We start from the raw sequence: 72,089 nt of genomic DNA on the forward strand, positions 1-72,089 counted from the left end.
GAGAGGGAGTGTGGGAAGGGAGTGAGAGAGTTAGAGGGAGAGAGAGTGGGTGGGGAGATTGTGTGAGAGAGAGAGAGAGGGAGATAGACTGAGGGGGAGAGAGACAGAGAGAGAGTGAGAGAGACACAGAGGGAGAGAAGGAGAGGCAGGCGGAGAGAGAGAGAGTGTGGGGAGAGAGTGAGAGACAGAGAGGGAGATAGACCGAGAGTGAGAGAGAGATAGAAAGAGAGAGGCAGAGAGTATCAGAGTGAGAGAGAAAGAGAGAGGGAGGGAGGGAGAGGGGGGAGAGAGAGAGGGAGAGTAAGAGAGAGAGGGAGAGAGATAGTGGAACAGAGAGAGAGAGAGAAACAGACAGAGAGAGAGGGTGGGAGAGAGTGAGGGAGAAAGACAGCGGGAGAGAGAGAAAGAGAGGGAAAGATGGAGAGGGAGAGAGAGGGAGGGTGGGAAGTGAGAGAGTGAGAGGGAGAGAGAGGGTGGGGAGAGTGTGAGAGAGACAGAGAGAGGGAGCTAGACAGAAGGGGGAGAGAGGCAGAGAAAAACAGAGAGTGAGAGAGAGAGGCAGAGAGGGAGGGAGGCAGAGGGAGAGAGAGAGGGTGGGAGAGGGAGTGGAAGAGAGAGAGGAATTGAGAGTGAGAGAGGAACAGTGAGAGAGACAGAGAGGGAGAGCAAGAGAGAGAGTGCGGGAGAGAGGCAGACAGAGAGGAACAGAGAGTGAGAGAGAGACAGAAGAGAGGAGAGTGAGAGAGAGGGAGAGAGAGAGAAACAGAGAGTGAGAGAGAAACAGAGTGAGAGAGACTGAGGGACAGCAAGAGCGGGGGAGAGAGAGAACAGAGTGAGAGAGAGGGAGAGCAAGAGAGGGGGAGATGGAAAGAGAAAGAGAGGGAGAGCGAGAGACAGACAGACAGAGGGAGAGGAAAAGAGAGAGAGAGGGAGAGCGACAGACAGAGAGAGAGGGTGGGCAGAGACTGAGAGAAATGGAGGGAGAGAGAGTGACAGAAAGAGAGAGGGAGAGAGAGGAACAGAGTGAGAGAGACAGTGACTGAGAAAAAAAGTGGGAAACAGAGAGAGAGGGTGTGGTGAGAGAGTGAGACCGAGAGAGGGGGGCGGAGAGACAGAGGGTGAGGAGTGAGAGAGAGAGAGGGAGTGAGAGAGAGAGCAGGAGAGAGACAGAGAGAGAGTAAGAGAGTGAGAAAGAGAGAGGTGCAGAGAGTGAGAGGGTGAGACAGAGAGAGAGGGACAGAGGGAGAGAGACAGAAAGAGAGAGAGGGAGAGAGGAACAGAGAGTGAGACATAGGGGGAGAGATGGAGAGAGAGGGAGAGTGAGAGACAGAGAGAGAGAGGAGAGTCAGAGAGACAGGCAGAGAGAGAGGGTGGGGAGAGAGTGAGAGAGACAGAGAGAGAGGAAGACAGAGAGATGGTGGGGAGAGAGGGAGAGACAGAGAGAGAGAGAGAGACAGAAAGAGAGAGGGAGAGAACAGAAAGTGAGAGGGGGAGAGATGGAGAGACAGAGTGGGAGAGAGACAGAAAGGTAGAGAGAATGAGATGGGGAGAGTGAGTGAGTGAGAGACAGAGACAGAGAGGGGAGAGAGAGGGTGTGGAGAGAGTGAGAGAGAACGACAGCGAGTAGAGAGAGTGTGAGAGAGAGGGAGGGCGACAGAAAGAGAGAGAGAGAAAGAGTGAGAGAGAGAGAGATGGAGACGTATAGGGAGATGGAAAGGGTGAGAGTGAAATTCCTCTCCTGTCTGGTTCCATTCAGTCCTGTTTCTCCAACTTCCCAGTAACTGCTGCCTCTCAACTTCTCCCGAGCTCTTTACCTGTTCTATCTTTGACAGTAAATCAGCTGAGGGTTTGACAGTGAATCAGAGTCACCGGAAGTTGAGTAAATCCGTGTCCTGCGGAAGCGACAGCAGATAAAGACTTTCGGCTGGATGAGGAGGGCGCGGGAGGAATATGTTTCATATGAGTGATGTAGGATTCAGGAAGGGAGGGAGTAAGCAGACGGTGAGGGGTCAGTGTGAGAGTGGTGTAAGGCGGAGGGAGTGGGGAGTAATGGAGGAGAATAAGGGATAAGAGATAGTAGAGTTTGGGATGAGAGAGGAGAGAGAGAGGAAGGTGAGAGTGAGAAAAGTAAGAGAGAAGGACGAGATTCGGGGAAAGCGCGGAAATAGACCCTTCAGTCCGTCTGGACAGTTCCACCCGTGTTCACAGAGCCAGTGCTGTTTGCACACGGTTGGAATTTACTCCAGTAAACCTTCTTCACCCGCGTGTCGGGTCGGAGCTGGAGAGCTTTGTGACCTGGTATCAACACTCCCCACCCCCTCCATTTCACCCACACAATAGAGCTGGTTACTGACAACAAGAAGTCAGCCGGGGCGATGCAGACATTCCTGTTTACATCAACGGCAGAGGATAAGGGGGTTGAGAGCTCCAATCTCCTGAGAGTGAACACCACTGACAGCCTGTCCTTGTCCAGCCACAAGGACACTATCGCCAAGAAAGCTCAGCGGCCTCTCTGCTTCTTCCAGAGGCTGAAGAAAATCGGCGCCTCCTGGACGACCATCATCTGTTTTTACAGAACACATCCTGTGCGGAAACTAGTCGTGTTGTCATGGCAACAGCACTGGCCACCACCGGAAACACTGCAGAGAGCTGTGAACAAGTTCAGTACCTCATGGATGTATGATTCGTTAAGTTAATTAATTGGCCCTCACATTTCGCGACCCCGCACTCCCAGTCACGAGGTGAAGAATTAATCTTTATGGGCGGCTTGCGAATCAAAGGTTATCACTGTACTTTGATTCATTGAAAGCAACTGTCCTCTCCTCACCTCTCCTCTTCTCTCTCCCCCCTCTCTCATTCTTTGTGCCTATCCTCTCTCTCTTTCTCTCGCTCTCTCTCCCTCTCTCTCTTCCCTTTCTCTCTACCCCTCTCCTTTCCCCTCTTTTTCCCCCTCTCTTACGTCCTCACTTACCCTCTCTCTCCCCCCTTCTCCACACTCCTCCACCGCCTGTTCTGTAGCACACTAAACGGAGACATACAGGCCTCTCCTGGAAACCACAAGCCTTTATCTTCTGAGAGAACATTGAATCTTTCCAACCGATGAGAAATTATACAACATCTGTAATCCACTGAGTGTGTAAAACCGTCATCACAGTGCGGGGTGAGGGAGGGGTGCTGGTCTGGACGGGTGGGTGGCGGAGACAGCAAGCTGCAGCAAAGGGGGAATTGGGGAGAAAGATCGGCAAGCGAAAGGTTAGGCAAAAACGGAGTAAGAGACTACAAGGGAAAGATGCAGGTTAGTGACTGTGTAGGGAAGAATGTTTGGAGGAAAGAGTGGGAGGGTGTAAAAGAGTACGGATGAGGATAAGAGGAGACAGAGAAATTGAGGAATGAGAGAGAGAGAGAGAGAGAGAGAGAGAGAGAGGAGAGAGAGAGAGAGAGAGAGAGAGAGAGAGAGAGAGAGAGAGAGAGAGAGAGAGAGAGAGAGAGAGAGAGAGAGAGAGAGAGAAAGGGAGAGAAAGGGAGAGAAAGGGAGAGAAAGAGGACAGGACTGTGGAGCAGAGTAGAGTACCGGGACACAGGTAAACATCATCTTTGAACTGTCCCACGCTCACCTTGAAATCACATCCTCTGGTAATTGAGATATTCACCTGGTGAACAAACGATGTTGGTTCTCTTCTCTCAGATCTCTACTCAGCGTCAATCTGCCTCTGGTCTCCCCTCAGCCCCCATCGCTACAGAGCAAACAACTGAAGCCTCTCCAACCTTTCATTCCCTCTGATCCATGAGACAACCCCTCCATTTCCAGAACATTAACTCTCACCCGATCCTCCCTCCGCTGGAACATGGCTAGAGTTCCTCCTGTTGTCAACCAACGGCCAGCGGTTCTGTGCTGGCGATAGAGTCACCCGGATGGTGAGATGTGCCCAGGTGCCAGGGACAGGGATGACTCCGATCAGGTCCCTGGCATTCTAAAGGGGGAGGGCGAGCAACCAGACTTGTTGGTAAATATTGGCACCAATGACAGTTAAAAATGTCAGCAGGCCCTAAAAAAGATATTTTGTGAGTTAGGTAGGGGGTTTGGGAACCGATGTGCTACCGCCGAGGATGAGGTAGTTGGTTTGTAGACAGAGACAGTATGTTGTGAGACTGCTGGCAATGAAAGGCTGCTGATAGGGCAACCTGGCAGTCGACAGGATGAGTTGCGATGGAAAAGACACACAGAATCTAAAAGGCTGAACACAGGACTGAAGGTATTACATTTGAATGCGCGCATTGTGCAAACTGACGTGGAGGAAGAGCTGCGGACTGGCATACATGAGGTTGTGGGCATCACTGACAGCGTGGCCCTGTTGGTAAACATAACAAAATCAAACCATCAGAAAGAGCCGGCAAAGGGTCGGAAGGTGCTGAGTCGCTGTGGGGAGAGCTGAGGAACTGCAAGTGCAAAGAAATCCTGGTGGAAGGTATGTGCAGACCCCCAAACAGTAGTAAGGACGTAGTCTACAAACTACAACGGGAGATAGAAAATGCAAGTCAGCGGGTCAACATTACAATAGTCATGTGGGATTTCAGTACACAAATAGATTGGGAAAGCCCGGTTGCTGCTGGATGCCCCGGGGGAGAATTTCTAGAATGCCTGCGAGGTGGCTTCAGAGAGCAGCTCGTGGTTAAACCCACTATCGCCAAATCATTTCGGTTCCTCGCGGCCCAGTAGAACATGCATTGCGGCCTGGTGGCTGGGGACCACTGCACTAAGGGATCTGCTATTCTGGTTAGGGTGTGATGCAATGAACCGGGATTGAATTTGCAATTTGAGAAGGGGAAGCACAACGGAGATGCAGTGTTGCAGTGGAATGAAGGAAACTGCAGAGGCCTGAGAGAGGAGCTGGCCAAAAGTGATTGGAAAAGACCTTTGGCACCGATAACGTCAAAGCAAGAATGGGTGGAATTTCGGGAAGCAATTCAGAAAGCGCAGGATATACACATCCCAAAGAGACAGAAGTGTTCAAAAGGCAGAAAGTCCATAAGACCATGAGGTGCTGGAGCAGGTTAGGACATTCGGCCCATCCACTCTGTTTCAATATATCAGCATATCATCCTGGTTGATCCAATTTCGCAACAGACCCAATCTCCTGTCTTCTCCCCGTATCCTTTAACACCCTGAACAATCAGTAATATATGACCATCTGTAGTAAATGTACAGAGAGACTCGGCCTCCACCACTGCCTGTGGCAAAGAATCCCATAGATTCTCCACTCTGGCTAAAGAAACTCCTCCTCATTTCCGTTCTAACAGGATGCCCTCATGTCTCATCCGGTCTTAGACCCACCAATCACAGGAAAAACCCTGCCCACATCCACTCTATCAAGGCTCCTCCTTCAACGAGTTCACCCCTTATTTTTCTGAATTCTGGCCCAGAGACATCAATGGTGATATGACAACCTGTTCAATACTGGAACCATTTTCGTGCCCCACCTCTGAACCCCCTCGAGATTCAGCACATGCTTTCTAAGACAAGCAGCTCAAACCTGCTCAAAATACTACAAGTGAGGCCTCACCAGAGCTTTTTAATGTTTCAACATTTCGTCCCTACTTTTACCTTTTAGTCCTCATGAAATGAATGCTCTGTATACCATCTGCCGTTTCCAATCCTAATCTGTCTAGCTCCTTCTGTGGCCTCTCTACGTCCTCAGAACTACCTTTCCCTCCATCTCTGTTCATGTCCTCTGCAGATTTTGCAGCAAAACCATCAAATACATCATCCAAGTCATTGCCATATAGCAGAGAAGAATGGGTCCCATCACAGACCCCTGTGGAATGCCATTGGACATCTGCAGCCAGACAGAAAACGCTCCATTTATTCACACATTCTGCCTCCTGTCAATCAGCCACTGCTTTATCTGTGCTGGGCTCTTTCTGTAATACCATGGGCTCGTAGCGTGTTAAACAGCCTCATGTCTGCCACCTTTTTAAAGGCCTGAAATTCAAAACACACAACATCAACCGATTGTCTTTTGTCGATCCCGCTTGTTATTTCTTCAATGAATTTCAACAGATTTGTCAGGAAACTATGCTGACTACGGCCCTTTTTATCATTTGCCCAAAGAGCACTGAGACATCATCCTTAACAATCGAATCCAACATTTCCCAAACACTGAGGTCAGACCAACTGGCCTTCAGTTTCCTTCCCTCTGCCTCTCTCGCTTCCTGAAGAGTGGAGTGACACTGTTGTACTCCCCTTTCTCCGGAATCCCTCTTCCACAACACACTTGCCCTTACTCGTCACTTATTCCCTATTCTTCCTCATCTCTCTTCATCTCCCCACTCGGACTTCTACCTCTTTCAATCCACACTCTCCCTTCTCTCTCTCTCTCTCTCTTTCCCCCTACAATCCCTTTTCTCTTTTACTACCCCGTCTCTTCATATCCACTCCCCGTCTCTCTCCCGGTCCCCACACTCCCTTCTATTGCCCTCTCTCCCTCTCTCTCACAGGCCCCACTCCCCCTTCTTTCCTCTCCCCACTCCCCCGTCTTTCTCCCCAATCTCACTTCGTTCTCTGCATTACAGGGGCAAATCTAGCTGCAACAAGACCACCCAGACCGCCCCACCCAGCCAGATTATGCCCACACCAACCCACCCTCTGCACCTTCCTTACCTGAAACTGCCTGAGGGCAGAACTCAGAGATTTCCTGAGACAGGAAATGCCCCACCTCAGCCACCAAGGCGCCTCACCACAGGGGTGACAGACCTTCTCCCCCCCCCCCATAGGATGAAGGCCAGGGCCCCCGGAGCATTTGCTCTCTTGCCCCCTCCCGCCCGGGGGACCTGAGGCTACATATACCTGTCATAGTACACTGGGGAATGGGAAACACGCAGAGGTGGATGGCATTTAGAGAACCATGGTCTGATCAGTGACAGTCAGCATGGCTTTCTGAAGGGCAGATCGTGTCTAACAAGCCTGATGGAGATTTTTTAAGAGGTGACCAGGCATATAGATGAGGGTAGTGCAGTGGATGTGATCTACATGGATTTTAGTAATGCATTTGACAAGGTTCCACACGGTAGGCTTATTCATAAAATCAGAAGGTCTGGGACCCAGGAATGTTTGACCAGGTGGATTCAGTATTGGCTTGCCGGCAGAAAGAGAGTTGTGGTGGAGGGTGTACATTCGGATTGGAGGGTTGTGACTAGTGGTGTCCCACAAGTTTCAATTCTGGGATCCCTAATTTTTGTGATTTTTATTAACGACCGGGATGTGGGAGTAGAAGGATGGGTTGGCAAGATTGCAGAAGACACAAAGGTTGGTGATGTTGCAGATAGAGAAGAGGATTGTCAAAGATTGCAGAAAAACATTGATAGGATGCAGAAGTGGGCTGAGAAGAGGCAGATAGAGTTCAACCTGGAGAAGTGTGAGGTGGTACACTTTGGAAGTACAAACTCCAAGGCAGAGTACAAAGTAAATGGCAGGATACTTGGAAGTGTGGAGGAGCAGAGGGATCTGGGGCTACATGTAGACAAAGTAGTTGAGAAAGCTTATGGGGTGTTAACGTTTATAAGTCGAGGGATAGAGTTTAAGAGTCGCGATGTAATGATGCAGCTCTGTAAAACTCTGGTTGGGCCACACTTGGAGTACTCTGTCCAGTTCTGGTCACCTCACTATAAGAATGTTGTGGAAGGGTACAGAGGAGATTTACCAGAATGCTGTGTGGTTTAGAGAGTATGGATTATGATCAGAGATTAAGGGAGCTAAGGCTTTACTCTCTGGAGAGAAGGCTGATGAGAGGAGAAATGATAGAGGTATAGTTCATATTAAGGGGAATAGATAGAGTGGAGAGCCAGCGCCTCTTCCCCAGGGCGCCACTCTCAATACAAGAGGACATGGCTTTAAGGTAAGGGGAGGGAAGTTCAAGGGGGAAGATTTTATACTCAGAGAGTGGTTGGTGCGTGGAATGCACTGCCCGAGACAGTGGTGGAGGCAGATACACTGGTGAAGTTTAAGTGCCAACTAGACAGGTATATGGAGGAAGTTAAGATTGGGAGGCAGAGTTTAAGGGTCGGCACAACATTGTGGGCCGAAGGGTTCTATGTTCTATCTATTTCTCGCTGGAATCTCTCTTTTAGTTTAATTGTTTATTGAAGGCACGACACAGTCCAGAAAACGTAATGCATTACATTTTCCTCCATTTTGGTTTTATACCTTACCCCTAAACAACACCACAACGTCATCAGTGGGGCCTTCTGGGAGTTGTAGTCATTGTTCCTCGCTCTCTGACAAAGCATGTTTCGTCAGCCACCACAGACGCCACCGAAACAGACCCACCGAGGCGCGAAGGGGAATCACACCCGTCCTTGTGGGCGCCGAGGCCGGCGACACCGACAGAAGCGACTCGCTGATCTCCGCCATGGCGACGGAGCGGAAGAGGAAGGGCTGGTCATGGGCCGATTTCCTCCAGCCTATCGCAGCTCAGACCTAACACTGACGCCTGCTGTCATTGGCTGCAGTGCCTGTCGCTCAAATGGGAACTCGGAGGGTGATTAGTTTATGTGAACGTCAGTCAGCCTTCCTGTCTTTATGAGTTTGGATTTGGATTTATAACGGGACAGGAAGCAAATTGGGAGAAATGTGAATTTTTATGTGATGTTGCATCAGTCTCCGAGTGACATTATTAACAATAAAAGGGCCAAGGCCGTGGTGAGGAAGGAGGTGATTTACTGGAGGTTATATGGAGATAATATTGGAAGGGATATCAAACTTGGAATTGTTTGGGATATGATTTAGAAAATGGGGGGATTTGTGGGGATCATAATATTCCTGTGTTGATTATTGAGGGCAAAATGATTGTTACTGAAACAGGGAAGGTTGTGTTACTGGCTGGGTCATTTGATGAGATTCATAATCAGGATAATTTAAGTGAAGAAGTTAAACAATGTAGGGATATGTTTTTTCAGTGAATACCCTGATGTGTTGGAAGTCTGCTGCAGCAATGATAGTATCACAGATGGAGAGATTTCTTTGTATGAATTTAAGAAGTCTATTAATAATGCAGGTCAGGTGTCTCCAGGAAAGAGTGATATTTGAAATTGTAATTGTATATAATTTGCATTTGTAAAATATTAAATATTTGAATTGTGCATCCACTTTCCTCATGGAAAATGGAAATAGTAGTGCCTGAAAACCTGGTAGATCCCCATTTGATCCTTCTAGTTAAGGGCCTATATCGTGAAAGTCTCATTTATGTAAACTTATGGAATGTATGGTAATCAAGCGCTTGAGTTATATTTTGGAAAGAGTGGTGATAAAGTGTTTTATTAGAGTGGATTTTGGAAGTGTGAAATGACATTAGATTCAGTTTTAGGTTTGGAAGATGATATTCGGAAAGCACAATTAAATAAAGATGTTGTAATAGCAGTATTGAGACTGAAAAGGGAAATGATATGGAAGAAAGGACTTTTGATTAAATTAGGAGTAAGGGGGTCATTGTATTTTTTTCTGAGTTTTTTTTTGTATGGACTGTCCAAGTAACGGTCGGCATGTTTGTGTCTATGAGATAGAGAATGGAATCCCACAAGGCAGTATTTGTAGCCCTTCATTATTTAATATTATGATTAATGATATTTTCTGTGAGATGGGAAAATGGGATTCCCTGGGTAAATCACAATATACAGATGACTTAGCTTTATGGATTTGAGGTATTAACTGCAATTTACAATTAATAGATCAAACAGTGGGCAGATTGATGAGGATTGTAAGCTTTCAGTCGTTAAAACACATTACGTGGTTTACAAACAGCATTAATAGACTTGCACTTGATTTTAACTTATGGGATTAATGTCTCGAGGAAGTGTCAGTGGTAAGATTTCTCAGTATGTGGATGAATAATAAGCTGATGGGGAAGCACCTGTCAGTAAAATAATTGATAAATATAAAGGAGCTTTAAATCTCCTCAGACATCTATGTGGGTATTCTTGGGTGCAACATGAAAATCTTTGTTGACCAATTATATTTGTTTAATTTGATCTGTTCATGATTATGTCTGTGTGGCTTGTGGATCACCTTCATCTTCAAATTAAAAGTGTTTGTATGTGATACAATTACAGACTTTTAATTGTGTTCTGGTGCGGTAATGTTGTCTCCTGCTTTGGCTTTACTGATTGCAATGGGACAATTGCCCTCAAAGTAACAGAGGTTCAAGTTGATGTCAACATACTGGATTAATTTGCGGGTCAAGGAAATGATCATCCTGTTAAAGTTGTGCTAGAGGACGGTTGGGAACATCACTAGAAGAGTGTTTTTTGTTTTGGGTGGCTGGGTTCTTACCATGCTGCGAATATGGGTGTATTTGATGACACAGTATGTCCCACTGTAGCGTTCTCTGTAACCCCACATTGTTTTTTCCATTGACTTCAGGTGATTTTACTTTTTACACGATCGGATTCGGTTCTGCCTGAGAGTCTGTTGGTCATCAGTATATTAATGAAAGTTATTATCATACAGTAACCATTTTTACAGATGAATCAAAAGATAATTTAATTGGGGATGTTGGTGTGGCTGTTTTTGTGTGCCTGAATAGCAGGTAATGATAAAGAAATGACTTATAGCCATTTATCAGCATAGAAAGCAGAATTCTTTGCCAACAGTTTAGGCTTACAGTGGATGGAGGAAATTGGTCCTTATAATTTGCTCAGAATACATTTCAGTTTTGATGAGTCTTAAACAGGTCATTCTGGCAGTAGGTCAGATTGACTGTTGGAAACTTGACAAACGGTATTTCATATATAAAGTTTGATTTATATGTCTGCACATTATGGGGCCTGCATATCACACTGTTGAGGGAAATGATGATGTTGACTGTTTAGCACCAAAAGCTGTTAAATGTTAAGCTGTGGATATAGACCTTCCACTTAGCAAATTAGAAGCTAAAGGGTTGGTAGTGTTAAGAATTAGGGGCTTATGGCAAGACGTAGGATAATGGACGTAAAGACAGACACCTTTCCAGAATACATAAACCTGTTGGGTTTATAGAAGAAGGGCTTAAAACAAGGGAAGGAATGATATTCACATGACAGAAATATCCACACTATGCTTAATTATGCCTTGTAACTAATTGGAAAACTTCATTCTGTGTCGTGTACATTTTGTCATTATGAAACCGTCGAAACACATACTATTTCAATGTGAAGCGTACAAGGCTGAAGAAAAATCAAATGCAGTCTTCAGTACAATCTTTGCGAGGGTAGATAGTTTTCAAATAAAAGCTATTAAATTATGGGACTGACTTTAAATCAATTCACAGTTTGAGCTGGAAAAGGCACGTAATAATTGTGTTAAACGTAAGGAAATAACATAAAGGGTAGCAAAGGTGAGTGGGCTGTTGGATTACTGAGATGCTCTTTTTATTTATTTATTAAATTTTTAGAAAATTACAAAGAATAAATGTAATGAAAAATTAGTAAGAAAAAGAAAAATAATATTAGTCCTCCTCCCCATCCCCACCTTAACCCTTATCTAAAGAAAGAAATAAAGAAGAAAAAGATTGCCTCGATATTGGAGGATACCCACATGCTCCATGGAGTTCAAAATAATTTTAATATTTATTCTTACTTTCCCCAATTACATTATAATTTTATCTTCAAAGGACCTATATATTTAATCCTATCTTTTGTAGGTATGGGAGCCAAATTTTGAAAAATATATCATATTCATTTCTTAGATTATATGTAATTTTTTCAAGTGGAATACAACTATATATTTCATTATTCCAATAATCCATAGTTAAATATAACTCAGATTTCCAAGTAATTGCGATAACTTTTTTAGCTACTGCCAATCAATATTTATAATTTTTTTCTGATACATATTCAATTTAATTTTCGGTATTGTCCCTTCAATATCTCCTAATAAAAATAATATTGGACTATTTGGGAGTTGAACTCCAGTACTTTGTTCCAATAAAAGTCAGATATATCGAAAATGGTTGAATTTTAAAACAAGACCAAGTAGAATGTAAAAAAGTACCAATTTCTTGATTACATCGAAAGCATTGGTCAGACATATTTGAATTTAATCTATTTATTTTCTGTGGTGTTATATATAATTGATGTAAAAATTATATTGTATTAATCTAATTTGAACATTTATTGTATTTATCATACTATCAGAACATAATCTTGACCAACTTTTTCCAACAATTTTAACATTCAAATCAGTTTCCCATTTTTGTCTTGATTTATGAATTCCAGATTCAGTCTGTTTTTGAATCAAATTGTACATACAAGATGTAATTTTTTAAATTTTTCCTTTTTGAATTAATATTTCTATTTCACTAAGTTTTGGCATCAACATTGTTTGACCCAGCTTTTCTCGTAATTGTCCTTTAATTGAAAATAAGAGAAAAGAGTGTTGTTTGATATTTTATATTTATTTTTTCATTGCTCAAACGACATCAATACAATTACATATATATTTAATCCCCTTTTGGAACCAATTATGTAAAAGTTTATTATCCATTGTAAAAGGAATAAGCCTATTTTGAATTAAAGTTTATTTTTGCTAATAAAGATTTCTTTATCTTATCGTCCATATTTACCTTATTCCATAAATCATTCAAGTGTCTTAATATAGGAGATTCTTTTTTTTTCCCGTATCAATTTGGATTCCCATTTATATGTAAAATCTTCTGGTATGTTTTCTCCTATCTTATCTAATTTTATTCTAATCCATGCCGGGTTTTTTTTTCATCAAAAAAAGATGCAATAAATCTAAGTTGAATTGCTTTATCATAATTGTTAAAATTTGGAAGTTGTAACCCTCCTAAATCAAATTTACATCTCAATTTTTCCAATGATATTCTTGACATCTTTCCTTTCCAAAGAAATTTCCTTACATATTTATTTAGTTCTTGAAAAAACTTCTGCGGTAATTGTATTGGTAAAGTTTGGAATATATATTGCAATCTATGGAATATATTCATTTTTACAGCATTAACTCTACCTATTAATGTTATTGGTAACATCATCCATTTATCAAGATCCTCTTTTATTTTTTTTTAATCATGGCAAATAATTTTGTTTATATAAATTTTTTACATCATTGTCAACTCTGATACCTAAATATTTTATCCCATTTATTGACCATCGAAATTGAGTTACTAATCGACATTGATTATAATTTCCTTTTGTAAGGGGTAAAATTTCACTTTTATTCCAATTTAATTTATACCCTGATACTTTCCCGTATTCTTCCAATTTAAAAGATAATCTTTGCAAAGATTGTAATAGGTTTGTAAAATAAATCAAAACATCATCAGCAAATAAATTAATTTTATATTCTTCTTGATTAACTCTAAAACCGCCAATATCTGAATCTGTTCTAATTAATTCAGCTAATGGTTCTTTTGCCAATACAAATAAAGCAGGTGATAACGGGCAGCCTTGTCCAGTTGACCTCGTTAAGCAAAATGGTGTTGAAATCTGAGCATTTGTAACTACTTCAGCTTGAGGATTAGTATTTAAGGTTTTAATCCATTGTATAAAAGATTTTCCTCGCTCATATTTTTCCAATACCTTAAACAAAAAAATCCCATTCCAATCTATCAAATGCTTTTTCTGCATCCAAAGCAAATGCCACACTCATTTCCTCTCTTTTTTGTGCCAGATGAATTATACTAAGTAACCAGGTTAGATTATCCATTGATTGTAATAAAATCTGTTTGATCCATATGCATTAATTTTGGTAAATATTTAGATATTCTATTAGATAAAATTTTTGCTATTATCTTATAATCTGTATTCAACAAAGAAATAGGCCTATATGATGTTGGTTTTAGAGGATCTCTTTTTTTGGCAATACAGTTATGATCGTTGTTAAAAAAGATTGTGGGAGTTTATGCATTCTTTCCACTTGGTATATTAATTCCATAGAGGGAGGAATTAATATATCTTTAATTTTTTTTATAAAATTCAGGAGGAAAACCATCTTCTTCTGGGGATTTGTTACTCTCAAGTGATCCTACAGCTTCTTCAACCTCTTTTAATGTAAAGGGCATATCTAATCCTTTCTGTTCTTCCAAATTAAATTTCGGAAGGGTTATTTGTGATAAAAATTTATCCATCTCAGTAATCTTATTTTGTGATTCTGATTGATATAGTTCAGTATATAAAAAAAAAATAAAGTTTCATGAATTTCCAAAGGTTTATCAGCAACTTTATTTACACTTGTTCTAATTGCATTTATTGTTTTAAAAGCCTGTTCTGTTTTCAACTGCCAAGCAAGAATTTTATGTGATCTTTCACCTAATTCGTAATATTTCTGTTTAGTTCTCATAATTACTTTTTCTGTCCGATATGTACGATATTATATTGTAGTTTTTTATTAACAAGTTGTCTTTGTTTTTGTTCTGTCATATATCTTTGAGATTCTTTTTCTAACTTTATATCTTTTCCCAATTTTCCTTCTTAATTTTAGATGTATTACTTATAATCTGACCCCTTAAATATGCTTTCATCGCTTCCTATAATACAATTTTACCCTCAACTGAATGTAAATTTGTATCCAAAAAAAATTGAATCTGTTTTTTCATAAAATCACAAAAATCTTGACGTTTTAATAAAATTGTATTAAATCTCCATCTAAGCTTTATGTCTATTTGAATAAAATGAATAATCTCTTTCTCTTGGATTAATTTTCCTCCATATATCAATCAGGTTTAAATCTTTCATTAATGATAAAGTTAGTTTTATTTCTTTTAATTTTGTAACAACTGTAGTTGACCTTTCCAAAACTGGATCTAAACAAAAATTAAAATCTCTGCCTATTAATATTTTATCATTTGCGTCAGCCAAGTTCAAAAAATCTTCTTGTATGAATTTTGCATCATTTTCATTTGGTGCATAAATGTTCATAAAATTCCATAATTCTGAAAAAATTTGACAATGTATAATCTCGTATCTCCCCACAGAATCAATTATTACATTTTGTATTTTAATTGGTAAAGATTTATTAACCGAAATTGCAACTCCTCTCGATTTTGAATTAAATGAAGTTGCTATAACATTTCCAACCCAATCTCTATTTAATTTCTTATGCCTGTGAACTTACTGAACACATCCTTGCCAGAAAAAAAACTTATCCCAATCCACTCTTCCTAGATCCTTTTTCATTTCCACAAAATTGGCCGTTCTCCAATTTTACCAGAACATTAAGCTGCCAGTTCTGCCCCTCACTGATAGCAGTAATGTCGTTATCCCACGTGTCAACCCAAGCCCTAAACTCATCTGTTTTACCGACAATACTCCGTGCATTGAAATAGATGTACCTGAGAATATGTATATCATCTGCTTTTTTTTCATTTCCGTTTATACATGCAGTCCTCTCATGTTCCTTATCCTCCTGCACCTCACTATCTGCTCTGACACTCTGGTTCCCCTCCCTCTGCAAATCTGGATTAAATTCCCCGGAGCAGCACTGGCAAATCTACCCGCAAGAATGTTATTGCCCCCCCCCTCCAGTTTAGGGGCAAACCGTCCCGTCGGAACAGGCCCCACCTTCCCGGGAACAAAGCCCAATTGTCCAGAAACATGAAGCCCTCCCTCCTGCACCATCCCCTTAGCCACGTATTTAGCTGCACTCTCCGCACATTTATATTTACAGGGACTTTACTCCTGACGCCGGTCCCGGGACCCGACCCGTTTACAGACCCGGAGCGGAACCGGAGCAGATTCTCAGCCACTGGTTCACACCCCAGGTCCGGAAGAAAGGATAAAGTTTCCCCGTGAATTTATTCCCAGTGAAGGTGTGGAGATGGGACTTGGTCTCCTCGTTGTAAAATGAAACTGTCCCGGACTCGTAACTGAGATAAACTCCCACCCTCCCGGGGATGGGACCGGCAGGGAGACGGGACCCGGGGGAGGGGCGACCGGAGACGTCACAATCCCGATGTAACACGTCACCAAACCGCTGTAACACGTCACCAAACCGCCCGATGACCCAGAATCCGGTCTCCGGACTCAGTCTGACCGGTCCCTTCCTCTTCACAGACTCTGCGGCGACTCCCAGACACCAGAACCGATTCCCCGTCACCTCCACCTCCCAGTAATGTCTCCCCGATGTGAATCCCTCCGATCCCAGCACACAAGCCCAGTGTGTGAATCTCTTCCCGGTGTCAGGGAGATCTCTCCAGGTCCGGGTCCGTCTCACACTCTTCCGATCCTCAGACACCTCGAGCCACGGACTCGCCGTTTCCACATCCAGGGTGACAGAGACTGGGGGGAGAAGCAGAGAATTTCATCTGTGAGTGTGAAGGGGGCAGTGTGATGGTTTGAGACAGTAAAGGAGGTGACAATGGGAACCAGTGGGGGAGAGATGAATGGCAGATTGGACCAGGAGGGGGAGGGGTGGAAACCCTGTGGGTGAACTGTGTGTGTAGACGTAATGAGAAGCTGGAGGGGGCAAAGATGGCAGATGAGGATGACTTTGTCCCCTTTCCCACAACCCCATCCCCCACAGCCCCTCATTAGGACTGGGGATGAATTTGCAGGAACCCTTAAGCAACACAGGTATTGAGGAATTATTTCAGTCTGAACCCGAGACTGTTTACTCGTTTCCATAGAAACTTACCGGCCTGCTGTTCACCCAACAATTTGTGTGTGTTACTCTGCTTTAAATATACTCAATTATTTGGACTCCAAAGCTGCCTGTGGCAGATTCACTATCCTGTGGATAAAGGAATTCCTCCTCATCTCTCCTAAATGGACATCCCTATAGTTGGAGGCTGTGCTTACCGTTCTCGACCCACCCACATCCTCCCAACATCAACTCTCTCCAGACAGGTGTCAGAGAGATCTGGCGAGACCCTTCATCAGGACCTGTGCAGCTTGGATTACCAGCATCTGTAGATTTTCTTGTGTTTGATTTTTAAAGCAGAAGTTATTTTATCATGAGCTGATCCATTTTCCCATTCTCTCATTTAGTCCCACTCTCCCACCCTCTCACCATGACCTGTCTACTCACATACCTATCAATCTCTGTCTTAAATACACCCAATGACTTGGCTTCCACTGCTGCAAGAAATTCAGAGATTCCCCACCCTCTGGCTAAAAAAATTTCTTTGCATCTCCGTTCTGAATGGGCGCCCTTCAATCCTTAAGTCATGCTCTCGTACTAGACTCCCCCACCATGGGAAACAACTTTGCCACATCCACTCTGTCCATGCCTTTTAACATCCGAAATGCTTCTGTGAGGTTCCCCCTCATTCTAAACTCCACGGAGTACAGTCCAAGAGCGGTCAAACATTCCTCACATGTTAACACTCTTATTCCAGGAATCATTCTCGTGAATCTTCTCTGAACCCTCTCCAATGTCAGAACATCCTTTCGTAAATAAGGAGCCCAAAACTGCACACAGTATTCCAAGTGAGGTCTTACCAGTTCCTTATAGTGCCTCAACATCACATCCCTGCTCTTATTTTCTATTCCTCTAGAAATGAATGCCAATATTGCATTCACCTTCTTCACCACCGACTCAACCTGGAGGTTAACCTTAAGGGTATCCTGCACGAGCACTTCCAAGTACAATTGCATCTCAGAATTTTGAATTCTCTCTCCATTTCAATAATAGTCAGCCCGTTTATTTCTTCTACCAACGTGCATGACCATACACTTTTAAACATTGTATTTCATTTGCCACTTCTTTGACCATTCTCCCAATCTATCCAAGTCTCTCTGCAGACTCTCTGTTTCCTCAGCACTACCGTCCCCTCTACCTATCTTTGTATCATCAGCAAACTTAGCCACAAAGCCATCTATTCCATAATCCAAATCGTTGATATACAATGTAAAAAGAAGTGGCCCCAACATGGACCCCTGTGGAACACCACTGGTAACTGGCAGACAACCAGAATGGGATCCTTTATTCCCACTCTCTGTTTCCTGCCAATCAGCCAACGCTCTATCCACAAATGTAAATTTCCCATAATTCCATGGGCTCTTATCTTGTTTAGCAGCCTCATGTGTGGCACCTTGTCAAAAGCCTTCTGAAAATCCAAATACACAACATCCAGTGCATCTCCCTTGTCTAGCCTACTTGTAATCTCCTCAAATAATTTCAATGGGTTTGTCAGGCAGGATTTTCCTTTAAGGAAACCATGCTGAGTTTGGCCTATCTTGTCATATGCGTCCAGGTACTCCGTAACCTCATCCTTGACAATTGACTCCAGAAACTTTACAACCATTTCTCAATCTAACAGGTCTATAATTTACTTTTTGCTTCCTTGCCCCTTTCTTAAATACCAGAGTGGCATGTACAATCTTCCACTCCTCCGGAACCATGCCAGAATCTATTGACTTTTGAAAGATCATTGCTAATGCCTCCGCGATCTCCACAGCTACTTCCTTCAAAACACAAGTGTGCATTCCGTCTGGTCCTGGAGATTTATCTACCCTGAGACTATTCAGCGTCCTGAGTACTTTCTCTGTCGTAATTGTGACTGCGCACACTTCTCTTCCCTGACACCCTTGAGTGTCCGGTATACTGCTGATGTCTTCCTCAGTGAGGACTGATGCAAATACTCGTTCAGTTCCTCAGCCATCTCCTTATCTCCCATTACAATTTCTCCAGCATCATTTTCTATCTGTCTAATATCCACTCTCACCCGTTTTTTATTCTTTATATACTTGACAAAGCTTTTCGTATCTTCTTTGATATAATTTGCAAGCTTCCTTTCATAGTTCATCTTTTCCCTCTTAATGGCCTTCTTAGTTTCCTTTTGTAAGCTTTTAAAAACTTCCCAATCCTCTGTCTTCCCACTAATTTTTGCTTCTTTGAATGCCCTCTCCTTTGCTTTTACTTTGGCTTTGACTTCTCTTTTTCCATTTGAAAAATTCTTCTTTTTTGGAATATATCTGTCTTGCACATTCCTCACTCCTCACATAAACTCCAGCCACTGCTGCTAGGCCGTCCTTCCCCCTAATGTCCCTTTCAAGTCAAATTTGGCCAGTTCCTCTCTCGTGCCACTGTAATTTCCTTTACTCTACTGCAATACCGACACATCGGATTTCGGCTTCTCTTTCTCAAATTTCACAGTGAACTCAATCATGTTACGATCACTGCCTCCTAACGGTTCCTTCACCTCAATCTCTTTAATCTCCTCTGGGTCATTACACAATATCCAATCCAGTATCTCTGATCCCCTAGTGGGCTCAACAACAAGCTGTTCTGAAAAGCCATCTCGTAGACATTCTACAAATTCTCTCTCTTGAGATCCAGTGTCGACCTGATTTTCCCAATCCACTCGCATGTTAAAATCCCCACAATTATCATAACACTGCCCTTCTGGCAAGCCTTTTCTATTTTCTGTTGTAATTTGTAATCCACATCACTGCAGCTGTTAGGAGGCCTGTAGATAACTGCCATCAGGGTCCTTTTACCCCGGCGATTTCTTGGCTCAGCCCAGAAAGATTCTGCACTTCCGATCCTATGTCACCTCTTTCTAATGATTTAATATCATTTCATACCAATAAAGCCACGCCACCCCCTCTGCCTACCTGCCTATCCTTCCGATACACCGTGTATCCTTGGATGTTCAGCTCTCACAGCCATGCATCCTTTAGCCACGTTTCAGTGATGGCCACAAAATTATACCTGCCAATCTGTAGCTGTACGACAAGATCATCCACCTTATGCCTTATGCTGTGTGTATTTAAGTATAACACCTTAAGTCCAGTATTTGGTCAGTTTTGCTTTGATTGCACTGCAACTCATCCCAGTGGCTGCAAATTTGCCCCATCACCTGCCTGTCCTTCCTGACATCTTTACTGCTCACTATCTTAGATTTATAGATTCCCTCTCCTCCACTCTATCATTCCGGTTTACCACCTTCCTGCCAAATTAGTTTAAACCCTCCCTAACAGCTCTATTAAACATTCCTGCGATGATATTGATCCCCTTCGGGTTCAGGTGTAACCCGTCCTTTTTGAACAGGTAATACTTCCCCCAGAAGAGATCCCAATGATCCAAGAATCTGAAGCCCTGCCCCCTGCACCAGTCTCTCAGCCACACATTCATCAGCCTGATCCTACTATTCTTGCCCTCGCTAGCACGTGGCACAGGTGGCAATCCTGAGATTACTACCCTGGAGGTCCTGCTTCCCTGCTTCCTTCCTAACTCCCGGAAATCTCTCTTCAGGACCTCCTCCCTTTTCCTCTCTATGTCATTGGTACCAACATGTACCAAGACAGCTGGCTGCTCGCCCTCTCCCTTCAGGATATTCTGGACCCGATCCGAGACATCCTGTACCCTGGCACCTGGGAGGCAGCACACCATGTGGGTATCTCTGCCAGGCGCACAGAATCTCCTGTCTGTTCCACTGACTATGGAATCCCCTATGACTACCGCATTCCTCTTCTCCCTCCTTCCCTCCTGCACAACAGCGCCAGGCTCAGTGCCAGAGACCCGGTCACCGTAGCCGTCCCCTGTCAGGTCATCCCCCTCAACAGCGTCCAAAACGATATACTTGTTGCTGAGGGGGGCAGCCACAGGGGTGCTCTCCACTATCTGGGCATTTCCCTTCCCTCTCCTGACAGTCACCCAGTTTTCTGACCCCTGTAGCCTAGGGATAACTACCGCCCTGTAGCTCCTGTCTATCACCTCTTCATTTTCTCTAATAAGCAGTAGGTCATCAAGCTGCAGCTCCAGATCCCTAACACGGTCTCCGAGGAGCTGAATCTCGGTTCACCTGGTGCAGATGTGGCTATCAGGGAGGCTGGAGGTCTCCCAGGATTCCCACATCTGACACCCTGAACAAAGCACAGACCCTGCAGACATGCTACCTAATTCTACAGGAATGACACAAAGAAAGATGGGTCTACTCACCCACTTACTTCACCAAGCACACGGACTTTTTAAACGGTTAACTAATGTGCCCTGCTGTTCCCCCGTCCGTCCAGGCCGATTTGCCAAGGGGAGAAAAAGAGTCGGTTCCTCGCTCTCAGCTCTTCCCGTTACCGCCTAAGCCCGTTGAGCCAAAGCCCTACACTCTGCTGCCACCCACTCCGCTGCCCGCTGTATAGGGTGGTCATCTTTTTAAACTCTCCGCGCTGTCCTGCGCAGTCTCGCCGTTCTTGTACACAAAGTTTTTTTTTACACTGTCTTCCTTCAGAATTTAGCTCCCACGCCGCCCTTCTTGTCCCAATCTAAAAAACACCTTCAGTCCTGTATTCATCAGCCTATTCCACACTGTCCACATGAACTTAAGCAAGGCCTTTGATGTCGATGACAGACCACACTTGGAGTATTGTCTGCTTTTCCGGTTCCCGAATATGGGGAGGATGTCATTACACTGGACAGGAGGCTTCAGGAGGATGTTACCAGGACTGGGGGCTTGGGTTAAAATCAGAGAGTGGGTAAGCTTGGGCTATTCAGCTGTAGTGTAGGATGTTCAGGTGTGACCCCTTATCAAGGTAAATAATTCTAAGGAGCTTAAATAACGTTCTTTTTCCAAGAAATGGGAGTACAGAACCAGAGGCCTCAGATGGAAAGTGAGATGGGAAATCGGGTAACATTCTCAGAGAGAGGGAGGTTGTTGAACGGAATTTGCCCTCAGACGCTGTAGAAACAGGTAAAAAATAACATATTTTAAAATAAATACACAGATGGGGAATGGTTAGAGGGATGGGGGGGGGGCAAACACACAAATGGGCCATGCTCAAGAAGACATCTTAGTCTTGCAGATTGATGAAGTGGGCCGTGAGTTCAACATCCATCAAACCCTCCCAGATCATCCTCCTGAGGAATCTCACCCTGGAGTCTGTCTGTGAAGTGCTGATGTGACGTCACGTCAGAGGGCAGCTCAGTGACACAGAACAGACAGACTGGGTAAGGACGGCAGATTTCAATCCTAAATGGGAATTTGTGCCTATAACTGTGGCCGTGTGTCACACTCTAATAGTATATCTGTGTGTGTGTGTGTGTGTGTGTGTGTGTGTGTGTGTGTGTGTGTGTGTGTGTGTGTGTGTGTGTGTGTGTGTGTGTGTGTGTGTGTGTGTGTGTTGATTGTGGTAAATATCCGTGTGGTGTGTATACACATTGAAGGATAGTGTGCACATTGAAGAATTTGTATGTTACAGTGTGTCATCACATGTCTGGTGTGTGTTGACAATGTGTCACACGTGATTGAGTTGTTTAAATGAATAAATTACTGTCTCTGAAGAGACTGGTTTCCAGGTTACTGAGGGAAATAACAATGTACATTGCTGAGGCTCTGACTACAATCTGCCAGTCCTTCCTGTGTATGTGTGTGAGGGAGCTTTGCCAGGCCGGTTATGCTGTGTGTGCTTCTCCCGAGATGAAATCTTGACTCATGTCAATGCTTGTTGGTGTGTCCGAGCTGATTCTCACAATGCTTCAATGAAGTGGTCTGATCACCATAAAACATAGGAGCAGAATTAGGCCATTTTCCTATCGAGTCTGCTCCGCCATTCAATAATTGATGATCCTTTTTTTCCCTCCTCAGCCCCACTACTTGGTCTTCTCCCCGTAACCTTTGATGCTGTGTCCAATCTAGAACCTATCAAGCTCTGCCTTAAATACACCCAACAGGTTCCACAAATTCACTAGCTGCTGGCACAAATTTCTCCGCATGTTTTAAATAGATTCCCCCTCTGTCTTGAGGCTGTGCCCTCTTGTCCTAAACTCCACCACCATGGGAAACATCCCTTCCACATCTACTCTGTCTGAGACTTTCAACATTCGAAAGGTTTCTAGGAATTTCAACATTTGAAAGGTTTCAATGAGATTCCCCCTCATCTTTCTAAATTCCAGCGAGTGCAGACACAGAGCTATCAAACGTTCCTCGTATGATAACCCTTTCATTCCTGGAATCATCCTTATGAAATGAACCTTCTGCAATGCCAGCACATCTTTTCTTAGACGAGGAGCACAAAATTGTTCACAATACTCAAGGTGAGTCTTCACCAGTGCCTTATAAATCCTCAGCATCACATCCCTGCTCTTGAAATGAATGCTATTTAAACCGATTGAATTCAATGCTAACATTGGATTTGCCTTCCTCACCAGTGACTCTACCTTCAAGTTAACCTTTAGGGAGTTCTGCAGAATGACTGCTGAATCCAATTTCGGCTCAGATTTTTTGATTTTCTCCCCATTTGAAAAAAAAATCTGCACATTATTTCTACGACCAAAGTGCAGGACCATGTATTTTCCAACATTGTATATAATTTGCCAATTTCTTTCCCATTCTCCTCATCCAAGTCCTTGTCCAGCCTAACTGTTTCCTCAACACTACCGGCCCCTCCGCCAATCTTCGTATCATCTGCAAAGCCTGGAAACAAAGCCATTTACTCTAGGACAAGAGGGTATGACTTCATGATTGAAGGACGTCCTTTTAGAACTGAGATGCGGAGAAATTACTTTAGTCAGTGTGTGTGGAGAATCTGTGGAATTTGTTGCGACATGTGGCTGTGGAGGCCAAGGCATATTTAAGGCAGAGATGTACCGGTTCTCATTTAGCCAGGGCATCAAATGGTATGGGGTGAAAGCAGGGGAGTGGGGATGTCCGGAAGAATTGGGTCTTCCCATGACTGAATATTGGAGCAAACTCAATGGGCCGAATGGCCTATTTCTGCTCCTATATCTTATTGTCTATTCCATCAGCTAAATCTTGATATACAGCATAAAATGAAGGTGTCCTAACACCTGTGTCCCTGAGGAACACGAGTCACTGGCAGCCAACCAGGAAAGGTTCCGTTTACTCCCATTCGCTGTTTCCTACCAATCAGCCAATGTTCTAACCATGCCTGTAACTTTTCTGTAATACCATGGCCTCTTAACCTGGTTACCACCTTCATGCGTGGCACTTTGTCAAAGGCCTTCCGAGATTCCAAGTATACAACATCCACTGCATCCCCTTTATCGATCCTGCTTGTAATCTCCTCAAAGAATCCCAACAGGTTTGTCAGGCAGAATATTCCCTAACGAAGCCATGCTGACTTGTCCTATCTTGTCCAGTGTCACCAAGTATTCCATAGCCTCATACTTAACAACTGACTCCAATTTCTTCCCAACCACAGAGGTGAGGCAAACTGGTCAATAATTTCCTTTCTGCTGCCTTCCTCCTTACTTAAAGAGTCAAGTGACATTTGCCATTTTCCAGTCCTCTGGCACCATGCCAGGGTCCAGTGATTTTGAAAGATCATTTGGAATGCCTCCATAATTTCTACTGCGACCTCTTTCAGAACACTGGGGTGCAGTTCATCTGGTCTGGGTGACTTATGTATCTTTGGGGCTTTCAGCTTTTTGAGCAGCTTGTCCCTTGTAACAGTAACTGCACTCACTTCTCTTCCCTCGCACTCTTCAACACCGGGCACAGTGCTGGTGTCTTCCACGGTGAATACTGGTTCAAAATATTTGGCTTATCTGCCATCTCTTTATCCTCTGTTATTATGCATCCAGCCTCATTTTCTAGCTGTCCTATATCCACTCTCATCTCTGTTTTATTTTTTTTACAATACTTGAAAAATAATTTGATATTGTTTGCTATCTTGTTTTCCAAAGATAGGTGTGTAAAAAGGGCCAGAAGGATCATTGGATACCAGAGTCACTCCAACCACAAACTGTACCAGTTGCTGCCATCCGGGATACGGTACCGCAGCATAAAAGCCGGGAGCAACAGGCTCCGGGACAGCTTCTTCAACCAGGCCAGTTCAATTCAAATCAATTTCTTGTTTATTTTTTCCCACCTTTTAGTTCCTCTCTGTAGATATTTAAAAGCTTCCCAATCCTCTCTCTTCCGAATAATTTTTGTTTAGTTGTATGCCCTCTCCTTTGCCTTTACATTAACTTGTCAGCCATGGTTGTACTATTTCGCCATTTGAGTATTTATTTATTTTTGGAGTACATCTATCCTCATTTTCCCAGAAACTGACACCATTTCTGCTCTGCTCTCATCCCTGGCAGCATCTCTTTCCAATTTGCTTTGGCCAACTCCTCTCTCAGACCACTGTAATTTCTTTTACTCCTCTGAAATACTACAAAGTCAGACTTTACTGTCTCCTTATCAGATTTCAAGTTGAACTCAGTCATGTTGTGAGCTCTGCCTCCTAAGGTTTCTTTTAACTACTCACCTCTGGTTCAATACATAACACCCAATCCAGTAGAGCTGTTCCCCGAGTAGGCTCAACGACAAACTGCTCTAGAAAGCCATCACATTGCATTCAACAAACTCACTCTCTTGAAATCCTTTACCAACCTGATTTCCCCAATTGACCTGCATGTTGAAATCTCCCATGATTATCATAACATTGTCCTTTTCATCAGCTTTTTCTATTTCCAGTTGTAATCTGTGGGCCTCAACCCACTGACTGTTGGGAGGCCTGTATATGACTGGTGTCAGTGTCATTTTTACTTTTGCAGTTCCTTACCTCAACCCACAAGGATTCAACATCTTCCAATTCTATGTCACATCTAGCTGCTGATTTGCCAGCAGAGCCACACCACCCCCTCACCCGACCTTCCTACACCACCGATACATTGTGTAACCTTGGACATTCAGATCCCAACTACAACCATGATTCTGTAATGGCCACAATATCACACCTGACAATCGGTAATAGTGCAACAAGATCATCCACCTTATTTCTCATACTCCATGCATTGAGATATAACACTTTGTGTACTGTATCTGCTACCCTTTTTAAATCTGCATCTCTAATGCACTGACACTCACCCTGCTGGCTGACATTTTGTCCTCGCATCTGTCCGCCATATCTGACAGTCTGACTGCACGCTATCTTTGCATTTTACCATCAGTCCTATCCCTTCACTCCAGTTCCCGACCTCCCCCCCAACAAATTAGTTCAGACCCTCCCCAACAGCTCTATCAAACCTCTCTGTGAGAATATTGTTCTCCCTCGGGTCGAGGTGCGACCTATCCCTTTTGAGCAGTTCGTTCCTCCACCAGAACAGATCCCGATGATCCAAGAACCTGAATCCCTGTCCCCAGCACCATCTTCTCAGCCATGTTTATCTGTCAGATTATCCTGTTTCTACCCTCACCAGTACGTGGCACAGGCAGCAATCCAGAAATTACAACACTGGGGGTACTGCTTCTGAGCTTTCTACCAAGCTCTCCAAATTCTATTTTCAGGACCTCTTTGCTTTTACTTCCAATGTCATTGTCATAAATTTACCAAGATATCTGGCTCTTTGGCCTCCCTCTCTAAAATGCTGCGGACACGATTCGAGGCATCCCTGACCCTGGCACCCAGGAGGCAACATACCATTCGGGTGTCCCGTTCACATCAATAGATTCTCCTGTCTGTTCCCCTGGTGATTCAGTCCCCGATCACGACCACTCCCCTCTTCGGCCTCTAACAACAGTGAGAGTTGCTGATCCGGAAGGGGGAAGACCTGTGTCAGTCAGGGTCTGCACTCACAGGGCACATGAAGGACTTGTGTATTTTCCTGACAATCCCGGTCACCACACTGATACTCATTTTTATTCCCTACAATATTATTGTCAGTATTAAATTCCCAGTTCCTCTGGTTAGATCCAAACTTATGTACTGGTGTGTTAGTGCATTCGCCTGGGATTGGAACACAGTGGTTCATCTGCCAGTCCCGTGTATTGGTTGTATTGTGACCCTGTGCTGCTGTGTCCAGGGGTCTGACATCTCCAGCTGACCATGTGACAGTGATGCCTCCCAGTCAGTGGGGTTGATGTGGAATAAACTTCAGTTCCCCTGCACCCCAGTATTATAGACAATCTTTGCCTCAAATTGGAAGTAAATTGATCTTCATAAACAAGGAGAAATGAATCTTTGTAAGTTTTACCTCGATTAATAGCATCAAGCATTTCTCTCAGCACTGTGTTCAACAAATAGAGGTGATCGAATTTTTCAACCGGTAGGGTCTCATCTGTCACTGACAATTCCTGGACATCGTCATTAATCCTGTAAATATTAAACTGCTGGTTATAAATTGCTATTCTGAACTATTTTCAAATCCATTCAGGGTTTCAGTAAAGAGCCTGTCCTACCTTCTGTTCCGACGAGCTTCCTCCTGAAATAAATAAAACACAAATCTGATTAGACTTGGTCTTACTGTCCACATCCTGAATTTCATCCAAATCATTACAAGGTGTTGAAAATTCCCACTCCCACAATCACTCAGACACACGGACAATACAGAACCATGGGGTAAATGACAGGGAAAGTTTATGAATGTCAGACCATTACTGAGAGGAAGAAACTTACAGGGAGGACAGGACAGGCTGTGCATTATTATCTGGATATGACGTCAGTGTGATAGGATGGAGGAATTTAAGATCAGTGATGTATGTGATTGTGTGCAGGTGGAGGAAGTACCTCTATTTATGGGGAGACTCGTGGGGAGATGTAATTCCAGATGGATTTTAACAAATTCCACAAGAAATTTAGTGAGGAGGATGTGAAACTCGCTGTCACAGGAGTGGATGAAATGGAACAGCAGAGACTGACTGTAATGGGGAGGCTGGATAAACAGTTGAGGGACTAGGGAGTTCGGGGCACTGTTGCTGGGTGCGGTGAGTAGGTGGCAGGGGGCTTGTGAAGCAGGGATACTGATAGAAGATGGACCTAATGGCCTGTTTATGATAGAGAATGGGATATAATCCCATGTGAAATGTATCCAAAAAATAAAGAGACAGTGAAAGTTTCCATAATCTGACGGAAACCGGATACAGGAGATAAGTCTGATGTGTGGGTCAAATTCTTTGTTCTCACTGATTGACAGAGAGACCCTCACACCCACTGCATCAGACACACTCACAGCCTGTGACTGGAACCGGGTGTTAATGGGAGTTTTGGAGGATATTTAATGCGGTATTTAAGGAAACAGTCAGCAGCTCTGTGTTATGATCGGAGTAAATAATTTCAGAGAGATTTGCATTCTGTCCTGGGATGTACAGAAGTTGTGGAAGTCTAGTTTTGGGACAATAGACAATAGGTGCAGCAGTAGGCCATTCGGCCCTTCTAGCCAGCACGGCCATTCACTGTGATCATGGCTGATCATACACAATCAGTACCTCGTACCTGCCCTCTCCCCATATCCCTTGACCCCGCTATCTATAAGAGCTCTATCTAACTCTCTCTTGAAAGCATCCAGAGACTTGGCCTCCACTGCCTTCTGGGGCAGAGTATTCCACGTATCCACCACTCTCTGCGTGAAAAAGTTTTTCTGCATCACTGTTCTAAATGGGTTACCCCTTATTCTTAAACTGTGGCCTCTAGTTCTGGACTCACCCATCAGCGGGAACATGCTTCCTGCCTCCAGCGTGTCCAATCCCTTAATAATATTATTATGGGACAACAACAACCCTGAATAGTTACATCAATGGTCTGGTGAGAAACAGTTTACTGCCATTTGTAAATGCTGTGTATAGGAGCAACACGTCTGTTTTCTGTCTGCATTGTATTCTGTGTTACGTGTTTATTATGGTAACTCGTCACGTGAGTGGGGACGTGGTAAAAGCGAAGGGAAAAAGTTCCGTATCTGTACTTTGTTCTGCACAGTTTTGAGCTGGGGACGGGTGGATGTCATTCTGTTCTTGACCGCTGTGTTGCAGCTTACTTTACAATGAATTACCCTGAAGTTTCATCGCTTCAAGATTATATTTTGCTAATGAAGGACTGAAAGCATATCGTGGACATTTTGAAATGTCATTATTGGAGTGATGGGAGGGTGCATCATGCAGGTATAACAGCTTGTGTGAGGTCGCCAGCAGCGGCAATTGATTTGTTAGAATTGGCCGCTGTGCTGTGTTTATTTCAAATATACCACTGTTTATTTCGTGCCCTTTGACAGAAACAAATTGAAATATAATCCCTCACCTTGAGAAATATCACACCATCTTTCTGATCCATCTGTTCCTTTAACTTAGTGATTTCCTCCTGAATACTCCTTATATTCTCTTGAAGTGCTAGAAGATTTTTCTCCATTGGGTTGAGAATCCTCTTCTCTTCTTCCCTGAGATCCCTGAGTAAGCTCTGCTCTTTCTCAGTGATAATCTGGCGCAGTTCAGCAAACTGGGATGTGATGTGGCACTGAAGGCTGTGTGACTGTTCCTGTCGAAGGAAAGGTGAAGATTAATATACTGCATTGCTGTGCTCTGTTTCCTTTTGTCGTTAAGTTCGGTCTATTAGAGTCTATGCTAATTCTGAGAGCATTCCCGTCAACACCATTCCCTCACGTTTTCCTGAAACCTACTCTCACTTATTGACCCATAAACTCCCATCTGATTCACACACACCCTCCCCACCTTCACAGGGTTAACGGTAATTAGCCATTCATTCGGCATGTCCTTGGGACGTGTCGGAATCTTTCGTGGTCACAGGGGGAGCATGAAAACTCCACACAGACAGCAGCAGAGGTCAGGATCGAACCCAGGTCACTGGAGCTGCGACACTCGGCTATTCTGCATTAAAGGGAGCAAAACTCGACAGTAAAATCAGAAATTCCGCTCAGGAAGCCTCACCTGAACTCCGGAAATCTTCTCTTTCTGTTGCTGCTCCTTTTCCTGGAAGTCTGATTCCTTTTTTGTGAGAGAGTCTAAGGAAGATTTTAGCTGATCCTGGAAGTCAGAGAGTGAAGGAAATAGAAACAAAGATGCATCAAAATAAACAGGTGATCAAACCCGATTATCACACAAAATGCCGGAGGAACTCAGTGAGTCAGGCATCATCTATTCAGGGGAAATAAACAGTCGGTGTTTCGGGATGAGACCCTTCATTAGGACTGGGAAGGAATGTGACAGGAGCCAGAATAAAATGGTTGGGGATGAGAACCAGCTGACAGGTGACGGGTGAGATAGCGTGAGGGGGACGTGGGGGAGGGTGATGAAGTGAGAAACTGGGAGGGGACAGGTGGAAGAGGTAAAGGGCTGGAGAAGTAGGAATCTAATACGAGAGGACAATCGACCATGGAACTGGGCTGTTTGCGGCCCTGAATGGTGACGAGGGAGGAGGTTAGGAGTCAGGTGTAGCAAAGGACAAAGGAAATATGTTAAGTTAACGTTAGTTTTTACCTTGTAGATTTTAACAGCTTCTTTAATCGGCCTGAAGCGGTGCTCTCTGTGCTCCTGCGCGTCTCTACAGATCAGACAGATCAGTGTCTTGTCCGTTTCACAAAACAGCTTCAATTCTTCCTCATGTTCCTCGCAGTGACGTTTACTTTCCTTCCCTTTCGGATTCAGGCTTAGATTCCGAACTTTTTGTGTCAGATTTGCTAAGGCCCGATTCACCCTGAGGGTGCGGTCAGCAAACTCCTCTCTACATTCCGGGCAGGAGTTTCTCTGCTCCCTTTCCCAATACCGTGTGATACAAGAGCGACAGAAGTTGTGTCCACACTCCAGTATAACCGGATCGGTGAAGAAATCCAGGCAGACGGGGCAAATTACCTCCTCGCTCAAACTCTCGGTCTCTCCTTTCGAAGCCATGTTAACTCCGGCACTTCCTGATTCAGAATGCTTTCACTTTCGGGGAGCTGCTGATCCCCTGCAGTACCGGGATTGTCCACTACGCGCGCTGCAGACTCGGGGAATCACACAACACACACAATGCTGGTGGAACACAGCAGGCCAGGCAGCATCTGTAGGGAGAAGCACTGTCGACGTTTCGGGCCGAGACCCTTCATCAGGACAGCAGTAATCGTGTTGCCCGTTGGAGAGATCTGGTGATGAGGCATTCTGCCAGATGGTCTGGACTGTCTGCTCAGGGAACCACTCCACTGTGTCCATCCAGTCCTTCTCCTGCAGTAACTGCAGGACATTCCGTGCTGACCACTGTCTGGTGTTCTTGTGGTCAAAGCTGCTGGTCTGAAAGAACTGTCACCAATTTCATTAACACAAGGTTCACATGGAGAAGCTTCCCGACTGAGACAGACACAGTCTCATGGGGTATTTACAGGGTAGGGGCAGGAATGATGTTTTTCCTGGCTGGGCAGTGGAACCAGGGATCGCAGACTCAAAATCCGAGGCCACCTCAGCAGGACTGAGATGAGGAGAAATTTCCCCAACACAGTGCAGTGAATATTTGGAGTTTTCTCCACAAGTTTCCTAAAGTAAACGGACATATTTAGGAGCTCGGCGATGTTGGGAACGTTTCAGGAAAGTGGCGCTGAGGTCAAAGTTCAACATGTTCTGAGTGAGGGGCAGAACAGTGCAACGGGCCGAGTGGCAACGCCTGCTCCTGTTTCTTATTTTCTAAATCACGAATTTACCTTTGCGCCTTGTTCTCCCTTGGCCTTCCGCCTGTCGGATTGCACAGGGGAGCGGTGAGAGCTCCGGAGATCCATCAGCAGCCGCTGCGGTTATTTCATGCTCTCGTTATTTTATCGGTGTTTCTCTGTTTTTGCACAGTTTGTTACCTTCAGCACTCTGGCTGATCTTTCACTGCCTGCTTCTGTTATGGTTACTATTCTATACTTTTTCTAAGTACGTCCGCAGGAAAATGCTTCTCGGGGTTGAATGTGGTGATTTATCTGTACTCTGATAATAAAATTTACTTTGAAATTTGAGTTTCGGGGATTTTCCTTTAATTCTGGGGACAAACTGTGACTGACATCTCCAGCTCCCAGCAGCAGCCCGTTCTCACACATACACAGCCAATCAGCGATCACCGCTGGTAGAGGGATGCTCTCATTGGCTGAGGGGTGTCAGTGGGCGGGACGCTGTTTGGACCGGGACCGAGTGGGCCGGAGACCGGGAGCTGCGCCTCGGGTTTCGGCTGCACCACCGGCGGGTCGTGAATCCTTTCGAAGGCAGAGCTGAAGCGACCGGCGGAGATTCCGTGAGATGTTTCAGCTGCACGGAGGGCGCACGGCCTCTCCCCGTCGAGGATCGGGGCCTGTTGTCTGGAGTTGTCTCCCAGACCTGTCCCGTCCTGCTGGGAGACGGGAGCTGCCCCGCAGCGGCTGCCGGTGGATCTCCGGAGCTCTCACCGCTCCCCTGTGCAATCCGAACGGCTGAAAACCAAGGGAGAACAAGGGGCAAAGGTAAACTCGTGCTTTAGAAAATAACGAACAGGAGCATGTCTGGCCATTCGGCCCGTTGCGCCTATTCCACCCTTTCCTCAGAATAGTCCTTTATTTTTAAATCTTTTTTTTGAGTTTAAACAAACATAAATGAAACACGAATACAAAGAGCTTGAGAGTACGTAATTAATAGGTTAAGGTATAAATAGAAATAGATGATAATAACCTCCCAAACTCATAGTGGTTACAAAAAAAGAGGAAAAAAATGAAAAAGAATCCTAACCGACATGGGCCATTGCATTATATCGATTATACACAGTAGCGTCAATAACTCCGCACCTCCACCCAAATAATTAAGGACAATAAAAGTCAGGTTCAGGAAAAGTCAGTTTAGTTTATATGAAAATGTTGAATAAATGGTCTCCAAGTTTCTTCATATTTAACTGAAGGGTCAAAGACAACACTTGTAATTTTTTTCTAAACTTGAACAAGAAATAGTTTGAGAAAACCACTGAAATATAGTTGGAGGATTAATTTCTTTCCAATTCAATAGGATAGAACTTCTAGCCATTAATGTAACAAATGCAATCATCTGCCGGGCTGGGGGGGAGGTGATAAACGACTATTATCCACCATTGGTAAACCGAAAATTGCAGTAATAGGATGTGGTTGCAAATTTGATATTCAGAACTGTTGAAATAATACCAAAAATATCTTTCCAATAATTTTGCAAACAGGGGCAAGACCAGAACATGTGGGTCAATAAAGCGACTTCAGAATGACATCTGTGACAGGCTGGATTAACATAAGAATAAAATCGAGCGAGTTTATCCTTGGACATGTGAGCCCTATGAACAACCTGAAATTGTATTAGGCATGTTTAGCACAAATAAAAGAAGAATTGATTAATTGTAAAATGTTCTCCCACTGCCCTGTGGGTATAAGACTATGAAGTTCTTTTTCCCATTCCTTCTTAATTGTTTCTGATACTCCTGGCTGTATTTTCATGATCATATTATAAATAATAGCTACTAAACCCTTCTGACAAGGATTCAGAGCCAGAATTTTTTTCTGTAATGTCCATTGGACATAATTTCAGAAAAGACTAACATTCAAGAAATTGCTAACTTGCAAGTATCTAAAAAAAAATGAGTTTTAGGCTGGATAGCTGTTCAAAGGACATAAAACTGTTATCTAAAAATAGATCACGAAAACATGTTATACGTTTTGTTTTCCATAACACAAAGGCTTAGTCCATAAAAGAGGGCTGGACAAAAAGTTAGATATAATAGGGGTTGATAAGATAAACTTATTCAAGCTGAAGAATTTACGAAATTGAAACCATATTCTTAGTGTATGTTTAACTACAGGATTAGTTATTTGTTTATTTGGTTTAGATAAAGCAAAAGGAGGCAAAGATCCTAAAATAGAAAACAATGAGAAGTCTTGTACAGATTTACACTCCAAATTTACCCATTGTGGGCAAGGTACTACAACCAATTCTCGTGTCCAAAATATTAAATATTGAATATTAACTGTCCAATAGTAAAATCTCAGGTTTGGCAAAGCAAAACCACCTTCCTTCTTAGGCTTCTGTAAATATATTTTACTTAATCTAGGATTTTTATTCTGCCAGACATACGAGGGTATTTTGGAGTCAATAATATCAAAAGAAGATTTAGGAATAAAAATTGTTAATGCTTGGAATAAATATAAAAATTTGGGTAATACTATTATCTTGATAGTATTAATTCAACCAACCAATTACGGAGATAATGGGGACCACCTGGTAACGAGTTGCTTGATTTGTTCAATTAAAGGTAAAAAATTAACTTTAAATAAACCCTTATGTTTCTTGGTAATTTTAATACCCAAATAAGTAAAATGATCTGTGACAACTTAAAACAGTAAGTGTTTATAAATTGGAACTTGCATATTTAATGGAAATAATTCACACTTATTAAAATTCAGTTTGTAGCCAGAAAAGCTACTAAACTGAGCAAGCAAGGATGAAACAGCAGGAATAGATCTCTCAGGGTCAGACATGTATAGTAGCAAATGATTAGCATATAATAATATCTTATAAGTCCCTTACCCACGGGTAATACCAAAAATATTAGGTGATTCACGAATGGCAATGGCTAAAGGTTCCAAAGCAATGTCAAATAATAGAGCACTTAAAGGGCAGCCTTGCCTCGTACCACGGGACAACTGAAAAAAAGGAGATCTTTGATTATTGGTAAGAAGTGAAGCCAAAGGTTTATAATACATTAATTTAATCCATGATATAAATTTCAAGCTAAAATTAAAATTCTGCAATGTATTAACTAAATATAGCCATTCAAATCTATCAAACGCTTTTTCAGCACCTAAAGAAATGACATTCTAGTATTTTAGATGAAGAAGTATAAATTATTTTAATTTATTTTCTAATGTTAAAAGATGTATAACAGATTTTAATAAATCTGGTCTGATCTTCAGAGATAATTTGAGATAATACATTTTCTCATGTAGTGGCCAAAATTTTGGTAAAAATCTTAGAATCCGTATTCAGCAAGGATATTGGCCAATAGGATGCAAATTCAGAGGGGTCTTTATCTTTTTTAACAATTGGATTAATGGAGGCATCATAAAAAGATTGTGGTTATTTACCTACAGTTAACGCATCTTTAAAAATTTTACAAAGCCAAGGAGCGAGTATAGAAGAAAAGGATTTAAAAATATTCAGCAGTATAACCGTCTGGACGAGGGGCTTTACCTGAATTCATTGAAAACGGGAGTGGGTTCCCCTTTCCAGACCCTGCCCGGGGACTTGTGCCACTCCTCAGGGTTATATATGGAACCTCTCGGACACGGACAGGGAGTGGGTTCCCCTTTCACAGGCAGACGCTCGATGGTGACCGGGAGCCACCAGAGGGGCTGATGTAATACAGGCCCTGGCACGGTGGGTCACTGAGGTAAGGGAACCCATTTGAATGACAGCCCGACTGCATGCGGATTTTGAGAATTTATCTGATAACTGCAGAGAAAAGGAGAATCCCTTGCGTACTTTATAGCTCGTTTTAAGGATACGTGAGAGTCCAATGCCGGCAAATCCCTGGACAGATCAGTGTGTCCAGCTGGCAGTGCAGACTTTTTTAAACTGTCTCAGGCCCAAGCCTGCCCACTCCATTAAGTAAACTAATCTCAATTCGCTGTGTCAGACCTGGCCCCGGGTGACATAAATTCTGATGAATAGGGAGCGCAATTGACTCTTTAAAGGGACTGTGGAAAAGCGAGAGTGTGCACAGAGAACCGGTAGTGAGGAGATGGAGTTCGGGTCCCGACGAAGAACCCAGAACGGGTGGCAGGATCGTGCGGATGGTGCAGATGAAGAGGACACTTGGCTAAGGACAGAAAAGGAGTTTGTAGAAAGAGGGGACATTAGGCCGGAGACTGTCGCACTGGAATCACAGACAAGAATAATAAGGGGCAGGAAGTGATTCTGGGTGACAGTGATACTCGATAGTGTACCACATTTACTATCCACAATTCCTTCGATCCCGGATAGGGCAGGCCAGAGGGGACAGATCACAGTGATACTCGACAGAGTACCACATTTACTGTCCACAATCCCTTTGGTCCCGGATAGTGCAGGCCAGAGGGGACGGATCACAGTGATACTCGACAGAGTACCACATTTACTCTCCACAATCCCTTTGGTCCCGGATAGGACAGGCCAGAGGGGACGGTGATACAGGCGGCTGTGATCAGGCTCACCATACAGGCAGGCTCTTTTCTCACTGCTGTAATCAGGTAGAAGGTACAAGAGCCTCAGGACTCGCCCCACCAGGGTCAGGAACAGTTACTACCCCTCAACCATCAGGCTGTGGAACAACACAGGATAACTGCACTCACTTGATGTCCATAGAGTTGCTCCCACAACAAATGATCGTACTGGGACTGTCTCAAAATGAGTGAAACAAGAGGTGGTTTAACTGAGACAGATTGTATTCCTGTCTCAGAATTAGAGAAATATAATCTCACAAGATATTTAAAGTGGATGTGCTGGAATGATGTTTCCCAGAAGGTGTGGAACCAGCACTCACAAACTCAGAATACGAGGAGAACTGAGCAGGACTGAGGTTAGGAGAAATGTCCTCACCCAGAGTGCAGTGAATCATTGCAATTATCTCCACAAGGTTTCGAAATTGAATAGACATATCCTGGGGCTCAGCGGTGATGGAAAGTTGCAGGAAAGTGGTGCTGAGGTCAAAAGTCAAGCATGTTCTGAGTTGAAGGACAGTGGTAGCGCAAGGGCCGAATGGCCACGCCTTCTCGATTTCTTGTTTTCTGAAACACTCGGTTACCTTTGTGCCTCACTGTTTCTTGTCCTGTCAGATTGAACAGGGAGAGCTGAGAGCACCGGACATCTATCGGCAGCCGCTGCGGTTATTTCATGTTCTCATTGTTTACTTGCATTGGCGAAGTTTGTTGTCTTCTGCACTCTGGTTGATCTTTCAGTGATCCAGATATAGTTACCATTCTGTAGCTTTGCTCTGCATGTTTGCAGGAGTTGTTTGTGGCGACTTATATGTACTCTGTTAGTTTTTGGAATCGTCACTTGGGGAATCTGAGGTGGAGGAGTATTTGGGGCTTATTTTAAATTATACATAGATATTATCCAAATAATGTTTATTTGACAAGGGTTAATTCTGATATTGAGACTAACTGTTCTTTTTGTGGTTGATATCCAGAGGATTTATTTCATCTGTTTTGGGATTGTGAATATGTTAAAACATTTTGGTTTGATGTTTGTCAATTTATAGATTAATTTATTAATGTGGATTTTACTTTTTGTTTTGAAAATGTCTTATTGGGTTTACTAGTAATACCAAATCTCACAGGGATCATTTCTCTATCATAAATCTTTTGTTAATTTACAGCAAATTTTGTATCCATAAATGCAAACACAGCAATAAGAAACCTTCATTTAGATTTTTACCTCAGACTTCAAACTATACGTTTATACTCTGAACACTTCCCTTAACCAGAACCCTGTAAAGACTGTACAAATCTGTCAATATTTTGTGTTATCTCTGTAAACGTTCTTGTTTTGTGACTCCTCTTAGATACAGTCCCTTCTGTCCAACAGTATTTAGAGCGGATTTCCTTGTTTATTTGTATATTTAAAGTTAATGGTTATATATTCGTTGCTGCTTTTATGTGATTCCCTGGCTTTGTTAGCATATGTTTAGTGTTTCTGTCTTTGTGTTCAATAAAAATTTAAAATATTAAAAAGTAATTATAAAATTTACTTTGAACTTTGAGCCTCGGGGAACTTGCTATGAGTCTGAGAACAAACGGTGACTGACATCTCCAGCTCCCGGCAGCAGTGCGCCCTCGGACACACTCACAGCCAATCAGCGAACACCACTGGGAGACTCTTGCCTCCATTGGCTGAGGAGTGTCAGTGGGCGGACCGAAGTTTGGAACCGGGAACGAGTGGACCCGGTGAGAGACCCGAGATTGGGAGCAGCTCCCCGGGTAAAGGCTGCAACAGCGGCCGGAGTTTTTAACCCTTCCGATGGCGGAGGTGAAGATTCGGGCGGAGATTCCGTGAGATGTTTCAGCCACACAGACCTTTCCCCGCCGTGGATCGGGGCCTGTTGTCCGGAGTTTCCTCCCGGTCCTGTCTCCTGCTGCTGGGATCCGGGAACTGGCCCGCAGCGGCTGCCGATGGAGCTCCGGTGTGTGAGCGCTCCCCTGTGCAAAAGGACAGGCTGAAGGTCAAGGGAGAACCAGGCGCAAAGGTAAACTCGGACTTTAGAAAAAGGAAACAGGAGCAGGCCACTCGGCCCGTTGCGCCTATTCCACCTTTTCCTCAGAGTAGTCCTTTCTTTTTAAATCTTTTTATTGATTTTAAACAGACATAAATGAAACATGAATACATGAGCTTGAGAGTACATAATAGGTTAAGGTATAAATATAAATACATGATATTAACCTCCCAAACTCATAGTGGTTACAAAAAATGGATAAAATAAGGAACCCTCCCCCCCCCAAAAAAAGGAAAAAATCCTAACCGACATGGGCCATTGCATTATATCAATTATACACAGTAGCGTCAATAACTCCGCACCTCCATCCAAATAATTAAGGATATTAAAAGTAAGGTTTAGGAAAAGTCAGTTTAGCTTATATGAAAATGTTGAATAAATGGTCTCCAAGTTTCTTCATATTTAACTGAAGGGTCAAAGACAACACTTGTAATTTTTTCTAAACTCAAACAAGAAATAGTTTGAGAAAACCACTGAAATATAGTTGGAGGACTAATTTATTTCCAATTCAGTAGGATAGATCTTCTCGCCATTAATGTAACAAATGCAATTATCCGCCAAGCTGGGGGGGGGGGATAAACGACTATTATCCACCATTGGTAAACCTAAAATTGCAGTAATAGGATGCGGTTGCAATTTGATATTCAGAACTGTTGAAATAATACCAAAAATATCTTTCCAGTAATTTTGAAAATAGGGGCAAGACCAGAACATGTGGGTCAATGAAGTGACTTCAGACTGACATCTGTCACTGGTTGGATTAACATAAGAATAAAATTGAGCGAGTTTATCCTTGGACATGTGACCCCTATGAACAACCTTAAATTGTATTAGGCATGTTTAGCACAAATAGAAGAAGAGTTGACTAATTGTAAAATTTTCTCCCACTGCACTGTGGGTATAAGAGAGTGAAGTTCTTTTTCCCAATCCTTCTTAATTATTTCTGATACTCCTGGCTGTATTTTCATGATCATATGATAAATGATGGCTACTTAACCCTTCTGGCAAGGATTCAGAGCCAGAATTTTTTCTATAATATCCATTGGACATAATTGCAGAAAATACTCACATTCAAGAAATTTCTAACTTGCTGGTATCTGAAAAAAAAAGAGTTTTAGTCTGGATAGCTGTTCAAAGGACATAAAACTGTTATCTAAAAATAGATCACGAAAACATGTTGTAGCTTTTGTTTTCCATAACACAAAGGCTTAGTCCATAAAAGAGGGCTGGAAAAAGAATTTAGATATAATAGGGCTTGATTATTCAAGCCAAAGAATTTATGAAACTGAAACCATATTCTTAATATATGTTTAGCTATAGGATTAGCTATTTGTTTATTTGGTTTAGATAAAGCAAAAGGAAGCGAAGATCCTAAAATAGAAAACAATGAGAAGTCTTGTACAGATTTACACTCCAAATTTACCCATTGTGGGCAAGGTACTACGACCAATTCTTGTGTCCAAAATATTAAATATTGAATATTAACTGCCCAATTGTAAAATCTCAGGTTTAGCAAAGCAAAACCACCTTCATTCTTAGGCTTTGTAAATATTTTTTACTTAATCTAGGATTTATATTCTGCCATACATACGAGGATATTTTGGAGTCAATAATATCAAAAAAAGATTTAGGAATAAAAATTGGTAATGCTTGGAATAAATATAAAAATTTGGGTAATAATATCATCTTGATAGTATTAATTTGACCAATGACAGAGATAATGGGGACCACCTGGTAACAAGTTGCTTGATTTGATCAATTAAAGGTAAAAAATTAACTTTAAATAAACCCTTATGTTTCTTGGTAATTTTAATACCCAAATAAGTAAAAGGATCTGTGACAACTTAAAACAGTAAGTGTTTATAAATTGGAACTTGCATAATTAATGGAAATAATTCACACTTATTAAAATTCAGTTTGTAGCCAGAATAGCTACTAAACTGAGCAAGCAAGGATGAAACAGCAGGAATAGATCTCTCAGGGTCAGACATGTATAGTAGCAAATGATTAGCATATAATAATATCTTATAAGTCCCTTACCCACGGGTAATACCAAAAATATTAGGTGATTCACGAATGGCAATGGCTAAAGGTTCCAAAGCAATGTCAAATAATAGGGAGTGGGTTCCCCTTTCCAGACCCTGCCCGGGGACTTGTGCCACTCCTCAGGGTTATGTATGGAACCTCTCGGACAGGGACAGGGAGTGGGTTCCCCTTTCCAGACCCTGCCCGGGGACTTGTGCCACTCCTCAGGGTTATGTATGGAACCTCTCGGACAGGGACAGGGAGTGGGTTCCCCTTTCCAGACCCTGCCCGGGGACTTGTAACACTCCTCAGGGTGAGATATGGAACCTCTCAGACAGGGACAGGGAGTGGGTTCCCCTTTCCAGACCCTGTCAGGGGACTTGTGCCACTCCTCAGGGTTGTATATGGAAACTCTCGGGCAGTGACAGGGAATGGGTTCCCCTTTCCAGACCCTGCCCGGGGTCTTGTGCCACTCCTCAGGGTTATATATGGAAACTGTCGGACAGGGACAGGAAGTGGGTTCCCCTTTCCAGACCCTGCCCGGGGACTTGTGCCACTACTCAGGGTTATATATGGAACTTCTCGGACAGGGACACGGAGTGGGTTCCCCTTTCCAGACCCTGCCCGGGGACTTGTGCCACTCCTCAGGGTTATATATGGAACCTCTCGGACAGGGACAGGAAGTGGGTTTCCCTTTCTGGACCCTGCCCGGGGACTTGTGCCACTACTCAGGGTTATATATGGAACTTCTCGGACAGGGACAGGGAGTGGGTTCCCCTTTCCAGACCCTGCCCGGGGACTTGTGCCACTCCTCAGGGTTATATATGGAACCTCTCGGACAGGGACAGGGAGTGGGTTCCCCTTTCCAGACCCTGCCCGGGGACTTGCCTGCACTCCTCAGGGTTGTATATGGAAACTCTCGGGCAGGGACAGGGAGTGGGTTCCCCTTTCCGGACCCTGCCCGGGGACTTGTGCCACTCCTCAGGGTTGTATATGGAACCTCTCGGACAGGGACAGGGAGCGGGTTCCCCTTTCCAGACCCTGCCCGGGGACTTGTGTTACTGCTCAGGGTTATATATAGAACCTCTCGGTCAGGGACATGGAATGGGTTCCCCTTTCCAGACCCTGCCCGGGGACTTGTACCACTCCTCAGGGTTATATATGGAACCTCTCAGACAGGGACAGGGAGTGGGTTCCCCTTTCCAGACCCTGCCCGGGGACTTGTGCCACTCCTCAGGGTATATCTGGAACCTCTCGGACAGGGACAGGGAGTGGGTTCCCCTTTCCAGACCCTGCCCGGGGACTTGTGCCACTCCTCAGGGTTATATATGGAACCTCTCGGACGGGGACAGAGAGTGGGTTCCCCTTTCCAGACCCTGCCCGGGGACTTGTGCCACTCCACAGGGTTATATATGGAACCTCTCGGACAGGGACAGGGAGTGGGTTCCCCTTTCCAGACCCTGCCCGGGGTCCTCTGCCACTCCTCAGGGTTATATATGGAACCTCTCGGGCAGGGACAGGGAGTGGGTTCCCCTTTCCTGACCCTGTCAGGGGACTTGTGCCACTCCTCAGGGTTGTATATGGAAACTCTCGGGCAGGGACAGGGAGTGGGTTCCCCTTTCCCAGGCAGACGCCCGAAGGTGACCGGAAGCCACCAGTGGGGCTGATGTAATACAAGCCCTGGCACGGTGGGTCGCTGAGGTAAGGGAACCCATTTGAATGACAGCACGACTGGAAGCGGATTTTGGTGAATTTACCCGATAACTACAGAAAAAAGGAGAATCCCTTGCATACTTTATAGCTCGTTTTAAGGATACGTGAGATTCCAATGCCGGCAAACCCCTGGACAGATCAGTGTGTCCTGCTGGCAGTGCAGACTTTTCTAAACCTTCTCAGACCCAAGCCTGCCCACTCCTGTAAGTTAACTAATCTCAATTCGCCATGTCAGACCTGGCCCCGGGTGACATAAATTCTGATGAATATGGAGCACAATTGACTCTTTAACGGGACTGGGGAAAAGTGAGAGTGAGCACAGAGATCCGGTAGAGAGGAGATGGAGTTCGGGTCCTGACGAATAACCCAGAACGGGTAACAGGATCGTGCGTATGGTGCAGATGAAGAGGACACTTGTCACACTGATACTCGACAGAGTTCCACATTTACTCTCCACAATACCTTTGGTCCCGGATAGGACAGGCCCGAGGGGACGGATCACAGTGATACTCGACAGAGTACCACATTTATTCTCCACAATCCCTTTGGTCCCGGATAGGACAGGCCCGAGGGGACGGATCACAGTGATACTCGACAGAGTACCACATTTACTCTCCACAATCTCTTTGGTCCCGGATAGGACAGGTCAGAGGGGACGGTGATACAGGCAGCTGTGATCAGGCTCACCACACAGGCAGGCTCTTTTCTCACTGCTGTGATCAGGTAGAAGGTACAAGAGCCTCAGGACTCGCCCCACCAGGGTCAGGAACAGTTACTACCCCTCAACCATCAGGGTGTGGAACAACACAGGACAACTGCACTCACCTGCTGTCCATCGAGAGGCTCCCACAACAAATCATCGTACTGGGACTGTCTCAAAATGAGTGAAATAGGAGGTGGTTTGACAGAGACAGATCGCATTCCTGTCTCAGAATTAGAGAAATACAATCTCACAGGATATTTACAGCGGAAGGGCTGGAATGATGTTTCCCATAAGGTGTGGAACCAGCGGGCACAGACTCAAAATCCGAGAACAATTCAGCAGGGCTGAGATGAGGAGTAATTTCCTCACCCAGAGTGCAGTGAATCACTGCAATTATCTCCACAAGGTTTCGGAATTGAATGGACATATCCTGGGGCTCAGCGGTGATGGGAAGTTGCAGGAAAGTGGTGCTGAGGTCAAAAGTCAAGCATGTTCTGAGTGAAGGGCAGAAGAGGCGCAAGGGGCCGAATGGCCACACCTTCTCTATTTCTTATTTTCTGAAACACGAGTTTACCTTTGCGCCTCACTATTTCTTGTCCTGTCAGATTGAACAGGGAGTGCTGAGAGCACCGGACATCTATCGGCAGCCGCTGCCGTTATTTCATGTTCTCGTTGTTTATTTGCATTGGCGAAGTTTGTTGTCTTCTGCACTCTGGCTGATCTTTCAGTGATCCAGATATAGTTACCGTTCTGTAGCTTTGCTCTGTATGTTTGTAGGTGTTGTATGTGGTGACTTATATGTACACTGTTAGTTTTTGGAACAGTCGCTTGGGTAATCTGAGGTGGAGGAGTATTTGGGGCTTATTTAAAACTATGCATAGATATTATCCAAATAGTGTTTATCTGACGGGTTAATTCTGATATTGAAACTAACTGTTATTTTTGTGGTTTATAACCAGAGGATTTTTTTCATCTGTTTTGGGATTGTGAATATGTTAAAACATTTTGGGTTGATGTTTGTCAATTTATAGATCATTATATTAATGTGGATTTTACTTTCTGTTTTGAAAATGTCTTATCTGGGTTTACTAATTTTACTTTGAACTTTGAGCCTTTGGGAACTTGTTTTGTTTCTGATATCAAACCTTGACTGACATATCCAGCAACCGGCAGCAGCCCGTCCTCGGACACACTCACAGCCAATCAGAGAACACCCCTGAGAGACTCTTGCCTCCATTGGCTGAGGAGTGTCAGTGGGTGGGATGCTGGGCGGACCGATGTTTGGAACCGGGAACGAGTGGACCCGGTGAGAGACCCGAGATTGGGAGCAGATCCCCGGGTAAAGGCTGCAACAGCGGCCGGAGTTTTGAATCCTTCCGATGGTGGAGGTGAAGATTCGGGCGGAGACACCGTGAGATGTTTCAATCACACAGGGGGTGCCCGGTCTTTACCCGCCGTGGATCGGGGCCTGTTGTCCGGAGTTTCCTCCCGGTCCTATCTCCTGCTGCTGGGATCCGGGAGCTGGCCCGCAGCGGCTGCCGATGGAACTCCGGTGTGTGAGCGCTCCCCTGTGCAAAAGGACAGGCTGAAGGTCAAGGGAGAACCAGGCGCAAAGGTAAACTCGGACTTTAGGAACAAATAAACAGACTTTCCGTCTTTTCCGCCTTTCACACAGAACATGCCTGATCTTTGACCTCAGCGCCACTTTCACGCAACGTTCCCAGCATCGCAGAGCCCTAAAATTTGTCCTTCAAATTTAGAAACCTTGTGGAGAAAATTCCAAAGTTTCACTGCCCTCTGGATGAGGAAATTCCTCCTCATTTCAGTCGTGCTGAGGTGTACTCGGATTCTGTGACCCCCATTCCTCACCACAGCCAAAGGAAACATCATTTCTCCCTCAACACTGTCAATACCCTGTGAGACTCTGTCTGTCTCAGTCAGACGGCCTTTTATTTCTCTAATTCTGAGACAGGCCCGGTTAGTATAATCTCTCCAAGGACACTACCTCACCTCCTAAATCAATCTGGGAAATCCCTTCATTCCCTTCATCCCACAAGCTGACTCCGGGAGGGAGACCAGACCTGTGCAGTGTTCCATGTACGCTCTCACCAGGACCCCATATACCTTCAGAGGAGATCGTTATTCTTCTATTCAAACCTTACTTCCCATTCAATGCTCTTCATTTAATATCGAACTCAAACAGTGAACAGACACAACACAGCCTCAGCCATGAATTTAAAGGGCAGGTGTTGCAACAGTTTGAGCTTCATACCGGGGGCCATGGAGCAAGCAGGGTGTCACAAAGGGAGGAATGTGGGAGTGTTGTATTCTGAGCCCAGCTGTGTGTGTTGGTGTATCAGAATCAGGTTTAATATCATCCGCATATGTGGTGAAATTTGTTCCTTTGTGTCTGCAGTACATTGCAATACATAGTAATAAAAACTATAAATTAGAACAAGTATTTATAAAATTAAATTTGAAATGTAGTGGCAAACGTGAGGGAAAATACTGAGGAAGTATTCGAGAGTTCATTGTCCTTTTAGAAATCTGACGGTGGAGGGAAGAAGCTGTTCCTGAGACATTGAGTGTCTCTTCACGGTCCTGTAGCAATGAGCCGAAGGCATGTCCTGGGTGATGGGGGTCCGTAATGATGGATGCCACCTTTTTGTGGCCTCATCTTTTGAATGTGTCCTGGATGCTGTGGTGCCCATGAAGGAGCTGGCTGAGTTTACAACTTTCTGCAGGATTTTCCAATCCGGTGCAGTGGCCTCTCCACACCAGGCAGTGATGCAACCAGTTAGAATGCTCTCCACAGTACATCTGTAGAAATTTGCAAGTGTCTTTAGTGACAGACCGATTCCCCTCAATCTCCGAATGAAATATAGCGGATGTTGTGCCTTCATTGTAACTGCATCAATATGTTGGGCCCAGGATGGTTCCTCAGAGATGATGACATGCAGGAAATGGAAACTGCTCACCCTTTTCACTTCTGATCCCACAATGAGGACTGGTGTGTGCTCCCTTGACTTCCCATTCCTGAATCCACAATCAATTCTTTGTCTTCATGATGCTGAGTGCAAGGTTGTTGCTGTGACACCACTCAACTTGCTGATCTATCTCACTCCTGTACTCCTCCTCATCACCGTCTGAAATTCCACCAACAATAGTTGGGTTGTCAGCAAGTTTGTAGATGAGTCTAGACACACAGACGTGGTGCAGAGAGAGTAGAGCAGTGGGCTGAGCACGCATTGTTGAGTTGTGCCGGTATTGATTGTCAGCAAGGAGGAGATGTTATTTCTGATCCACACAGACTGGGGTCTCCTGGTGAGGATCCAGTTGCAGAAGGAGGTGCAGAGGCCCAGGTTTTGGAGCTTGTTGATTACAATTGAGGGTCTGATTGTGTTGAACGCTGAGCTGTAATCAGCAGCCTGACTTGTGCATTGCTTTTGTCCGGGTGATCTAAGGCTGAGAAGAGAGCCTGTGAGATTGCATTTGCTGTAGACAGATTGTGGTGATCGGCAAATTGCAGTGGGTCCAGGTCCATGCACAGACAGGAGTTGATTCCAGTCAGGACCAACCCCCTCAAAGCTCTTCATCACAGCTGTGTGTCTGTGTGTGTGCGTACACGCTTGAAACAGTGATCCCAGTTTGATTCAGGAATCTTTCCTGTAGCTGGGGTACCTCAGAAGAGGGGTCATTGTGATGGGACGATCATTCTGATCAGAGCCAAATCATTTAGCCAGTCGATGCTGAACCTTTAGAAATTACAAAGCACATGTGTGTTTGAGAGAGTAATTTAAATGTAGAATTCAAAATTTACAAAGTAAGTTTATTATCGATTTTTACGCATGTCACCATGTTCAATCCTGAGATATTTTTTTTTCGGACAAACTCAGTAACTCAAAGAATCATGATTGAATCAATGAAAGCCCGAACCCAACATTGTAGACAAAATACAATGTGCAAAAGACAACAAACTGTGCAAATACAAAAGAAAAAAAAAAGTAATAAATAATTACCATGAACAGGTGATGAAGAATCTGTGAATGTGTCCATGGGTTATAGGAACAGTTCAGTGATGGAGCAATTGAATTTGAGTAAGATTATCTCCTCTGTTTGAAGAACTTGATGTTTGAAGGGTGATAACAGTTCCTGAACCTGGTGGTGTGGGTCCAGAGACTCCTGCACTTTCTTCCTGATGGCATCAGTGAGAAGAGATCATGTTTCACATGGTGGGTTCCTTGATGATAGTTGTAGCTTTCCTATGACAGCACACCAGAGAAATGTGCGCAGTGGTGGGGAGGGTTTTACCCGTGATGTACTGGGCCGTATCCACTACTTTCTGCAGGATTTTCCTTTCAAGGGCTTTGGTGTTTCCATACCAGGCCATGATGCAACCACTGAACATATTCTCCACACACACCTGCAGAAGTTAGTCAAGGTTGTAGATGTCATGCTGAATCTTTGCAAGCTTCTAAGGAAATGGAGATGTTGCTGTGCTTTCTTCGTAATTACACTTCCATGCTGGGCTCAAGACACATCCTGGAAAGTGATGCCACTGAGGAATTTAAGGTTGCTGACCCTCTCCGCCTTTGATCTCTGATGAGGACAGGCTCACAGATCTCCTGGTTCCTCCTCCTGAAGTCAATAATTAGCTCCTGGCTCTTGCTGATGATTGCCATAAGACCATCAGATATAGGAGCAGAACTAGGCCATTTGGCCCATCGAGTCTTCTCCGCCATTTCATTTTAGCGGATCCAATTTCCCTCTTGGCCCCAATCCCCTGCCTTCTTCTGGTAGCCCATCATGCCCTGACCAGTCAAGAAACTATCAACCTCTGCCTTAAATGTACATGAAGATTTGGCCTCCACAGCTGCCTATGATTCACTATCCATAGAATCCATAGATTCATTACTCTCTGGCTAAAGAAATTACCCCTCATCTCCATTCTAAAGACACCCCTCTATTCTGAGGCTGTGTCCTTTGGTCTTAGACTGTCCCAAAATAGGAAACATCCTCTCCGTATTCACTTTAAAATCCTTTCACTATTTGATATATTTCAATTAGGTCTGCTCTCATTCTTTTGAATTCCACTCAACACAGGCCCAGAGCCATCAAATACTCCTCATATGACAACATATTTAATTTGGGAATCATTTACGTGAACCTCTTTTGGATACTCTCCAGTTTCAGCACATCTTTTTCTCAGATGAGTCCAAAACTGCTCACAGTACTCCCAGTGAGGCCTCACCAGTGCTTACAAAAATTTCAACATTACATCCCTGCGTTTATATTCAATTCCTCTTGAAATGAATTCTGACATTACATTTGCCTTCTTCACCACAGACTCAATTTGCAAATTGACCTTTAGGAAGTATTTGGAAAATAGTCAGCCCTTTCATTTCTTCTACCAAAGTGCATGCTGATACCCTTTGCTGACACTGAATTCCATCTCCCACTTCTTCGCCCATTCTCCTCATCTGTTGATGACCTTCCATAGTCTCTCTATTTCCTCAAAACGACCTGACCCTCAACCATCTTCATAGTACCTGTAAACTTTGCAGCAAGGTCATCAATTTCATCATGCACATCAGTGACATTTAACAGAAAGAGTATCAGTCCCAACACTGACGACTGTGGAACCCACTCATCAAAAGGCTCCCTTTACACCCACTCTTTGCTTCCTCTCAGTCAGCCACGGCTTTGTCCATGCTGGAATCTTTCCGGTAATACCATGGGCTCGTGGGTTGTTAAAGCAGTTTCGTGTGTGGCATCATGTCAGAATCCGTCTGAAAATCCAGGTGAACAACATCAATCGATTCTCCTTTGTCTGTCCTGCTTGTTATTTCTTAAAATAATTTCTACAGGTTGGTCAGGCAAGATTTTCCCTTCAGGAAACCATGCTGACTGTGGCCTATTTTATCTTGTGACACGGTACTCTCAGACCTCATCATTAATAATCGACTCCAACATCTTCCCAATCACTGCGGACAGACTAACTGGCCTATAGTTTCCTTTCTTCTGCCTCTCTCCCTTCTTGAAAAGTGGTGTGACATTGGCAATATTACATTCTTGAGGAACCATTCTGGAACATTGTGATTCCTGAATGTTCATTACTAATGGGGCCACAATCTTTTTAGCCACCTCTTTCAGAAAGCTGGGGTGTACACCATCTGGGTCACGTGACTTATCTAACTTGGCCTTCCAGTTCCTCAAGAACCTTCACTCTGGTTCTGGTAACTTTGCACACTTCTGGCTCCTGACACCCGGAAGTCCCACCATTCTGCTGGTGTCTTCCTCTGTGAAGACAGACACAACACACTTATTCAGTCTGTCTACCATTTCTTTGTTTCCCATCACTGCCTCTCCAGCATCGTTTTCCAGCCACCCGAGACTTTATATTAGATAAAAATTGGGATATGTGTGCTTTAATTGGACAAGAGTGTTGCACCAACACACCAGACAAATCTGAAAATGTAACTCACCTGATGGATTATATTTGAGAGGCAGCAGATAGAATGAGAGAAGTGGGAGAGCAGTTCCACAATGATAACCCCTCAGTAAGTCAGTGGCCATTTGGGACTCTGGGACGATGGTGGGATACTGGTTTACATTGTACAGTTCCACAATGATAACCCCTCAGGAAGCCACTGGCCATTTGGGACTCTGGGACGATGGTGGGATACTGATTTACATTGAACAGTTCCACAATGATAACCCCTCAGGAAGCCGGTGGCCATTTGGGACTCTGGGACGATGGTGGGATACTGGTTTACATTGTACATTTCCGCAATGATAATCCCTCAGGAAGCCATTTTTGGAATCTGGATGAGAGAATACGGTTTTACATTATGGAATAACCATTAGAGTAATAATAATCAGATTATGATTATTTTACTCTTCCATGTGACCGAAACGAGGGGACAGAAGGAATATTTTGTAAACGCTGTGTTTGAAGTCCCCTCCCATCCCTGGTGAGAATGGAGGTGAACTTACCCCCGGCAGGTAATAAAGAATAAAGCTGCTTGATGAAGAAACACTCAGTGTTGGGATTGTGTTCTGTGAGTCTCAGCAGAGAGATACTTGACAGGGGGTTAGGGGTGAAAGATGGGGAGTTTATGGGGCACATGAGGGGATACCTCTTCACTCAGAGGGTCACAGGAGTGTGAAATGAGCTTCACCCACCCACAACGTCTGCCCCCGAATGAGGTGGAGCCCAAATGGCGGGTCCCTCAAATGAGCTGCTGCCAACCGGAGACCGGGGTCTTCGGGCTGGTTTGTTGCCGCCAGAGAACATGATGTGTGTCCCTGGTGATGGACCCACTGACGGTAGGTGTCGGCGCTGGGGGCGGGGGGTGTTAGTGTTGTACTTGTACAGGTGGGTAGAGATATGTCAGAGCCAGCAGATGCCAGACAAGGGCTCGTCCTTTATTCTGGGATGTCCTGGTATCAGTCGTAACGGGGTTTACCCGACGGTGCAGTCTGGGAGGTCAGGGACTGGGCCGTCTCCAGTGCCAGTACAGTCACTCTCAGCTGAGCCTGGAGTGGGAGCAGGGACGGTTCCTGTTGGGTTACGGACATGAAGGTCCAAACCCGGGGAGACGCCATTGTCAAATTTCACCAAGAAACAATCAGGCCAAACAACTTCAGGCAGAACTGCTCAGGATGACAAACAGACATTAGTACACAGAAATGACAACTTTTAAAATCAGAAATAAACCAATGTAAAAACAAATTTAAAACCAGCTCCTTTGCCTGGGTATGGGTGGAATGGAAATGGTCCCGACGCAAATGAGGTGGTTTCACACCGTCTGCACGACTCAGTCGCCCCATTGAAGGAGTCGCAGTGGCGATTGAGTTCGCACTGAGAGGGGGATTGGACACGGAGTGAAAGGCCTGATGAGGGTCGGTTTGATTGCCAAGGGGATCTGCTGTCTTGTCTTGTGGGCTGGCCACTTACGGCTTCCTCACCGGCTCAGACACTGAAAGCCCGTGTTTCCCTGCACCCCACCCCCCCCACCCCGGATCCAGGCAGTCTCGTCCCCCTGGGAGATGAAAGAGAAAGTAAATTCATCCGCTTACAACTGGACAATGATGTATGTTAATTATTTGGAGAATGCAGATCAAACAATTAGTGAGGTTGTGGATGTCACCAAAACCGGTGTGTGGAGAAAGTGAGGGTTGTCTAATGTTACAGTGGGATCGAGACGAGTTGGGAAAGTGGGCCGAGGAATTGCAGGTGGATCTTAGCTGTCACTCAGAAACAGTTCTTCAGGGGGTCAAAGACCACTGAGACACGAAAGAGAGCTTTTCTTGGGCTCTGGATTCAAACAGACAAGACTGGTGCACTCGTACCAAGGCAGAATATAAGTTGTTGCTCCGCCACCCTGCGGGTGCAGTCATCAATTAGGAGCAACTTCGCACCATCCTCCACAAGTCTGACTTACCAGTCAGCAAGCATTTTAATTCTTCATTCCCAGTCCTGTTCCGCCGTGTCGATCCGTGGACTCCTCTTGTGCCAAGATGAGCTCCTCTCCCCGTGGAGGAGCAACACATTATATTCTGTCTGGGTACCCTCCAATCTGATGGCATGAACATCGATTTCCACTCAGGAGAACAAATTACCGTCACCCTCCTCTATGCCCCACTCTGACCTTGTACTTCTCACCTTCCTACACTCCTCCCGGGACCCTCCTCACGCCCTCTCTCTGGTCCACTCTCCCCTCCTATCAGATTCTTTATTCTCCAGCCCACCCTTTCTTGACCTTCCCCACCCACCCGGCATCAAATTCCAGCTCGCCTCTTCCCCTCCCCCACCACATTTCTCTTCTGGCACCTTCCCCCGTGCTTCTCTGCCCTGCAGAAGGCTTTCTGCCAAAAAACGCCGTCTGTTTATAATTTTCTATAGATGCTGCCTGAAGTGCTGAGTTCCTGCAGCGTTTTGTGTGAGTCGCTTTGGATTTCCAGCATTTGCAGACTTTCTCCTGTTAGTTCCAGAAATCGCCGTCAGCGACCAGACGATCACATGCGCATGCGTAAGGGTCGCGGGCGTTTCGCGCGTGCGCACGATGGACAGCTTTAGTCCTTGTGGGAATCACCTTTGTTCCATCTTGATCTGGACCTTTCTACCTGTGAGAACTTGTTTAGTACCATTCGCTTTGGGTACATAATGATACCAATTACCTTTGGCCTGGGTAACAAGTGACCTGTAGCGTTCTCATCACAAATATGCCACACTCCAATGAGAACAAGGACTGCCCTCCCCATCATGTTCATTGGCATTGCCTCTGATGGGCTCTCCACCATCAATCACCTGTGCGGAGGGGCAGAGTAATTTGAAACTCTCCAGGGTTTGCCATGTAACATCACATGCTCTTTGTAGTGCTGTCGTACATGACCAGAACTTGAAATAATACCAATGTTTTCTCTAATTTATTTTTCTCAGAACGTATGGACCGAGTATTTGTCTGAAAGTTAAATGTTTAAACATCATGAAAACAGCACGGCATCAACAAAACACCAGCTGTGCAGCAGCAAAGGCTGTCTGTGTGGGAACATTTCAGTTACTGCGCAGCTCGGAATAATATGGGACAGAGAATAATACTAATGGAAGGAATCAGCCTAAGCTAAGTCACAGATTGAAATTCCCATTCTCACGCACAGGAAAACTGTTGGGGAATTGGATGGACAGACCAGTTGCCGGCGTCATGAGCATTTGGAAGGAGAATTTTTCCCCCAACTTGGGTTGATCCTCGCGGTAACAGTGTGATGTCAGAGTTCAGAAAGGAGATTAAAATTATTTCATAATATATCGGCTGTGAAAATTAATCAGATACAGGAGCAGAATGAGGTCGTTTGGCCCATCGAGTCTGCTCCACCATTTCATTACAGCTGATCCATTTCCATCTCAGCCGCACTCTCCTGCCTTCTCCCCATATCCCTTCCTGCCCTGACTAATCAAGAATCCATCACCCTCTTCCCGAAAATAGACCCAATTACTTGGACTCCAGAGCAACTCATAGCAGCAAATCCCACAGAGTCACCACGCTCCGGTTAAAGAAATTCCTCCTCATCTCCATTCTGAAAGAACAAAGCTCGATTTTGATGCTGCGTCCTCTGGTTTTCGACTCCCCCACTCTTGTCAACAAACTCTCCACATCCACTCTATAGAGACTTTTCAATGTTCGATAGATTTCATTATTCTGAACTCCAGTGAGTAGAGGCCCCGAGCCATCAAATGTTCTTCATCAGACAAGCCCTATAAATCCTGAAATATTTTTGTAAATTTCCTTTGAACGCTCTGCAATGTAAGTACATCTGTTCTACTTAAGGGGCCTGAATCTGCTCTCAACAGTCCAAGTGAGGCCACATTTTATAAATACTCAACAATACATCTTTGCTTTTATATTCTCCTACTCTTCAACATTATTTCCTCTCTATTGCCTCTAACAAAGTGGATGACCATACACTTCTCTGAATGATGACTTTCATTTATTGATGTCTTTTGTAAATCTTTTTTACAGGTTAGAAATGACAAAAATTGTGTACGGGAATTTTAAGCAGAACAACATGTCAGTTTGCTGTCTCTGCCCAGATATTTAAGGAGTTACTAGATATTTAACAATGTATCACTGTTGATCCTTGGAGATGAAGAATTTTGTCATCACAGCTGGAAAAGTGCTTTGTGTCTGAAATGAAGTTTTCTGTTGTAACTCACTGAAATCCACTGGAACCGGGGAGCTGAGAACACACCAGCATTTGTTCACTGGAGATCAGTTCTTCAACTACATTGATTGTGCAAGGGGTTTACTACATCTGATATTTGATTTATGAATTGACAAAGAACTGTGGGAAGGGATTCACTCTTCACTCACTCATCTCACCTGCATGCACAACAGCGAGTTCACACTGATAAGATGTCGTTCACCTGCGCTGATTGTGGGAAGGGATTCCCTCGGTCATCCAGCCTACTGACACACCAGCGAGTTCACACTGGTGAGAAGCCGTTCACCTGCTCAGACTGTGGGAAGGGATTCACTCAGTCATCGCAACTGCGGAGACACCAGTCACTTCACACTGGGGAGAAGCCATTCGCCTGCTCGGACTTGTGGGAAGGGATTCACTTGGTCATCTGAACTGAAGATACATCAGCGAACTCACACTGGGGAGAGGCCATTCACCTGTTCAGACTGTGGGAAAGGGTTTATTCGGTCATCTCAACTGAAGGTACATCAGCGAGTTCACAATGGGGAGAGGCCGTTCACCTGCTCAGTCTGTGGGAAAGGATTCACTCAGTCTTCTGTACTGAAGGAACATCAGCGAATTCACACTGGGGAGAGGCCATTCACCTGCTCAGACTGTGGGAAAGGATTCACTCATTCATCTGTACTGAAGGTGCATCAGAGAATTCACACTGGGGAGAGGCCGTTCACCTGCTCAGACTGTGGGAAGAAATTCACTGACTCATCCAGGCAACAGGCTCACCAGCGAGTTCATACTGGAGAGAGGCCGTTCACCTGCTCAGACTGTGGGAAGGCATTTACTCGGTCAGTTGAACTGAAGACACATCAGCGAATTCACACTGGGGAGAGGCTGTTCATCTGCTCAGACTGTGAGAAAGGGTTTATTCGGTCATATCAACTGAAGGTGCATCAACGAGTCCACACTGGGGAGAGACCGTTCACCTGCTCAGACTGTGGAAGGGGATTTATTCAGTCATCTCAACTGATGATACATCAGCGTATTCACACTGGGGAGAGACCATGCGCCTGTTCTGATTGTGGAAAGAGATTCAGTCAGTCATCCGACTTACGACACACCGACGAGTCCACACTGGGGAGAGGCCATTCTCCTGCTCCCAATGTGGGAAGAGATTCTCTCAGTCATCCCACCTTGTGACGCACTACCGAGTTCACACTGGGGAAACTGTTTAAACAGGCTACAGGCTGGATATTTCACCATCACAGTTGCTGAATCAAGTTCAAAAGTGAATGTTGATGCCGAACTCGGCAATTACTGCTGCTGTTTATCAAACCCAGTTCCGCACTCTGGTCACTGGGCGTGGGAGGTATTCCTCGGCTAATGTTCCCGTTTAATGGGACTGGAGTTTAATGGTTTGGATCTGTGATGCAGAAATCAGTTCTAATTTAAATCCTGTCCACATCATCAGAATCTCCTTTCTCTCCCCTGACTATCATCTCCTATAACTGCCACAAGGGCTAAATTTACACTTCCCCGTTAAGCTTCAGAGTGGACAGTGCTGCCGGCCTTTCTGTTGCTTCCATGCCCCAATGGATCAAGTCCCCACCCACTGAGCAGTATCCAACAAGGTGTTCTGCTGTGGAGAATGCCCACAGGACAGCCCTGCACTGTCTTCCTAATGACCCTTACCTCTGCTTCTCCTGTCCGAAGCTTGTACTCTGGGTGTGGCCGTCTCTTCAGATGTTTCATTGATAGTATCTTCAGGCTCCCGAATGATCCTGAGTACATCCAACTCCCTGAACCAGTCAGTCCGGCGCTGTGATTGGGTGCACTTCCTGTAAATAGTCATCTGAAAACTGTCGGATGTCCAGAGTTCCCACATCTGACTGGAGGAGCATCCCATCCTGACTGCTCTGCACCAAAATACACCACCGTCTGAATGAATTAACATATGCAAGAAAACATCGAACGTGAATGGGTCAATGACAGTGGAAGTAGAGTGATCAATTGTCTGTGTTTTTGCCATGAGGTCAAAGGAATAGAGGCTGCCATTTTATGAAGCTGCTCTGTAACCCCCATTTTGTGAACTGATTGCTATGGGATAACCTGATCAGATCAACTGAACACAAGAAGTTACTGGTATTCCCATTGTAAGCCTGAAATCACTCTCACATAATCTGTCTATTATGTACACTGTCAGGTTTTCAGAAGTAATCTCGTTATCTCTGAACCTGAAGTCACTCTGAGATAAGGTGTGTATTACGTACAGTGGCAGTTCTGCAGAAGGAATCTCGATATTTCTGCTGAGAGTCTGAGCGACACAGTTTGTCTGTTTGGAACCATAGTGGAGGAGAACAAAAGAAATTACCTTTGGCATGATGTTGTGTAGCCCTTGGACTACATCCAATGGAAATCTGTTAGTCATCAGCCTGATGGACTTCAGCCAACAAGAATGAGATGCGTCCTCTGAACTGATAAGATTTGTTTCAAATGTTTCAAATCATGCTTGTTTCAAAACAAGTGAAGAGTTTCAAATACAAAGGTGTGATAACTCCTGAGACGAACTATCACAAGGAAGATCCCCCAAGGAAGGGATAGGAGAAGAAATGATCGATCATTTGGATACAGTGGGATCCCCTGTTTCAGTGTTGTGAATTTGAGAAGTGGTCAGGGTGTTTATTAATACAGAGGGAGCAGTGGAATTCATGTTTCAGTTGTTAGCCTGGGGTTTTCATTGTTACTTAACAAAGTTTGTGCAAGAAAATTAGAGAGAGAGCTGTAACATTTACGAGTTTCCTGCTGAGGTACCAAACTGATCTCAGTTGATGAACGGTGAACATATTTTCGCGCCCTGGGTGCACTCGAAAAGAAGGAAAAGTGGTCTGGGACCCTGGTGTCGAGTTGACCCACACAGTAGGTTAGGATATTAAACTGTGAAAGGGAAAGGACAGGAGGAAGAAACCAGGGATTCAGAGGATTTCAGAGATTACTTTCATCGTTAATTATTAAGGAAATGGTCAAATTATGAGGCGTGGTTAGAAAAGTTTGACAGCCAAGGTTCCGGGACTGTGGAGGAAGAATTGTGGAAAATAGTTAGTGAAAATAAGTTAAAGAAATTACCAGGGATTAAAAATGTTGTAATGTGATGTTTGTTGGATGATCTAATTGAAGTGAAGAGAGAAAAAACTGAAATTGGCAGAGGAATTGTGTAAGTGTAGGGAAGAGTTAGAAATTGTGACGGAGCAGGATCAGGTGAATTTGATCCACATGAGTCAGTTTCAGGCTCAGTGTGAAAGCGTTAACAAGAGAAAATGAGAAAACAGAAGAGGAGGATAAACAGGCAGATACAGAATTAGAGAAAGGAAAAGTCAGGGTCGGGATTTACGGCTGTTACGAATGTCATGAAGAAATTGGCAGCTGAGAAGAAAGGCTGCGCTGATCGCAAGTGTTTAAAACAGATGGAAAATCTGCAAATTGAACTCTCAGCTCGGAGAGGAGTGATATGTGCGAGGACGGACGATGATGGTGATGCAGATTGGGGTGATTTAACGTATGAAGAGACGCTTGTATCACACACCGGTCACCAGTCACCTGATGAGGTAATCGTAGCCTTTGTCCGGGGTCAGATATGGTCAGGTAGTGTCCAAATTTCATAGAGTGTTTCAACCGTTAACCACTACTCTTTCCAGTTGGTGGATCAGGAGTGAGGGCCAAGTCACTGCCCAACTGTTCCTGACCTCGAACTCAACCACTCTCTCCAGCTCCATACCCAGTCAGGGGCTCTTTCTGCTCCCTCCCCCATCCTGCCAGCTGCTTGCTTCTTGCTCTTTTCATCAAGGCCCAGCACAGACAGCTACCTCCATGCTGGCCGTGCCGGGAACCCACTACAGTCGATCTCCATGAGGTACAGCCACGTCTGCCATCCTTTGCCCCTGCACTCCGGGACTAACAGTGTCAGAGCCAGGATTATTGGGGAATTGGCCCGCCTCCCAGCAGGTTTTTCCGAGAGTGGGTGGAAGCTTCAACACCCAGTGCCCCAGTGGCGCCTGTAGTAATGGAGGGACTGCAGGACACACCAGAGTCGGGGGTGTAGGGCGTTTGTGACACGTTATTCTGTCCCCTTTGACGTGGCCCAATTGAGTGCTTGAGCTGTGAATGAGAGATGATTCTCGGAAATTTTCCCGGTGCATTCAGCAGATAGGATAACTCACGGTCTATATGAAACGGAGGAGGGGAAGCTAACCCTTCACTGTCTAACTTCAGCTTTCCCTTTAGCCCTGCCTGAGGAACAGGCACCCTCCCAGGGGACACGGGGTGATTTTCAGAAGGCACCATTAGAAGCTGCTGGACTAATAGAGGTGACAGTGGAGGTTTTGCATAACTGCAGACCGTGGAAAGGGAGGAACCTTCTTTATTTGTTACGAGGTTGTGGCCGGTTCTCTCGAGTATTTTGGGTCCTACTTTGGATACGCAGAATTTGACTCCGTGACAGAGTAGGAACTGGCCGAGGAACTTGGTATCGCACAGTACCGAGGAGAGCAGAAGGGTGTGTGAAATGATTGCTCCATTCAAACCCCACACATGCTGAAGCATGGGCTCTCAGAAGGATGATGCGAATGAGGGAAAGGGAGTGAGGGAGAAAGGTACTGAGGAGGATAAGGGGAAACAGGGTTCTAAAACGACCCTATCACAGAACAAAGTTTGCAGTGGCAGAATGAAGGGAGATGGGGGTGGGTGCGGCCGATCAGTACAAACTCCACAACGCCACCTAATGGCTGGGTAGTCAACGACGTGGTTGGAATATCTATGTTCCCCCTGTTATGAATACTGGATCCACAAAGAAATGATGCAATACTGGACACGAAGTTTATTTTGGCATTGATTGCCCACAACCCAGGTGGGTTGGGACTTGTCAGCATGTAACGATGGCCTATTGCCCCAAGAAGGTCAACTGTGTTACCTATAATATAATGCCCATGGTGCTGATGATAAGCCACGACTTGAATCCAGAGTTACCCAGGGGGTCTCCAAGTTACATGTGCGTTCACCACATGGTCGGATGGTGCAGCTGGACCCCTTGTTGAAACTAAAGTAGGAATCCGCCCCATAAAATTTCTTGCAGATGATAATAAGGTAGATGGCGTCGTGGAAAGCTTGTTTCAAAGTTTGCAGAAAGTTAGATGAGTGGGCTGAACGATGGCAGATGGAGTTTAATGCTGATAAGTGTGAGGTCCTACATTTTGGTAGGAATAATCCAAATAGGACATAAATGATAAATGGCAGGACATTGAGGAATGCAGTAGAACCAGTAGAACCAAGGAATAATGGTGCATAGTTCGCTGAAGGTGGAGTCTCAAGTGGATAGGGTGGTGAAGAAAGCTTTTGGTATGCTAGCCTTTATAAATCAGAGCATTGAGTAATGTTAAAATTGTGCAATGCATTAGTAAGGCCGAATTTGGAGTATTGTGTACAGTTCTGGTCACCGAATTATAGGAAAGATATCAACAAAATAGACAGAGACAGAGAATATTTACTAGAATGTTACCTGGGTTTCAGCACCTAATTTACACGGAAAGGTTGAACAAATTACGTCTTTATTCTTTGGAGCATAAAGGTTTGAGTGGGGACTTGATAGAGGTATTTAAAATTATGAGGGGGATAGATAGAGGTGACGAGGATAGGCTTTATCCACTTAGAGTAGGGGAGATTAAAACAAGAGGACATGATTTGAGTGTTAGGGGACAAATGTTTAAGGGTAACACTAGGGGGTATTTCTTTACTCAGAGAGTGGTAACTGTGTGGAATGAGCTTCCAGTAGAAGTAGAAATAGTAGTGTATATCTATATATATATGGTTCATAATGCAGGAGAGTCTCGAACCACCCTAAACATGGCTACATTCAATGTGTTGCTACATGGCAACACATTGGGAAACAGAAGATGCAGTTATTATGAATGAATTTACGTGACACTCACGTGTGGGAGTACCGTTGATATACATTCGAAACTTTGAGATTTTTTAATGTACTTAATCTTGTAATGTGCTCAATAGACCCTACATTATCCCAGATTGCTTTGCTGTATGCTAACTGAGGACGTGGAAGGAGGCGTGTGACTTTGGCTTCGAAGGACAAAAAATAAGATGATCAAAGTAAATATGTTATTATGACCTGAATTCACTTTTGTGTTGAAAATGCATTTTTGTGTCAGTGTCCCACGCAGCTGTATCCACCCCCACCCCCACGTTTCTTTGTAACGTGTGAAAGTGCACTGTTTATTTTAAGTTTTGCAATTATTTTGTGGCACGAAACAGCTGTGGGATTGGGGACAATGTTTCTGTTGCGTTTTTATTTGTTTTTGTGCATTTCGTGCGGAAGAGGAGTTGTTGATGTTTTTTTCTTGGTTTCGAGGCTATATGGTGAAGAAGAATCACAGGATTGTGTACTGCATACATATTCTGATAATAAATATAATGAAATGAAGGAATGAAAGAATGATACAAACATGGATTTCTGTACTGTCTTGTGTGTGTGTGTGTGTGTGTGTGAGAGAGAGAGTGTGTGTGAGAGAGAGAGTGTGTGTGCGCGCGCGCGTGCGTGTGTGTTTCGTTGTGTTTCCTTATTTGTTTTCCATGTAATTGATATTAAGGACACCCGAATTCCACACTGGCAATGTGAAATCCTGGTTGAGCAGATGGAAATCCGTGCATCTGTATTCGGAGATAGATGCCTACATTTCAGGAGAAAGTTACTCATTGGTGTACCGTTACGTTTGGGAATTTGAAATTAACAATTTTGTTAAGACTGGAATAATTTGAGAGCAATCCTAAAAATTGCTTAACTAACAAGATATTTTTCTTTTCTAGAACAGAAAAGATGTTCAAGACTTTTGACAACTTGGTTAGAGTCCCCCAAACACAAACTAATCCAAAAGTTCATACTCTCGAGGAGAATGATAACAGTAGGTGATTCAATACAATTTGACAAGCTACAATGACATAATTTACTTCAGTATTATGTTTCTCAAATGGCTCCATTGAAGTACATATTTAGAGTGGGAGAATATTGAATTGATAAGAAACCACTGAAGGTTCAGTCACCTTTGTTGGGACAAACTAATTCACACAAACAGTCCACACATTGCACTAGTTAATTATTCAATCGCAATCTGTCACCACGGAGATTGCATCTGCCTGACTTAATTGGTTTGTAAATAATTTTAAAACAGCTATTTTTAAATCTGTTAAAATGTGTCCCTGTGGAGTCACTAAATGGTATTAAAAACCGTAGGCATGGGCTCCCTTTACATTTCATTCCAAGAGATCGCCTGTAGCACAGTGGGGACAGGTTACTGGACAGAGAAAATGCCTGCAATGTTGGATAGGTACAGAAGTGTGGAGAAAATACTGTACGTGTTCATCGCCGTCATTGGAGTTCCTGGTGAGTGAGCAGAGCAATTCATGTTTGGTATTTCTGTGTGTTAACCATGTGAATCTGACAAGCTTCTAACTTGATGATCATTGTAGAAATATCCGTTAGAGATATTGATCCTGTCAGTTCAACACTCTGATTTTTCATATTTAAGGACAAGCGGAGCTAAACTCCTGTCTCTCATCAAACTCACGGGATCGACTCGAACGTTGTTCTTGCCTTCAATGACACCTTGTCCGGAGTTGTCCCATTGTGGGGACAGGCAGCTCTCCCGCAAGCTGTGACTGGGAGGGGATTACATTGTAAAGTTCACTGTTTCAGAGTTATTGATCAGAGAGAAACCCGGGTCCCGTGTCTCACGTCTCCCTGTGGAGTCTGTCACAGTCGGATCTCACTGCCTGTCGGTCAATAATTGGGTCTGATCATCTGAACCAGTGTCCACGGATCTGCTGACGAGAGTTATCGAATTGAACTGCGCTGTGGAATTAATCCATTAACGGAGCCGCTCAGCCTCAGGTTGCTCAGTTGTTCCTGCTTTCCCTCTGAGACGCGTCGTAACTTTTCTCCAGGACACCTCTTCGTCCTGGATACCAAATATCCTGGCCCAATACCAAAGTTTGTTCAATTCCATGTACAGAATGCTGCCTGACCTGCTGAGTCCCTCCAGTGTTTTGTGTGTGTTCCTGTCCTCTGTATGCCTTATCGGCCCCATCAATTTCGAGTTTCCAGGGGCCAGGTCAGTCACGGTTAAATCAATGAAACCCGCCACGACAGGGACTGGAATCGGGTTCAGCACCGACCGATGTTGTTCATGAAGATCGCTTTTATCGACGACAATTGTCCACACATTGTCTAACCTCCACACTGAAGAAGGCAGGTCAGAGACAGTGTGACCAGTGTCCCATGTTAGGTTAGCAGCCGTGGACTGACTCCACAACGCCTGGTCTTCAGCTGAAACCCGATCCCTTGAGGAATGCGTTCAGTAATGCCTTCTGTGTGTTATCTCTCTCTCCCTCACTCTCTCTGCTCCCTCGCCCTCCCACCTCCCCTCTCCCTGTCTCCCTCCCCCTCTCCCTCCTCTTCTCCACCTTTCCCACACGCAGTGAATTTATTGGCAATTGTGATCCTGTCTCGGGGAAAGTGCGGCCTCTCTACCTGCACCACTCGCTACCTGGTGGCCATGGCAGCGGCGGATCTACTGACCATTGTCACCGCGGTCATTCTGTGGCGAATCAAATCCTATTACTTCCTGTGGAGTTTTCTGGACATCACCCCTGTGTGCCGGGTTATCGATGTACTGAGCTTCACAGCCACAAACTGTTCTGTCTGGTTCACCGTCACTTTCACCTTTGACCGGTTTGTCGCCATTTGCTGTCAGAAGCTGAAAACAAGATATTGCACCGGGAAAACTGCAGCTGTGGTTCTAACAACAATCGGCGCACTGTTCTGTCTGAAAAATGTTCCCCGATACTTCACACGGCAACCCAGGGTGATCATCGACAATGTACCGTGGTTCTGTGATCTCAGGGACAATTATTTCACTGACCCCGGGTGGGTAGGGTATGACTGGCTCGATACGGTTTTAACTCCGTTCCTCCCTTTCGCTGGGATCCTGCTGCTCAACGCTCTGACAGTCAGACACATTTTAGTGGCCAGTCGGGTCCGTAAGGGGCTGAAGGGTCAGAGCAAGGGGGAGAACTGCAGTGACCCGGAGATGGAGAGCAGGAGGAGGTCTGTGATTTTACTCTTCACCATCTCCGGCAGCTTCATCCTCCTGTGGATGACAATCGTTGTAAATTTCATATACTATCAGGTCTCAGGGAAAGGATTCAGTTTCAATGATTCTGAATGGATCTTTATCTACGTCGGGGTTTTGCTGAGTGATTTCAGCTGCTGCACCAACACGTTTATTTACGCGGTGACTCAGTCAAAATTCAGGGGACAGATAATTAGGTCGGTGAAATATTCTGTCCCCTTGGTGCTTCATTTTATTAATAAAGCTGCGTCCTGAGCACAAGCCGGACGCGGCCACAATTTCTCCAATCCGGAGGCCAACTCCTCACATTCACCGCCTGATCTCGCAGTTGTTATTCCGGGGCCGACTGTCCCATTGACCAGCAGGTCTTGGACATTAGGATAGTGTGTTTCTGGGGAGGGGCAAAGCGCTGTCCTGGACTCGCCAGATGTCAGTCAACGAACTACTCTGAAATGCCAGCTATCCATTGGTCTGGGAATATGTCCATCTACTCCTATTCCCACCCACCAACCTCACAGACCGACTTTCCCACAAGACAGCTGGTGTTCTAGTCTGATGCTGGTAGGATAATCAAATGTCAAACACACCAGTTTCCGCCTTCCGCTTGAATGATTGGCTAACGTGCATATAAATAGGGTGGGTTTTGGATACATGGTGGTTGGTATTCCAAATTAATGCACGTTCCCGCCACTAACTGGACTGGAATATGGTGTAGAGGATTGGGAAATAAAACCCTTGCTGCTTCTTTGTTTTAATGAAAACTGAATTACACTCCAAAAATCCTACAGATTGTATCACGTGAAGCCCAATAGAGTGAATCAAATTAAACTCATTCCCACGACTGAAATGAAAGATATCCGCCCCCAACGATTGGAATGAAATCTGTATTTCATTTCTGTCTACCTGATCACCTTCACCCTGAAATAGTGTGTGTTCAAGTGCTTCATAATGACAAAAACTACATGACCCAGTATGAAGTTTTCCAACACGACATAAGGAATAATTCAATATAATCGGGCTAATTCAGCTCGTATCAATATAATTCCTTCCCTTCTTGTTTTTACCCGGTTCTCCCATGAACCGAACACAGGGGTTCTCTAAAGGTGCCTCCCCTTGTGCCCAGTATCCCACGAAATGTATAATAAGCCCCTAATTCTTAACCTTGCAAAACCTGAAACTGCTTCTGATTTGCAAAGTTTAAGGTTTGAATCTACAGTTGAATTTTCAACAGCTTTTGCAGCTAAATAGTCAACCCGTTCATTCACACCCAATTCTGAATGGACCGGAGTCAATGACCGGAGTGACCCGGAGATGGAGAGCCGGAGGAGGTCTGTGGTTTTACTCTTCACGCTCTCCGGCAGCTTCATCCTCGTGTTGATGACGGCGGTTGTAAATTTCATATATTATCAGGTCTCAGGAAAAGGATTCGATTTCAATGTTTCCGAATGGATCTTTATGTACGTCGGGGTTTTGCTGAAGAATTTCAGCTGCTGCACGAACACATTTATTTACGCGGTGACTCAGTTGAAATTCAGGGAGCAGGTGATCAGCGCGGTGAAATATCCGGTCACCTCGGTGTTTCAGTTCATTAATAAAGCCGCGACCTGAGCACAAGCCGCAGGCGGCCGCAGTGTCTCCAGTCCGTGTCCAGCCCCTCACGTTCACCACCTGATTTCCCAGGTGTTATTCCCAGGCCGATTATCCCATCGTCCGGCAGCTGTGGGATATTAGCATAGTTTGTGTGTGGGGTGGGGCAAAGCACCGTCCCGGAGCGTCAGTATCTCATTGGACCGGGAAGATGTCAGTCGGAGAACTGCTCCGGAAGGCGCAAACCCATTGGTCAGTGGATATTTGCATCTATTTCCATTCCCTTCTACCATCCTCACTGTCCGACGTTCCACCATGTCGGCGGCGTATAGTACGATGCTAGTTGGCTATTCCAATATTATCAGAGCAGTCTACACTGTCCCTTGAATGATTGGCTAACGTGAAGGAATAGGGTGGGAGTTGCATAAACGACGGTCGACACTCCCACTTCAAGGCGCTGATGCCGCCGCCATCTGGACTGGAGTGTGGTGCGGAGAATTGGGAAATAAAACCCTGGCTGCTTTCATTGTTTTTCCATTTGAAAGGTAAATTACCCCAAAGTCCCAGAGATCGTATGCAATGAAACACAATATTATGAATTAAATTAAAGTCACTCCCATTACGTCAGAGAGCTTTTAAATAAAGTCTAACAACCCCCGAAGATTGTAATGAAGCCTCCATCTGATTTTTTTTCTTTCTGATACGCTTCGCACTGAATTAAAATGTGTTCAACTGTTTCATAATGACAAAACGTACACGAGCCAGAATGATGTTTACCAACACGACATGAGGAATAGTATTGTCAATTGGAAGACGATTCGTGTTTTAAGCCCTTTTCCCATAAATCCAACACTTCTATGTATTCTGTAATGGTATCTCCCATTGTGACCATTATCCCACCAGTATTACCATAAGCCCACAATTATTAGCACTAAAAAACCCTTACTTGCTGATTTCCTAGGTGGAAGCTCTTTACCGACAGTTAAACTTTTAACAGCTTTGGTAAGTATACAATCAACCCGCTCATTCCCCTAAACCCCTCTAATACCCCTCTAAACTGAAAGGCTAACTTCACATTCAGTTAGGCTTAACGAAGGTCTCGGCCTGAAATGTCGACAGTGCTTCTCCCTATAGATGCTGGCTTGCCTGCTGCGTTCCACCAGCATTTTGTCTGTGTTGCTTGAATTTCCAGCATCTGCAGATTTCCTCGTGTTTGACTTTGAATAGGAAATAATGTTTGATGAATTTCCAACAGTAAATCTGATCTATTACTGAAGTCACCTGTTTTAAGATTCATCAAAACCGAAAAGGAATCTGAACAAATTACAAATTTATCTGGGCAAATTTCTTTCACCCACTCTCAGTCGAAAACAGATGGCAACCAATTTTGCCGTATGTACTGATAAATGGTAGGTAAGTCATTTCTTTATCCTTTTCTGCAATTCAGTCAGAAAAAAAAGTGCTCCACCAACATTCCCAGTTAAATTATCTTTCGATCCGTCTGCAAAAAACGGTTAAAATGATTAACCTAGTTAATGATGACTGGTTCACATATCGTCATAATTTTCCTTAATATACTGATGAGCTAACAGATTCTCAAACATGACAGCATCCTTAAACATTATTAAACTGTCCAATCCAAAATGTATGTGCTGGTGGCGAAGGCTGTTGGGGTGGTGAAACCTATCCCGGGTAGGCTGGCGGGAGGATGGGGTAAGAGCGGACGTGCACGATATGGAAGAGATGCGGTTGAGGGCAGCGTTGATGGTAGACGAAGGGAAGCCTCTTTCTTGAAAAAGGAGGACATCTCCTTCGCTCTAGAATGAAAAGTCTCATCCTGAGATCAGATGTGTTGGAGACGGGGGAACTGAGAGAAATGCATCGCGATTTTACATATAACAGGATGGGAATAGTTATAATCCTGGCAGCTTTGAGGGTCCGTGGGTTTGCAGTAGACATCAGTGGATAAGCTGTCTCCTGAGACAGAGTCAGTAAAAACAAGGAAAGTACTGAAAGGTTGCGCCTCAATTTTGAGACTGCGCCCTCTAGTGCTGGATACGCTCACCAGAGGAAACATCCCCTCCACATCAACCCGATCTGTTCATTCAACACTCGGTAGGTTTCAATGAGATCGCCCCGCGTTCTTCTGAATTCCAGTCAGTACAGGCGCAATGCTGTCAAATGCTTCTCGTATGTTAACCCGTTAATTCCCGGAATCATCCTGGTGAAATTCCTCTGAACTCTCTCCGAGGACAACACTTCCTTTCTGAGATACGGGGCACAAAAATGTTGACGATACTCCAAGTACAGCATGACTAGCACCTGATAAAGGCTCAACGCTATCCCTTTGCTTCTGTATTCATGGGCTAATCTACAGAGGGAATCCGAGTTCATATCTCCCAGATAGTGGTTCCAGTGTCAGGCAGTTATGTTGCATTTTAATACTGGAATAATGCAGAAGATTTGGATGGTAATTAGAAGACCCTTAACAAGATGCTGCCTGGATAAAACAAGACTGGACAATCCAGGGGAATTTGCTCTGTTCGGGAGAGGCTGTGGGAAGCCCTACAGAAGTTTATAGGTACCTGAGAAGCACAGACACACTGGCCGCCCGGTATTGTGTTTCGAAGTAGGAAATGTCTACTCGCAGACGAAACGCACTTCAGCAGAAACGGGGAACAGTACTTCACGGGTCCTTTTTGCGATGTTTGTGTATTTTGTAATTTAGTGGATTTTTCACTCTTTTCATGACACTGCTGCTTTAACAATAAACATCTTATATTAGACTGTAATGTTAAACTTGCCTCTGAATGTTTAAAGTAGATGTGTGTTGCAACTTTTGTTTTTTTTTTTGGACTCATAGTGATGGTGTCTGGAAGGAATTCCGGGGGTGGTGTTGGAGGCAGATGTGATAAAGGCTTTTAGATATCACGTGAATGGTTGGAGAATGGAGGGATGTGGACCTTGTGTAGGCAGAGGGGACTGGTTTACTGAGACATAAAGTAACCGGTTCAATTGGTGCAGAACAACGCAGTGAGCAGAAGCGCCTGTTCCCCTACTGTCATTGTTCTATGTCGGTGAGACCACGGCTGCAGAACTGTGCAACTCTGGCCGGCCGCCTCGGAAAGGACGTGATTAATCTGGAATTCGCAGTGAAGATTCACGACTTTTGTTGCCGGCCGTGGAGAACGGGAGTCAAAAGGAGACTCGATTGTGACTGTGCACTGACCCCAAAACTGAGCATGATGCACCACCGATTCTCCCCTCCGTCACCACAGGCCCCATTGTCACGATGTAATTGTCGGGTTACGTAAAGAGTGACAAATGACACAAATTGTTCAATGAAGAATAGTCACAAACGCTCTGTTTTCATTGGAACTACAGTTCCCATCGGGTCGCGCGCTCAGTCAGCTTCAGTTGCCGAACATACGGGGCCGCGGGGCCATCTGGTAGTTGTAGTCCAAATGTCTCAGCTTCTCACTCGCTCCCTGCTTCAACACTATTCCTCAGCCATCACAAACATCTGTTGGAACAGATTCACCGTGACGTCGGAGGAGAACCACGCCTGTCGTTGTGGACGCAGAGGCCGGCAACCACCGATAACAGGAATTAGGGCAATTAATGCCTCACATTCACCACCCCACTCTGAATAAATTCCCCCTCATCTCTGTTCTGAGGGAAATTTGGAACAAGTGGTGTACCGCAGGGTCGGGTGTTGGGACAATGGTCATTTGTATATTTCTCAGTGTGAGTTTGTGAGGCCTCCGTCGGAGAGGGTCGACCATGGATGTTGCGTCCGAACTGTCCAGATACGCACCACAGAAGCCTCAGATACATACGCCGGACATGGTCTGACCAGAGTGTTATAAATTACAACATAACCTCCTGGCTTTTGAACTCAGCGCTTCACGGATAAAAGCCGGTATTCGAAAAGCCTCCTTCACCCCCTAAGCCACATCCAACGAGCTGTGAACTTGCATCCCAAGAACTGTCTCTCCGCAACACTGTTCGGCATCTTGCCGATGGCAGTGAACGAAGTTTCTACAGCACATTACAGGCCTTTCGGCCCACAATGATGTGCTGACCATGTCACATACTCTAGAAACTGTCAAGAACTTCCCTACCGTGAGGTAACCAGAATTGGACACAGTATCTTTTTCGGCAACCTCACGTGTGGTACCTTATCAAAGGCCTTCTGAAAATCGAAGTAAATGATATCAACTGCCTCTCATTGGTCAATTCTCCTTTTCATTTCCTCACTGACCTCTAACAGGTTTGTGAGGCTCTATTTCCTTTTACAGAAACCATGCTGACATTGAATTGTTTTATCATCAGTCTCCAAGTACCTCGGAAACTCACCCTCGTTAAATTATTACAATACTTTCCCAACCACTGAACTCAGGCTGACTGGCCTAGAAGGTCCCTTCTTTTGCTTTCATCCCTTCGTAAAGAGTGCAATTTTCTACTTTCCGATCCTCCGGGACCATGCCAGAATCGAGTGATCCTTGAAAGACCGTGACCAATGCATCTGTATCTCTTCAACAGCTTTTCTCAGGACTCTGGGTTGTCGTCCATCTGTTCCAGGTGACTTGTCCACCTACAGACCTTTGAGTTAGTCACACGCTTTTTCCTTTGTGCAAAGGCACTCACTCCTTCTGTGTCTTCCACAGTGAAGAATAATGCAAAGTATTCACTAAGTTTCTCTGCCATTTTTTGTCCCCCAGTACTACATTTTCCAGTGGTCCAATATCAGCTCTCATCTCCCTGTCACTACATATGTAGCTGAAAAAATAGTATCCTGTTTTATATTATTGGCGAGTTTGCTCTCGTGTTTCACCTTTACCATTCTTATGGCTTCTTAGTTGCCTTTTGTTGAACTTTAAAAGCATCCCGATGATCCAACATCCCACTCACTTTTGCTGTTTATATGCCATTTCCTCAGCTTTTACATAGGCCTTATGATTATCTTTTGGAAGTTCGACTGTAAAGTTTTATGAGTTTTTTTTTATTTAGACGCCTTTAGCAGGCGCCGGTGGGCAAGTTATACACGGGTTTCTGAGATAGAGATTGGGATCCCACAAGGCAGTATTTATCATTTCTTATTATAATTAATAATATTTTCTCTGAGATAGGTACAGGGGTGGGTAAATCACTATTTACAGATGATGGAGGCTTAAGGATTAGAGGTAGAAATGTCAATTTAAATGTATATGGGATGCCATTAGCAACTATTCAGTTGGCAAATGGATGGGACTTAAGCTTTCGGTGGCAAAAAACACAAGTCACGTGTTTTATAAACAGGATTAATAGACCTGGGCTTGAGTTGAAATCATCTGATCAAACTCTTGAAGACGTGTCAGTGGTGAGATTTCCAGGCAGCTGGATGCACAATGAGCTGACATGGAAGCACCGTGTCAGTAAAATAATTGATAAATATAAAGGAGCAATAAATTTTCTCGGTGTCTCTGTGGATATTCTTCGGGAGCGACATGAAAATCTCTGCTGACCACTTACATTTGTTTCATTAGATCTTGTCTTGATTCTGTGGCTCATGGTTCAGCTTCATCTCCAACTTTCAAATGTTTGGCTGTGATACAAGCACAGGCTTTCAGATTCTGTTATGATGCAGTAAGGCCGTCTCCTGTTTCAGGTTTACTGATTGATTTTGCGGAGATTGAATTTAATGTCAATGTACTGGATTAATTTGAAGTAGCAAAGAAATGATCATCCTGTTGGAAGTGTGTCGGAGGACAGTTGGGAACATCACAAGAAGAGTGTTATAGTTTTGGGTGCTTGGGTTCTTATTACGCTGGGAATGTGGGTTCGTTGAATTATGCAATATGTCCCACTGTGGCATTCCCGGTAACCCCAACTTGTTTTTTAAATGCCTTTATTGATTTTGGGATACACGATTTAATAAAGTCTCAGGATTTTGTTATGCTTGAGAATCTGTTAGTTCATTGGTATATTAAGGGCATTTATTGTGATATGTCAACCATAGGGTCAAAATATAATTTAACTGGGATTGTTGGTGTGGCTGTTTTTGTGCCCACATTATAGGTAACGATAACGAAACAACATTGACCGATTTCTGGAGAAGAACATTCTCGATGCACTTTCAGATGAAGCACGTGACCCCAACGTGAACCTGGTCACATACTCATCATGGAGGACAATCCAATTGATGTCATCCAAGCGGTCCTGTAGCATGAAGACCGATTGGTCGGACCAACAGTGGGCGGTTCACCTTTGGCCGCCTCTTGTTTCAGTTTTTGCCTGTACATCGGCAGAAGCCGGATCAGAGAGTGATCTGATTGTTGAAGTGTGGTCGGAGGAGCACTTTGTCAGCGTTATGGAAAGGTCGAGTGTGCCAGCTCCCCGAGCGCTCACCTGGATGTGCTGACAACACTTCGGAGGGACTTCAGTCAGCGATGCTGGATTAAAGTCTGGGCGACAATGAAGGAATCCTCTGGGTGGGCAGTCTTCAGCGTGTTGAGGGTTTCGTACAGTTCCTTGAGAGCCAGGTCAGGATCAGCCTGGGGCGGAATGTACACTGCTGTGATGATAACACCGTGAACTCCCTGGGCAGCCAGTAGGGTCTAAACAGCTGCTCCACATCTGGGCAACAAAGGATTGGAGCACATGCATATTCTCGGGGTTGCACCAAGCATTGTTATCCATGAAGCATACCCGACCCCCTTTACTCTTCCCAGTGAGGAGTTTCCAGCTGTCCACAGGGAACAGGGAGAACCCAGAGGGTTCGATGGCGTGGTCCGGTGTCTCCTCCATCAACCCGGGAGCCACGAAGCACAAAACGTTACATTATTTTGTTTCCCGCTGGTGAGAGATTCTGGCTGTCAGTTCACACAGCTTGTCCAGGGACTGGGTTCTAATCACGCTGGGAATATGGGTTTGTTGGATTATGTATTATGTCCCACTGTCGCATTCTTGGTAAACCCACATTGATTTTCTCAATTCTTTTTAGGATACACGATTTAATGAAGTCTAAGGATCCTGTTCTGCTTGAGAATGTTAATTCGTCAGTCTAATGTGGAAAATTATAATGATATGTTAAACATTGCTGCAGAGGAATCAAAAGATAACTTAACTGAAATTGTTTCTGTGCATGAATTACAGGTAACGATAAAGAAACTATTTACCAACCATTTATCAGTATATATAATAAATTTGTTTCCCTGAATTTAGGCTTACAGTGGGCGGTGGAAATTTGTTCATGTAAAGCTATAATTTGTTCAGATGGCTGTTCGGGTTTGTTGAGCCTTAAAAAAAAGGTAATTTTGCAGAAGGACAGATTTACTCATCAAACATTATTTCATACGCAATGAATTGGTTTATTTGTCCAATTCCTATGGGTCCCTGCACACAGCGGTTCAGTTACAAAAGCTGTTAAAATTCCAACTAGCATATCAGAAGCTATGGGGTTGGGAGGTTAAGAATTATATCGAGACTGGTGGATAAAGGACATCAAAGGAGACACCTGTACAGAATACATACCTGTTGGGTTTACGGGAGATCGGGGGTAAAACAGGAAGATAAGGAATTACATTGACTCGACTTAGAATTTGGCAGACTATGCATCATTATTCCTTCGTTCGTGTTGGAAAACATTACTGTGTGTCGTTTAGTATTCATTTAAAAGTTTTCAGAAGTAATGGCAGTAATTTTAATTTAATTCACGGTATTGTGTTTCGTTACGTACAACCTATTGGACTTTTGAGGGGTTATTTAGGTTTCATTTGAAAAACGAAGCAGTGAGGGATTTATGTTCCAATTCTCTACACCACACTCCAGTACAATTAGTGGAGTGTCCACCGTTATTTATAAAAAACCCCGGCCCTCGTTCTTCACGTTAGCCAATCATTCAAGGGGAAGGGGGAGACTCGTGTAATTCACAGTAGATAAGCCAACCAGCATCTGACTTGACCGTCGCCATTTTGTGGGAACATCAGGCTGAGTTCGATGTGCGGGAATGGGAATAGATGGACATATGCACAGACCAATGAGCGAGGGGCATCCGGAGTAGTTGTTTGACTGACATCTGATAGACCCAGTGAGGTATCGACACTCCAGGTCGATGCAATTACACTCCCCACCCCCTCCAACCACACTATCCCAATGTCCCGCCGCTGCTGGTCAAAGGGACAATCCGCCCGGAATAACACCTGGGAGATCAGGCGGTGAATGTGAGGAGCTGGAGCCCGGACCGGAGACACTGCGGCCGCCTCTGCCGTGTGCTCAGGACGCGGCTTTATTAATCAACTGAAGCCCCGAGGTGACCGGATATTTCACCGCGCTCATCACCTGATAACGTCTGA

The 72,089-nt window shown here is 44.5% G+C and overlaps 1 protein-coding gene and 2 long non-coding RNA genes across 3 annotated transcripts; 1 reads left to right on the top strand and 2 right to left on the bottom strand.

Moving 5' to 3' along the window:
- Positions 1 to 5,847: 5,847 nt before the first annotated feature.
- On the bottom strand, positions 5,848 to 8,416 carry LOC132385911 (uncharacterized). The gene is made up of 2 exons (XR_009509335.1): positions 8,206 to 8,416; positions 5,848 to 5,980 (listed from the first exon to the last, which is right to left on the bottom strand). It is a non-coding gene; the product is annotated as an uncharacterized LOC132385911 (long non-coding RNA).
- A 6,066-nt stretch (positions 8,417 to 14,482) lies between these two features.
- LOC132385930 (zinc-binding protein A33-like) lies at positions 14,483 to 30,667 on the bottom strand. Its single transcript, XM_059958162.1, has 6 exons — positions 30,075 to 30,667; positions 29,526 to 29,621; positions 28,882 to 29,115; positions 27,051 to 27,073; positions 26,846 to 26,964; positions 14,483 to 16,263 (listed from the first exon to the last, which is right to left on the bottom strand). Exons 1-6 carry the CDS (start codon positions 30,483 to 30,485, stop codon positions 15,692 to 15,694), a joined length of 1,455 nt encoding a protein of 484 aa, XP_059814145.1. The 5' UTR covers positions 30,486 to 30,667; the 3' UTR covers positions 14,483 to 15,691.
- A 57-nt stretch (positions 30,668 to 30,724) lies between these two features.
- LOC132385910 (uncharacterized) lies at positions 30,725 to 32,937 on the top strand. Its single transcript, XR_009509334.1, has 2 exons — positions 30,725 to 32,041; positions 32,758 to 32,937. It is a non-coding gene; the product is annotated as an uncharacterized LOC132385910 (long non-coding RNA).
- The last annotated feature ends 39,152 nt before the right edge of the window (positions 32,938 to 72,089 follow it).

Source organism: Hypanus sabinus (assembly GCF_030144855.1).
Source record: "Hypanus sabinus isolate sHypSab1 chromosome X2 unlocalized genomic scaffold, sHypSab1.hap1 SUPER_X2_unloc_5, whole genome shotgun sequence".
In the NCBI taxonomy this organism is placed as follows: Eukaryota; Metazoa; Chordata; class Chondrichthyes; order Myliobatiformes; family Dasyatidae; genus Hypanus; species Hypanus sabinus.

What these genes read in the sequence shown, in the direction of transcription:
- LOC132385930 (XM_059958162.1), bottom strand. Translation starts at nt 30,485, where the DNA reads ATGGCTTCGAAAGGAGAGACCGAGAGTTTGAGCGAGGAGGTAATTTGC. An exon ending in AAGCTGTTAAAATCTACAAG is followed by an intron (nt 29,622 to 30,074) that starts GTAAAAACTAAC and finishes TCTGACTTCCAG; the next exon opens with GATCAGCTAAAATCTTCCTT. An exon ending in GCTTGATGCTATTAATCGAG is followed by an intron (nt 16,264 to 26,845) that starts GTAAAACTTACA and finishes TTCTCCCCCCAG; the next exon opens with TCTCTGTCACCCTGGATGTG.